Source organism: Mesocricetus auratus, unplaced genomic scaffold (genome assembly GCF_017639785.1).
Source record: "Mesocricetus auratus isolate SY011 unplaced genomic scaffold, BCM_Maur_2.0 Super-Scaffold_100062, whole genome shotgun sequence".
NCBI lineage: Eukaryota > Metazoa > Chordata > Mammalia > Rodentia > Cricetidae > Mesocricetus > Mesocricetus auratus.
Genome location: NW_024429234.1, coordinates 945,118 through 1,016,981, shown reverse-complemented (window position 1 = coordinate 1,016,981; position 71,864 = coordinate 945,118). Strand labels below are relative to the sequence as shown.

At 45.7% G+C, this 71,864-nt stretch overlaps 1 protein-coding gene and 1 long non-coding RNA gene across 4 annotated transcripts; one reads left to right on the top strand and one right to left on the bottom strand.

Moving 5' to 3' along the window:
- Positions 1-37,012: 37,012 nt before the first annotated feature.
- Positions 37,013-48,551, bottom strand: LOC121136294. The gene is made up of 3 exons (XR_005873438.1): positions 48,415-48,551; positions 39,647-39,688; positions 37,013-37,103 (listed from the first exon to the last, which is right to left on the bottom strand). It is a non-coding gene; the product is annotated as an uncharacterized LOC121136294 (long non-coding RNA).
- A 4,739-nt stretch (positions 48,552-53,290) lies between these two features.
- On the top strand, positions 53,291-63,821 carry Zfp90 (ZFP90 zinc finger protein). Of its 3 annotated transcripts, none has more exons than XM_040736625.1 (5): positions 53,291-53,446; positions 53,682-53,748; positions 58,141-58,267; positions 58,586-58,681; positions 62,006-63,821. In XM_040736625.1, the coding sequence occupies exons 2-5, from the start codon at positions 53,716-53,718 to the stop codon at positions 63,649-63,651; spliced, it is 1,902 nt and encodes a 633-aa protein (XP_040592559.1). In that variant the 5' UTR covers positions 53,291-53,446; positions 53,682-53,715; the 3' UTR covers positions 63,652-63,821. The 3 variants fall into 3 exon arrangements, with proteins under 3 accessions (XP_040592559.1, XP_005076380.2, XP_021086449.1); XM_005076323.4 differs by having other exon boundaries at positions 53,291-53,465; XM_021230790.2 differs by having other exon boundaries at positions 53,291-53,748.
- The last annotated feature ends 8,043 nt before the right edge of the window (positions 63,822-71,864 follow it).

Sequence of the window (71,864 nt, the reverse complement as noted above, 5' to 3'; positions counted from 1 at the left end):
CAACTTCAATGGGCAAGGGACTTCAAAGACTAAGTTTAAGGTCTTGACTATAAGTCTTCAAAGGGTGTATTTAAGGCTGTGAGTGCAAGTCAAAGGATTGGACTTGCCAGAGGGTGGCTTTCCCCTTTGCAGAAGGATCTGAGCTTGTTTTCTTATTCTGCCTTTTGTTGGGTGCAGAAAGGAAGTGCTCCTGTAGGGATGAGGGGTCAGTTCACAGCGCTGAGGCTGTGGTGGGAATGAGGAGAGAAGGAAGGGGAGAAAGAAGAAAGGATGGAGGGAAGATCAGGAGCAAAGGAGGGAAGAAAGGGAAGAGAGAAGGGAAGGGGAGAGGGAGGGAGGGGCTGCCTGACATAACTTTCCTGGACCTTGCATGCTACAGGCTTTCTAAAGCGTTTCATTGTCTCCAGCAAGGCCCAAGCTCCTCAGCATGGCCAAGTTACCAGCTAGTCCCAGGGCCTCTGTCCACCTAGCTGAGCTGGTGACTTAAGGGCAGTCACACCCTTTATCTGGTTCACACATCCTCTCCTACCTGGAGGCAAACCACTGACTTGGGTCCCAGTGTCTGTCACCTTGACAGGCGTGTTTCCTGCCCTGGCACTCTAGGGATGGCCTGTCTCTGGAACTCAGTCTTGTAGAACCTCTTTCCCTGTGGCCTAAAACTGATACTTTGAGCCTCATGAATGCCCCTCTGCATAGCTCTCCCATGTGTCTCCAGCCCGAATGGGTTTGGCCCTGCCTCAGACCATCTTCAGGATGGGCAGCATCCATTTAGCCAAATCCCAATGGGTTCCATCCATCAGATTTCCCCAAGGGTTGGATATTGGTAGGAAGTGAGGAGGTTTTCAAACTGCTGTTTATAGTTTTCCTTTGAGTTCTAGAAAGGAAAGAGGCAAGGGTGGTGCAGATAGGCAAGCTCCTGTCAGGGCTGGAGACTGGAATGAGTAACAGCTGGCATTCGGCAGTAAAGGCAAGAGAAGCAAACGCCAGACAAGAGAGGCCCAGGACTCAGAGCCGGTCCCTACCCCACCCTGGAGCACTCCTGCCCACAGAAACGACTCCATTGCTTCATACACGGGATGAGCTGAGGCTGGGGTGACTCCATAGCCCACACTCCCATACTCCACATGCCAGTCTGCAGGGGAATGTGCCTTGCCCTCCAAACTGTCCTGCTCGGGAAGTGACCTACTCTATGGAGCTTCTCCTCATCTTCTTGAACATAAGAATCAAAACAAGATTGCAGGATGGTTCAGTGGTTAAGAGCACTGGCTGCTCTTCAGAGGACCCAGGTTCAGCTCCCAGCACCCACATGGCAGCTCACAACCATCTGTATCTCAATTTCCAGAGGATCTGACGCCGCCCTCTTCTGGCCTCTAGAGGCACTGCATGCACATGGTACACACATCATACATGCAGGCAAAACACTCATACACATAATAAATAAGCAAATAAATAAATCTTTAAAAAAAACTTCCAAAAACACTGGTTCAGTAGCTGAGTAGCTACTGAGTAGCTCAGTAATAAATAAGATACATGCCCAGCATGTGAAAGGCCCAGTGCTGAAAATAAAAACAAAACAAAAACAGTTCTGTAAGCACGCATGCGGGGCTCTTCCAAGGGGCTAAGTACAAACTGGACCTGGCTCAGCTCTTAGTGAACATTAGAAATGGTGACACATAGCCTGGTGGTGGTAGCACTCACTTTTAATCCCAGCATTCAGGAGGCAGAGGCAGGTAGGGAGTTAGAGGACAGCCTGGTCCACAGAGTGAGTTCCAGGACAACCAGAGATACACAGAGAAACCCTGTCTCCAAAAACAAACAAACAAACAGAAAGGTGACACATGAGTCACATGCATGAACAATGCAAGTCTGGGAGTCTGGGGCAATTACTAAAGGAAGGAGACTATTCCTGGTGAGTAGACATTCTGGATTAAACTTCGTGAGTGCAGAAACTGGAGAAGGGGTGTGTAAACAGAGGCATGGGGGTTAGAGTTGGACAGTGTACCTTCAGGGGACAGTGAACAGTCAGCATTGCCTGTGTGTAAGCGTTTCCAGGAATATGAGCCTATAACAGGGGCTTGGAACCAATTCATAAACATCCTTGAAAGCCAACTTCATAACCATGTCTTCTGAGTTAGACAAGTAGACTTGACTTTGTTGCTTCACAGCTGGGAAACTTGGGCCAATTAATTTATTTCTCAGAGCCTCAGTTTCTTCATCATAACTCTGAGATGAGGCGGCTGGGAGGAGTAAATGAAGTTATCATTTGGAATGTGCACAGTAATGCTCCTGTATTCAGCAAGCATCCAATGAATGCATATTGTTAGTGTTATGTGTTCACTGTAAGCTTCCCAGAAGCGATGGGTAGGAGGCCTCCATGTCATCAAAGGATGATTAGTTGAATCAGGTGACTGCACAAACTGGAGGTGGGTTGGGGAGGTTCTGGGCCCAGGCATGAGATTGACACTTCTCATCTAGACACTGGCAGAACTGGGGAAAGGGGAAAGAACTGATGGGTATCAAGATAGGGTTGTCAGGAGAGACGCCCAAGAAGGCCACTGTGGATCTCAGCTCATTCCAAAGATAAACTGTCAGGAAGTCCACCATTGAGGGGAGCTCAGAGCTCAGATGGGAAGGCTGGCAGTGCTCAGATGGGAAGGCTGGCAGTGCTCAGATGGGAAGGCTGGCAGTGCTCAGATGGCCCAGTGGGGAGGAGAGGAGTTCTGGGGCTGTGTCAGCAGGCAACTGCAGATCTGGGAAATGGAGTATGCTATTCTAAAGTCACACGGGGCTGAAGGCATGGGTCAGCACTCTCCCTCCCCCTCTCCCTCTCCCTTTCTGTCTGTCTCTCCCTCTCCCTCTTCCTCCCCCCCCACCTTACACCCCTCCAAATAAGATATAACTTTAAAAAATCCAATTTAGAGCTCCTTGGAATTTTATTTTTCCTTTCCTTCCCTCTTCCCTTCCTTCTTTCCTTCTTCCCTCTCCCTTCACTCACCAACAAATAAACACCACAAACAGAAGCTGGTAGATTTCATGCTATGTGAGCTAGGATAAGCATCTTCCCCTTTAGATCTTAGCCTTGCCTTCCTCAGAGTTGAAAAACTTGATGAGAAAAAGAAGGTAAAAGGGCCTAATGCATCTCCTGGCATGCTTGTTCTCTTTCCTCTTAAGACGTGCTGGTACTCAATCCTTGGGGCATAGCAGCCTCCCAGCTTCCCATCCAAGGCCTTTCTTCTGAGGTTCTTCTTCTACTCTTCCTCCTTCTCAACCACTGAGGCGCCTTCTCAAAGTTCGATCCTAGAGGTGGGGTGGGAGTCCAGTAACGAAATCAAATAAAGTTGGGCGCCAGTGAGGGGGGTGCATTTGACCGCTGGCTCCAGTGCTAGGAGCAGGAAGAGCCCTGGATATATGGTCTCAGCAACAACATTCCAGGAAGGGCTGCTGTCGGGCTCCTGAGGGTAGGTTTGACTGCAGGTGGCTCAAGGTTCCTGGGCGAGTGATTTGAGCCTCTGGGGAAATCTCTCTGCTTTGGTTCTAGAGCCAGTGGCCGGTGGCCCTTCCAAGGGGAACTGACTTCTTAACCAACCAACCAAGGGTGACCCTCTGAACCATGGAGAGTTGGAATAAGAAGGGAGTTCCCTGGGGTCTACACCTTCCCCATCCTCCTCCATTCCAGTCCCTACTGTACAGTCTTCATCTGCTAAGGATAGTGCAGCTTGTCTGGACATCAGAGGGTTTCTAAGCTCACAGCCACTGCTTTCTGTAGATGCCATTTTTCTTTCCAGTGTCAGTTCCCAAAACTGAAGGTCAGATGGCATGGCTCTCTCATGACCCCTCATCATCATTTGGTGTAGATTAGAGAGAGCTTAGTCATTTCTGTACCCTTGGCCCTTATATTAGTTCCTTATACTAGATGAGATCTGTCAGACAGCCTGGGTGTGTCCACACTGTGTGTGTAAGGCAAGGTTCTAGCCAAAGAGGCCTTTCCAGATTTCAGAGTCATGTAGGGCAAGGAGCAGGTGCAAACCATAGAATTTAGCCATCAAGCATCACAGGAATGGGAGGAATAAATGATGCTACATCTTCATAGCATATATCCTTATAAGCAAAGCCACTTTCAAGTCAAGCACAGCACTTTCAAAATTTTACTTGTATCTGTATATAAAACAGACAACTATTTAAACAAAGTCATCCAGGCTAAAAAATATTTTTGACAGTGCCCTCCTTCCCGAATGGGAAATGAGATTCAGATGTGGATCATAGGTACCAATTAAGGAGCCCCAGTCCCTGAGCTGTGGCAGTGTTAGCCTTTGGAGAAAGCAACCACTCTCAAAGGATTCCGCTACATCCTAATTATCCAGTGGGGAATCGGTGTGTCTTCACAGGAAGCCATTACCAAAAGCTTTTAGCATGAGCTGTCTCAAAGAAATTCCCCATAGGAACAAAGGGAGGAAAATTAGGTGAGTGCCAATTTCAGCACACATTCTGACACCAAGAGGCAATCATTCCTGTGTCATATTCTAAAATCTGGAATTTCTTTGGAATTCTTTGAGTTCCAATTGTGGAGGCTTGGATTTTACTGGAATCATTTCTGATCTCATATCACAAGATGTTTTCTGAGATTTACCCTGTTGTCTCCTTGGCCTGAACTGCTCTTTCTTCCTCCATCAATCAAGCAGACCTGTTTATCACCCAAGAGTGGACTCATGGGACTCTCTTCACCAAAGCCTGCCCTGATCCTGGACTCTCTCAACAGAACAACCAGCCCGTCCAATTTTGCTGCATCCTCAACCCCCGTGCTTTCAACACTCACAGGTGCTGTTTGCCTTGCTCCCTTCTGAGCAGAACCAGCCAGAAGCTAGCTGCTCTTGGAGTCCAACGTGAGTGAAAAGGAAAGAATATCACTGCTCTTCTTGACTTCCTCTAGTATAGATGTTCTAAAACACAACTTCATCAGTGCATTAGGGCACTCAGAATTGTGACTCTATTGGGTTATGGGGTCCTGAAACCTCACTTTCCATGTTCCTGGAGCCCCTTTTGAGACATAGTCCCACAAAAAAAAAGGTTGCCAGTGAGTGTCTGGTAGGATTCTCACCTGTCTTTTGAGAGCAGCTAGGAAAAGACTCCACCATGCAACAAATTCCCTAACTATGTTTACTAAGGAAAGAAAATATCTGGAGTGCAGACCCTTGTGAGGAAAGTGAGGAAGTGTGACTTTGTCCATGGGCTTAAGAGTAAGTTTTTAGGGTTCTACTTTTGGGTTGTAGCTTCAGAATGTTAAAACAACGGGACATCAGAGAGACTATCTCCCTGAAAGGTACAATGGGATGCTTTCCAGACTTTGAAGGAGCCTGCTTGTGGGAAGTAAGTACTAAACTATCTAGGATGGGACCAGTGGTTGGTTCTGTTTAGTGACGAGCAGGGTGTGACGTCTCTATGGGTGTCATTCTGGCTCAGAAAAAAAGTATTGCATAAATGACCTTCAGCAGGTGGCACCAGGAAGTAATCCAACTATTGCTGTTTTGTTGCCAGGAAGTGGCCTCAGCTCTGGTTATCCTCCTTCAGGCACAGCCATGGTGAGGACACTTTGGACCCCAGTCACCCATTTGTGTGTCTAGTCACCAGCACAGAAGGTTATAGAACGAGGGCTCTGGGTATTGCATCTTTCTTCTCAGATCCAATCTCCAAAGACTGATTTCCCCAGGCTTCTCAACATTGACCTCTGCACTGGGCCTTCACTAGGATGACTGGGAGTCCTCCTGGCCTGCAGGACCCCACTGTCAACATCTCATCTGTGACTAGAGCTGAATGGGAAACCCACATAGCAGGCTGCATAGGAAGGAGGCTCCTGCAATGTCATGAGGTCAGACCTGCTCAGGACTCTAGGATCCCAGGTCGGGACTATCTGTGAGGTCACCAAAGTCATCAGGAGCTCACATGGCTTTTTGTGGACTTTCTGAATATACAGGAATCACTGAGAAGCTTGGCCTCCCATTCATCCCTTGAGGCTGCTGGCTTCAGTCCTTCTCATGCTGTTTCCAGCAGACCCAAAGAATACAGATTGGCAAATGGTTTGGAACATCCTGATTATCTGTGTGGCAGAGGCCTGGGTCTCCTGGATCTCTGGAGGAGAAGCAAAACCATCCCTTTCTATTCTGCCAAGGACAGAGTTCTCTGTGTATTTTCCTGTATGAGGAAGTAGACATACACTACCCAGCCCCTGTGCCCCAAAGTGATGACTGAGCCACATTAGTGACCCATGTGTCCTTTCTTCCTTCGCGCCTGGGATTTCTGCACTCCCTGGCCCTTCCCATTCCTCCTCCCTTTGAGTCCCTTGGATCCCCACCCCATGGGAACTCACACCATCTCCCAGCACTGTCAGACACACACATTTGGATCGTAGCCTCAAAGATCCCACAGTCTACTGGGTCAGGCAGACAGCTAACATCCAATTGTATGCAGGGGCCATGGACCACAGAGAAAGGAATCACGCACAGTATGATCTGCCTAAGTCAAGAAAGCTTCCCTGGAAAGGACACAACTGAATGGATCCTTGACAAAGGGATAGGAATCCTCTGAGGTGATGAAAACAGAAGGTAGACCAGTCATCTTGATTCATCCATGGAGACACAGCTAATGGATGGATTATCAGGAGAGCAAGAACCTTGAAGATTATGCTGAGAAGTGACATTGTATCTTGTACAAACACAACCTTTTCTTCTTCCCCTTCTTAAGTACAATGTATATATGCCACATACAAGTGTATGTAATACAGAAGAGGTACATTCTGATGGTTTCACCTATGAACACACATGGGAAACCAGCACCAAGACAAGATGACCACATCCATCACCCACAAAACTTTCATCTTGACCCTTGTAACTCCCCCTTCCATCCATACTGTTTCCTAGCAGTCACTTGTCTGCAGTGTTCTGTGCGGCATGGGCATGTAGTGGCGAGGGGTGCATACTACAGCATGCTTGTAGAAGTCAGAGGATAACTTCAGAAAGTCAGTTCTCTCCTTCTACCCTGTGGTCCTGGGAACTAAGCTCAGGTCATCAGGACTCCATAGCAGGTGGTATTAGCTGAGCCATCTTGGTAACTCAAGCTTATATTTTCTGATTTTTTTCAATAAATAAGACCATCTGGTATTATTGTTTTTATTTGTTCTTTCATTCCTCATGTTGTTGTGCATATTCACAGGTAACCCCAGCCTCTTGCTAAGTATTATTCTCGTCTATGGATTGTATCACAATTTACTTACCTTTTCATCTGTCGATGGAGATAGTTTCCAGCTTGAGAATGTTGCCAACTGAATGTTTGTGTACAAACATCTATGTAGGGGGAAAAAAAGCTTTTATTTCTCTTGGATAAATACCTGGGCTGGAATGCCCCACCAGATAATAGATTTATGCCATTTTTCTTTTTTTTTAATCTAGTTTTTTTTGTTGTTGTTTTGCTGTTTGTTTTTTGAGTCAGGGTCTCTCCATATAGTTCTGGCTGTCCTGGAACTCACTATGTAGAACATTGAACTCACAGAGATCCACCTGCTTCCCAAGCGCTGGGCCTAAAGATGTGTGCCACCATATCCGGCTCTTCTTTCACACTTAAGAAAAAAAATACATTTATTTATTTATGCGGGGTGAGGGGAGGCATGACAAGAAACACAGTTATTTAGTCAGAGGACAACTTGTGAGTGTCCTCTCTTTTATCATGTGGGTACTGGGGACACTGAATTCCCAGTTACCAGGCTTGGTGGCGAGCACCTGTATTTACCCATCTGATCCATTTTATTTACCTTTTAAATTTTATGTCATTTATTTATTTATCTATCTGTGTGTATATGTGTGAACATGTGCCATGTGTCACTGTGCCCACATGAAGACCAGAGGGCAACCTATGGGAATCAGTTATAAGCTTTCACCACGTGGGAACTGAACTCAGATGATCAGACACAGCTGCAAAGCACCTCTGCTTGCTGAGTCATCTCGGTGGCCTTGTGTTTTGTTTTTAAAAGATGTTCAGAATAACTTCTCCAGAGTGCGTGCTCCATTTTACATTCTGCCAGCACCTTCTATGTGGCTCCCACATGCCCTTTCTTCCCATAGCAGAGTGGTTAGGTATGGTTTTGGTTAGAAAGATCCCTTAAAGCCAACATGGAGGCTATGCATCAGGCACAGTCCACCTCAGAGACATCTCTAGGAAGAGGTGGGGAGAATCTGGGCAAGGCAGCGATGGACAATACAAAGCCAGTAGGGTGAGTGGCATGAGCCCAGAGCTGCCTCCATTCTCCTGGAGTCAAACTGTTGTCATCGGTCACTACCAAACCTGGGTTGTGTAAATACACAGATGTGGCATGGTAAGAAGAAAAGGAACATGGCTGTTTGGTCTCAGAAGAGGAGCCTGAAATGATCACTCAGAAGTGACAGTTGAGGCAAGGCACACATCTACTCACCCATGTATCCATCCGTCACCTGTTGCCTGAGCAGCCATCCTTGGTGGGAAACACAGGTGTTCTCTTGGGGCTAGCATAAAGCCACTGACTCACACGAGGCAACCATTAGTCTGAAATGGCTCCCAGCAGCTCAGTCACCTGTGACACAAAAGCACAGAAACCCCTTCTTGATCCCAATTCCTCAGGGAGTTGAAGATTCCCCAAGGGCCATAGCTTTGAGCTTCTAGGAAGGAAAGGACTCAGTTTACCTTGGATACCCCATCTTCAAGATGGCAGGTTATGGAAGGGAAATTAGATTCTGGCACGGAGAGTTCAGGGCTAGATGTCTCAGCTCAATACCTGTCAAAAGTTGAGTCTCAGCTGTGATCACCAAAGTTTTGTAACAATGGACCTTGTGCTGTTGTTGTTGTTGTTGTTTGGCTGCACAGGATGAGTAGAACACCGGTCAGGGGTGTTTCTGTCACCAGCTGAAGACTCCACCCCCAGGTGAACTCAGAGTAGCACCTGCCATACAGAACAGAGTGCAGGGCCAGAGGGCAGAGAACTGCAGGCAGGAGAGCCGGGATTGATGGCAGAGGAAAAACATTTGGAGGTGCATGGTGAAAGGAGGCAGCCTGTTGCCACCCCTGTGTGTCTGGATAGGGAGGCCACAAAAGACAATATTTCACCAGGTTGAGCTGATGCTGGACCCTGACCACAGGGAGGTGTCTGTGTTTGTGTCCCTCCTCTCTGACTGGGGTCATGGATGGTGGAGACAGGGGTTCAGGCCTTTCAGACCAGGCCGATACTGATTGAAGCTGTCCTTCCTGCTTCTCTTGCTCATATGGCCACTTGTCAACCAGTTGATGCCGTGTCCACTCGGAGCAGCTCCCCACCTGAGGAATAAGTCAGGCCAGAGGGAGAATTTGGTTTGGTTGTGAGGAAATGCTCATCTGATCATTGGCCTGCTACCTGGGACCTGTCCATGAATCTGGAAGCACCTGGGGTTTTAGAGTCAATGTCCAGAAATGCAATGGCACTTAGAGCTATCTGCTTTACCCATCATTTGATATGTGATGAAACAGAGGCCCAGAGAGGGAAGATAGGCCACCAAAGTCCTAGCCAAAATGGCCAATCTTGTTTGCCTAAGCTCCAGGGGCTCCTAGGACCTCTGTGCTTTGGCTTTCTGAGATGCACTTCTGGGGGTTTCCTGGGGGTCACTGGTTCAGTCACTGTTACTACCTTGGCATGTTCCCCGTCTTAAGGCACTACTATCAAAAGTCCCACCTGGCCTTGCTGATGGAGTGTCTAGAAGAGAGGCTGACTGGGTCAGGCCTGTTGGGTGAATGAGGCCTTCCTGTTGACCAGGCTCTCCCACGCAGAAGAGCTGTTGGGAGTCAAGGCTCGAGTCCAGCTAGACTCTAAGCCAGTGCAGAAGATAAGGCTTGTGAGGAACAGGGCCGTGCCTGGCACAGAGCACAGGGCTGTGCCTGTAGCTGTCATTCTCAGTCAGGTCATTCCCCTGGTGCTTTGATAGTAAGGGCCTGAGGTAGGTACTGGATGGTAGTGCCAGCCTGAGAACCCCCAGGGAAGTCTAGCAAGGAGGTATTTGACCTCAGGCCAGGTACTCAGGCTGGACATCTCTGGACCCAGTGCACAAATCCCTGCTGATGACCCAGGTGGAGGTCGAGGGATAATTTGATATCTCTTGCAGCCCAGTCATGTGGTGCTGCTGTGGGGGTGGGGTGGGGTGTCAGGGAGGCTCCTCTGGAAAGGGAGGCATGCAGAAGCAGGGGAGGGAGGCTGGGCTCTTGGTATATTTGTATAGCAAACATTCTCCCAGGCTTGATACCGGGACACCTCCTGGAGTGGCAGATGTGGGTACATGAATCAGGGTAGTATAGTCCTGTTACTAGGGAAACTAAAGTTTAAAACCCCCTTAGGGGGGTTTAATTTCATCAATAAAGTAATTTTTTAATTAATTCACAAGGAAGCTTGAGGACAGTTTTATTAGACTTTGTGAGAAAAACAACAGGGCAGGCAAGCTGTCTCAGCAACTACCAGGAGCAAAAGAGATGGAAAAAAGTCATGCCGTTTAGGTTAGAACTGGGTAGAAAAAGCTATCAATACAAGAAAAACACTCTCAAGACTGGAAATGGACAGGTATGCTGAGGGAAGAGCCAAAAGCTCGTTTAGCCACTGTGCTATGTGGTCCTTTATACTACATACAGCTCCTGTTGGTTTGGGGGGAACCCTTTTTTCTGAGCATGCTCTTTTCATTGGATGAAGCCCTGGTAAAGAAGGGCTTCCAGCCTTCCTCTGAAAACTAGCTTCCTAATCTTAATTTTAATTGCTTTCTCTAGTCCTTTCTCTTCTGTCCCAGTCCTGCCCACAAGACACAAGCCACACCTACAAAATTTCCCTGGGCTTCTTGGAGTCCATTCTGGACCAGCCTGAGACCTATATAGAGGAGAGATGTCCAGGCTGCTGGCCAACTGAGCAATAGAAGGAGCAAGTGATCAACAAATGTCCCCTTAGCCCTCCATACTTCAGCATGGAAAGGAGGGTGTCCTGAGGCTCCCAGATTTCTGGGTGGGACTAACAAACATTGGAGAAGCTGACATTCTCATTCTTAAAGGCCCCCAAGTACTTGGGATGCCCAGAGGTAGAGACAGGAAAGTATTATTTGTAGCTTCCCTTGAGGTTTTTGTTTCGTTTTGTTTTTTAAAGATTTATTTATTATGTATACAGTATTCTGTCTGCATGTATTCCCTGGAGGCCAGAAGAGGGCACCAGATCTCATTACAAATGGTTGTGAGCCACCAAGTGGTTGCTGGGAATTGAACTCAGGACCTCTGGAAGAGCAGTCAGTGCTCTTAACCTCTGAGCTATCTCCCCAGCCCTCCCTTGAGGTTTTTAAATAACACTATGTGTATATGGGGAGGCGGGAGGTGCCTGTGGGAGTCAGAGCACAACTTGTGGGATTAAGTTTTCTCCTTCTATTGTGTGGGTCTCAGAGTTTGAACTCAAGTTGTCAGGCTTGCCAGCAAGGACTTTACCCACTGAGCCATCTTACCAGCCCTCCCTTGAGACTCTTGACAACAAGATCCCAAGATCCGGGTGACAAAATCTGGAGTCACTGCAAAAAAAAAAAATTGGCCTAGCAAGTGGCCCCCACCTTTGATCCCAGCAGGAAGATGTCTGTGAATTCAAGGCCAGCCTGGTTTATGCAGCAAATTCCAGGCCAACCAGGGTCACATAATGAGACCACCCTGTCTCTGCCCCCCCCCAAATGTAAAAAGCCATTCTGTGCACAGAGAGTAGCCTCCTGCAGTTTGAGAGCCTCATCCATTCGATGGATGGCACTTCTTTTCTCACAGCTAGAGCTTGGGAGACTGAGGGACCTCTGACACTCCATCCTGTGGTTTGTTGATCCATGGCCCACGGCCCACCCATGCCTGGGAGGGTCAAGCAACAGCAGTCCCAGCCTCACTTTGTCATTGCCTGACTGACCAGCACATACCAGGTGGGAGGCTGACTGGAGAGGAATAGCAAGCATCACTCACTGCGAGCAAAGTGAAGCTCCTGGCATATCCCATCGCCTGCCACCTGCCCCCTTGAAGACTTTGGGTGCTCTAGGTGCTCCTAGCACTCCAAGAAGCCTGTTGATAAAAAAACTTAGGTTTAGCATTGCTAATCATTAGAGAAACATACATTAAAAGTGCTGGAGATACAAGCACGTTCTTATTAGTGTGGTTAGAAGGAAAAAAACTGCCACTGCCAATGCAGATGGAGATATGGAACAGATCAGTCTAGGCATTCAGGATGTTAAGTGAGGGTGTGCTGGTTCCTCCAGTATCAAACCCAGTTTCCTTGGGTTTCTGGTAGGAGTTGTGATCAATTGTACTGGCAGCACCAGAGCCAAAACTGCATATCATCTCTATGAAGGGAATGAAGGGACTGCTGAGTAGACCTCTTCCTGGGAACACGGATGATATGGAGACAGCCACGATCGAGGAAGGCAAAGCAGAGCTTAAGAAAGAAAGTCTACCCAGGCATGACAATTCAACAACAGAAGCCATGCTGAAGAGAAGACATACTGTTTCTTTATTTTCAAGACAAGCAGGGGTCACAGTAAATAATAACTGAGATGAAAGGTTCTGTCATCACAAGTCAAGTGCAGACTTGTGGCCCAGGATTATGTCCATGAGTAGCACAGCAGGATCCTACAGTGTGTTTGTGAAGTATAATGCCTGTTAAAAAATCACTGTAGAAAGGAAGGAAGAGAAAAGAAAAGCAAATAGCTGCTGCTTTGGCAAACATTTTAGTGTCTTTTAAAAAATGTTACCAATATCCCCATAGTCTCATTCCTAGATGTTTACCCTAGAGAGATGAAAACTGAGACACACACACACACACACACTTTATTTATGGTTATGTAAGTGAGTGTATGTGCACGAGTGTGTGTGTAACCATCACGTGTGTGTGTGTGTGTGTGTGTGTGTGTGTGTGCATGGAGGCCATAGAGAATACCAGCTGTCTCACTCCATCACTCATCTCTGCCTTATTTCCTGGAGACAGAATCTTTCACATGGAGCCAGGCTGGCAGCTTCCGACCAGCAAGCCCCAGTGGTCCTCTTGTCTCCATCCACTACAGTGCTGGGGTTATGGGCACTTGTGGCAAGCCTCGCTTTGTATGTGGGTGCTGAGATCTGAACTAAGGCCCTCATGCTTGGGCAGCAAGTATCCTTACTCACTGAGCTTTAGAAAAACACACTCACTAACCACAGTGCTAGGCACTGTACCAAGGGCTCAGTGAGTTTCCATCCCATCTATTTGCCCATTTGATAGCTCCTGCAGCTAACATTTTTGAAGTGCCTACACCAGGCACAATGTCCACCAATCCTCCCTGCTTCTTCAGGCTGGGCAGCTCCAAGTCAGGTGGGAGTCCAACTGGATGAGCACCCAAAGGCCAGTCCCCAGAACCTGCAGAGGAGCTGGAAAACTCTCTGTGGGTACATTGCAGTCAGGTGAGGGATTCCCGGATTTTCTAGCCTCTAGGGGGACTCTACGATCTAGGAAAGGTGGCTGAAGTGATATGCAGAGAGGGGTGACCTAGGAAGCATTTGTTTTTTTCTCTGCTAGGAGCCATTCCCTGTGAGATATGGACAGGACACCTGTCCAGGTGACCAGAGTGTGTTAACCCCGTCTCCAGCTGCAGAGCCAGGGCTGTGATCTGTGTTCTTGCTTGGTGGTTCTTCCTATGTTTTTCCAAAATTGGACACTGGAATGGACATAGCTTCTTTGGTGACATATTCAAAAGTGGAAAATCCCAGAGTGAGCTAGAGTGAGCGACATTCACACAGAACACAGAACCACAGGACAGTGAAACAAACCAGAGCTACATGCATCAATGGGGTACATCTCAAAAAAAATAACACTATAGAATGGAGAATAACTAACAGAAAGCACAGAAATAAAACAATTTAAAAGTGGGGGTTTGATTTCTTGATTGGTACGAGTTTTAGTGTGTGTGTGTGTGTGTGTGTGTGTGTGTGTGTGTGTGTGTGGTGTCACAGCATATGGGTGGAAGTCAGAGGACAACTCGTGAAGTTGGTTCTCTTCTTCTGTCTTTATTAGGGTTCTGGGGATTGAACTTGAGTCACCAGACTTGTGTGGTAAATGCCTTTACCCACCAAGTCATCTTGCTGCCCTATTTTGATTGAACAAGTTTTTATATAACTCAGGCTGATCTCAAATTCAGTATGTAGCCAAGGCTGGCCTTGAACTTCTGATCCTCTTGCCTCTACCTCTTAAGTGCTAGAATTACAGGTGTGTGCATCATACCCGATCTTAAACAATTTTAAGTGTTTATAAAACACAAAACAGGGGCTAGAGATATAGCTCAGCTAGCTTATTGATTGTCTTTCATACATGAAACATCAATTCTCAGCACCAGGCAAAGTTAGGTGTGGCTGGGCACGCCTCTTCTCCCAGCACTTGGTAGATGGAGGCAGGAGGATCAGGAATTCAAGGACACCCTGAGCTATATAGTGATTTTAAGGCAACCTGAGCTACATAAGATCCTGTCTCAAAAACAACAATAAAATCCAAAAACAATAAATAGGACAGTGACAACTAACAAAGTATTATCATTTATTGTTGATAAAAATTTAGATATCTATGATGGTATTATATAAATATATATATACTATATATACATATAACAACATATATGTATTGTACAGAATATATACTATACTTTGTTGTTGATATGAATTTTAAAAACTGAACAAGAAAAATACATGCTCTCTTCCTCCCTGTCTCTCTCCCTTCCTCCCTCCCTCCCTCCCTCCCTCCCTCCCTCCCTCCCTCCCTCTCTCCCTCCCTCCCTCTCTCCCTCCTTCTCTCCCTCCCTCTCTCCCTCCTTCCCTGTCATGCACAGCAAGCCATCAACACCTGCCAAACCTGAGATATATGAGCTAAACCAAGGGCTTGCACTTTGCTTTGTTTTCTGTACTTGGGGTTGAGAAGTTTCACAATTTGGAAGCAAAACAAAAAGAACCTGGAGAACGTGTTAAGTGAAATAAGCCAGATACAAAAAGGACGAGTACTATATAATTCTGTCTGTGAAATAAAAGGGTAGTCACATTCCCAGAGACAGAAAGATGGTGGTTACCAGGTACTGCCGGTGGGGGCACCAGCTAGTGCTCAAATGAAGACAGAGTTTCAGTCGGGGGTGATTAAAAAAAATCCCAGAGGCCAATGGGTATGTGTGATGGTTACACACAGTGACTTGCTTTCTAAATTTTTATTTACTACTGCTATTGCATGTGCCTATATGTGTACACACACATACATATTCACACACGTGTGTTGTATGTGTACCATAACACCTGTGTGGAAGTCAGAAGACAACTTTTGGGAGTCAGTTCCTCCTCCCACCATGAGTTCCAGAGACTGAACTCAGGTCGTCAAGCTGGCATGAGAAGTGCTTTTGCCACCAAGCTGTCTCCCTGGATGTGAATCACTTTACTGTTTGAGGCAGAGTCTTACTAGGTAGTTAGTTTAGCCTGGAACTTGCTATATAGCCCAGGCTGGCCTCAAACTCATAATCCTCTTTCACTCAGTACAGTATTATGGTACAAGTTGCTTCTCTTCCTCCTCCTCCTCTTCCTCCTCTTCCTCCAAAATCTGGTTTCTCTGTGTAGCCCTGGCTGTCCTAGAACTTTCTTCGTAGACCAGGCTGGCCTCAAATAAAAACCCTACCTGACTCAACCACCCAAGTGCTGAGATTAAAGGCATACATCACCATGCTACACATTGCTTCAAGAAAAATAAATAAAAATAACACAGGATAGGCAAATATATAGAGAAAGGGAGCAACTAAGTGACTGTCTAGGGCCTGGGAGGATTCCAGAAAGCTACCAGTTATAGCATTTCTTTATAGGGTAATGAAAAGGCTCTAGAATTGATCGTGGTAATGGATGCATAACTGTGACTCCACTAAAAGCCAATGAATAAACTTTCAATGAGTGAAATGTATGGTGTATGACAGACCTGTTTCAGAAAAAAAAAGGGGGGGAGAAAAGGAAACTTTTTCTGTCACTCTAAGAAGCCCGTGGTCTGTCAGCTCAAACCAGCTCCACCATGAGTGTCACAAGGTAACCAGGAACTCCTAAGGCCTTCCCACCCCATGTCGTGGAGAAGAGAACCCCGTGAGCTGGATTCCAGTCCTTGGCTGGAGCCACCTGTGCATACACGGAACCGTGTCAGGGAAGCTGAGTCTGAGTCTGAAGAAAGAGATTAATGAGAACCGGCTCCAGGTTCCTCGGATTTCAAGCCTTAATTAATACCACTCAAGGCCCTTGATGCCTGCGAAAGCGAGGCTGTATGAATGTGCTCTGTGCTGGCCTTGTTAGCTCAGCTCTCTGCATGGAGACAAAGCCTGCCTTACCGCCAGCTCAGCTCCCCACAGGGGCAAGTCCAGGCCTCCAGGGAAGCTGTCACTCGGTCCCACATCTTGTTTTCCAGGGCATTCTTAAGGTATAATGGTCTAGCCCAGAGTGGCCATCTTAAGGGCCTGGCTTTGGCAACCCTTCATCAGATTTCCACTTTAGGCTGTGGAAGAGGCAGTCGGGGTAGACCTCCTGCAGCAGTTTTGGTGGCTGTCCTTCAGCTCTAAAGATGGTGAAGGTGTCTGGTTCTTTCTATATTAGATTGCTACCATGAGCCAATCCAGCCACGTCCGGTGGGACCAGCCCCAGCCAAGGTAGCCTAGGGTGTGGTGCCAGCCCATTATGCCCTTGTGTGGACTCTTCCTAAGCAACTGACTCCTTCCTGCTCAAATCAAGTGCCAAATGACCTTAGGTTCTCCCAAAAATGTGTGACATAACCTCGTTTGTCCTTTGTTCTGGATTGTCCTCTCAGAGAAGGGGGCTTCTGCCATACTATCCCTCAGGCCACCAACCCAAGAGCATCGTACAACGGCCTCATGTGCCTCTCTTTGTTTGTTTTTAACCTTAGAAATGTGTTTATTTGGGCTTGTTTTTGTTTATTTTGTCCTTTTACATAGTTCAGACTGTCCTGGAACTCACTATGTAGCCCAGGCTGGCCTCAGACTTGCAGTCAGTCCTCCTGCCTCAGCCTCCCAAGTGCTGTCCCCTAACTGTCGGGACACATTCTAAGGCATGAGTGATGGATGTTCAGGGAGATTCTGAAGCAGCATGTTGAGCACCACTGATACCTTCCTTGCAGGGGGACGGAGTGGTGCTCCTGTTTATTTTGAATTATTTAGATTCCATGAGGAATCCTCCCTGATTCTTTGGCCATAAAGCCATTGTAACCACTGGAATTATTTTCTGGCCAGAAAGGCCGGAGATAGAAGCACAGGGTGGATTTAGGATCTGCAGTCATGGGCATCCTCAGCTCTGGCCTTCAGCTTAAGGACTACTCTGAAGGCCCATGTGCTTAAGAAATGCCACATCAAGCCGGGCGGTGGTGGCGCACGCCTTTAATCCCAGCACTCGGGAGGCAGAGGCAGGCGGATCTCTGTGAGTTCGAGGCCGGGCTGGACCGATAGCCTCCTAAACAATACAGAGAAACCCTGTCTCGTAAAAACCAAAAAAAAAAAGAAAAAAGAAAAAAAAAAAGAAATGCCACATCAGGCCAGGAGGTGGTGGTACACACCTTTAATCCCAGCCCTGGGAGGCAGAGGCAGGTGGATCTCTGAGTTCGAGGCCAGCCTGGTCTACAAGAGCGAGTTCCAGGACAGCCTCCAAAGCCACAGAGTAACCCTGTCTCGAAAAAACAAAAAACAAAAAAACAAAAAAAAAAAAGAAAGAAAGAAATGCCACATCAACCACAGCTCCCAATGCCTGTTGTTCCAAGCCACCACTACAGGCTAGGCTCATGTTGAGGCTGAGATCCTCGGTGTAACTAATTACCTAACTAATTGCCTAAGAGGTAATTAGGTCATGGGGCACCACCCTTAGGAATGGATTAATGTCTTTCTCAAGAGAATAGATTAATTGCGACAGGAGTGAGTTAGCTCTTGTGAGACTAGGTAGTAATGGAAGGAACCTGGAACCTCCCTCCCCTCTCTGCACCTCTGCTTTTCTCCCACCATGAAACCTTTACCAGATGCTCGGCAGATGCAGGCATCACATTCTTGGACTTCAGAACTATGAACTAAAATAAACCTACTGCATTTATAAATTACCCAGCCTCAGGCAATTTGTTACACCAACAGAACACAAATCACCATCAGTTTCTGGTATGTGCACTTCTCTAACACCAGCTGCACATGTTGCTGTAAGACAGAGTAGCCTTCCTCTCCTGGTGCCTGTCTCTGGACACTATTCTCACTCAGTTCTCCATACTTCCTTTATGTTGCAAGCTGACGGACAATTTGTCACTCGTTCTGGATAGCTCTGAGAATCACCACCATCATCCTCCAGTCACCTGTCCCTCCCTTTTCCTCTCCCTCCTAGTATCCTGTCATCCTCAAGCACAGTCAGCCAGCATTTATCTCTTTCCTTATCCAGTTCCTGTCTGAGAATATGGGGCTGAGGCCAGAGCCTGATGGACTCCTACCAGACTTCTCCCTTACGGCTGAAACAGGTGTTTTCCCTGCCTGTCCTGGGGAAGCAGTGCTGAAGACTGTTTCCTGGGCTCAACCTCTGCCTCTACTTGGGTGACTCTAGGCAACCTGCGTAACCTCTTTGTGTATCACTTGTAATTTAAGGACAAGCATAATACTACACAAAGCATTTGTGAGGATGAAACGGGATCGGGGCGTATGCTCAACCTGGGCTTGGCATACAGTAGGTATCAGTGGTGCTTCCGTATCTCCCTGAACATCCATCACTCAAGGCTTAGAAAGTGTCCCAAGGGCTGCAGGGCAGACGTCTTGCAGATGCCCAACTGACCACAGTCCATAGTCTGCCTCCAACTCCTGCTTCAGCAAATGGGATCTGTCTGCCATAGATGGTCGCCAAAACTCCAGTGTGATACACTTCCTAAGTGTCTCCTGGACCTACATCACCCAGCTGCCTCCTAGGGCCTGGGACAGGATCACCAGATGCCTAAGGAGGATGTGCCAACTCTGCTTACATGGGCCATCCAGGGGTGGCTTGAAGAAGGCCAGCTTTCTATTTATAGTTAAACTTCTCTGCTGTTATGGCTTGTCTGTAATTTGGGAGGTCTTTTATTATGTTTTCCTCATGTAGATCAGTGGAAAAATAAATTAAAGGGAAAATTATGTGTGTTGTGGCTAAAGAAAATTACCAGGGAAAGGCACACTTTATGTTCCCCTTTCAGTGGTGTGACTAGGGTGTCCCAGGACACCAGAACAAGAAATGGGCACTGCTACAGGGCCCCCATGAGACACGGGACCACCTCAGTAGGAAGAGACAGGACCTGGAACCTTGGCTTTGCTATTGGCTTTCTAATGCCTTGAGCAGCCTCACCTGCCTCATGTTTAAAACTGGAACCACCGGCTGGCTCAACATCCTGGTGGACTGAGATGTAATTTCCTTAGCGAGGGGACAAAACACAGTTTAAGAGCAAGAGTTCTCAGAGATGCTAGCCAGGCATGTCAGTGCACATCTATAATCCCACCATTTGGGAGGCTGAGACAGGAAGGTTGCCTGGGCAACACCATAAAAACAAATTGAACAGAAAGCAGTTCTGCCAAAGATCCCCACCTCATGTCTCTTGGTGCCCAAAGAACTGCAGCTCCGTCTTCTCTTCTGTTCGCAGTGGCCATGGGCTTCAGAGGAGCCTGGGATGCCCGGGCCAAGAGGAGATCAACTGTGTCTGCAGCTGATCCATTCACAGCCAGGGCTAAGTGTGATCACCGAGTTGCATCCAAACATCTTCTGGCACACAGGTCAATTTCAGGACAGTGGCCTGGCATTTCTCATTGTGAAACATGGCTGAACTTCTTTTAAACTGGGCGAAACAAAGAGATTCACGTATCTGAGGTCTGTGCGTGTGACAAGGCTGTGGCCGGTGGGATATTGGCAGGACAAATTCAAATCCCTGAGCCATTTTTCTGTAGGACAGCAGGTCTGAAAGGTATTTATTGTTCTCTACCCCAAAGATCTGGACTGGCTCCCCTCAGGGCATGTGGGCACAAGCAGGGCAATTCCAGGTCCAGTAGCCAAGTTGTTCAGAAACTACGGCTGGGTTAAGGTCACTCAGCCCTGGTCAGCACAGTGTCCTCAGGCAGAGAGAGCAGAAACTAAGTAGGGCTACAGACTGAGGACAGATGACAAGCAGAAGGGAAGAATTGGAGTACAGGTGCACAGTGGCCATACTAAGGTCAGACTGCCTGGGCTCAAGCCCCAGCCTGGCCAGCTAGCAGGTATTATAAAACCTTGAACAATTTACCAAACCCCTCTGCGCCTGTTAATCCTATAAAGTGAGGACAGTAGCAATAATGTGTAGCCACGCTCATTGAGAGGACTCAACAAGCAGAACCTGCCTCCCCGCTTGCAGCCCAGCACTGCCCTGGCCCTGCTCTGTTCCTCTGAGGGTAGAAGATGTGACCCCCATCTTGAGGGGCAAGAAAGGCAGATTACCAGCCTAGGAGACTAGCAGTGTCACAAGGGCAGGCTAAAGAGCTGAGGTCCCGTTGGGTAAGGGTGGCAGCACTTGCAGGATCAGAGCTCCTGTGGCTTTTCTTCCACCTTCCTCTGCTCAGAAAGAGGTCTTAGCCAAGTGCTCTGCTCACCTATGGTGCTCAGTCTCTGTGCCCTGCTCGCCTATGACACTCCATCATCTCTGACCAAATACCTGACCCAGAAAATTAAGGAAATAAGCATTTGTTTGGAATCAAGGTTTAAGGGGGATATCCCTCTATCATGAGAAGGCATGGCAGCTGGTGACTCCCACATGCAGATTGGAATCCTCAGCTCACAGCTCAATGAATAGGAAAACAGCTGGGCCAGAAGTATGACCGGCTTATTAACCCCAAGCCCTGCCCACCAGTGACTTACTAGGCCCCACCTCCTAAAGGTTCCAGTCTCCCAAAACAGTGCTCCCAGATAGACACCAGATGTTCAAACATGAGCCTGGGGAGACTTGCTGTTGTTTTGTTTTGTTTTTGAGACAGGGTTATTCTGTGTAGCCCTGACTGTCCTGGAACTAGCTTTGTAGACCATTCTAGCCCCAAACTCACAGAGATCCACCCGCCTCTGCCTTCTGAATGCTGGAATTAGGGAAGACATTTTACACTGAAGCCATAACAGGCTTCCATTGCCATATCCCACGTTTGGTGCCTTTCCGTATTGCCAAGATGCTTGGTGGTGCTCTGGCTTTGACTTTTCCTCTCACTGCCCCTGATAAGTCTGTACCTGGTTCCCTATGATTCTCCTTCCCTAGGACAGATGTGCCCATCTGCAGACTGAAGATTGTGTGACCTGATGCCCCTACCCAGGACATACTGGGGCCTCAGACCTGGTAGCATTGCTACACATCTTAGTGGATTAAGACAAGTAACTGACATCCTCTAAACCAACCTCCTTATGACTATGTGGAGGTGACAATCTCCATCTCAAAGGTCATTTGTGAGTCAGTGGGAAAACAATCGGTCAGATCCAGCCTGAGGCTTGGCATGCAGGAGGCGCTCAGATCCTCCCATGACTCACTGGGACAATAAGAGGCCTTGGGACCAATATAGCATACCCATTGGTTTCATTTCCCTAACTTCATACCAGTCCACCCCCTCATTACCAGCTCTACCCGCTCTGCCCTTGTTTGGACCTCTGCAGACCTCTGTCCACTCCAGTGCATTTCCCACACTTATAGAACTAGAGTGAAATTAAAAGTCATAAAATCCCTTGCCTACAACAATCTATGCTGCTCATTGTCCCCAGGTCTTAGTCCACAAAGCCAATTTGATCTGTCCCTGCCAGTTACTTACCTATACTACAGCTTCTTCCATGCAAGAGATGCAGAGTGACTTATTCTCCACGTCATTTATGTGTGTGTGTGCGTGTGAGCTCATGGCCCAAAGAAAAATCCGACTACAAGGAAGCTTGCTCTTTCAGCCTGCTTGTTCTTGCTCTTGTTGGCAAGTCCACCCCTTCATTGGCAGTAGAGACTACCTGGTGTGTCTGGTGTGTACTGAAGACCAGCTGAGATATCCAGCCTTGTGGACTGAACAAATACTGCATTCTTGGACCTTCTGCTTCTAGGCAGCCATTGTTGGATTAGCTGAGTCATAGCCTATAATCCATTATAAAAAATCCCCTAGAAGGTAAGTAGGTAGGTAGGTAGGTAGGTGGGTAGATAGGTGGGTGGGTAGATAGATAGATAGATAGATAGATAGATCAGACAGACAGATAGATAGATAGATAGATAGATAGATTCATTCTATAAGTTCTGATCCTCTAGAGAAGCCTGACTTACACAGTCACTGCGGACAGCTTGTCCTTTGGCCCCTTCCTCTCTTCCTTCCTCTGCTTCCTTGCTTGTCAGGATGTGAACTGCTGTGCCCTGCTGTACCCTCCCAGCCATAGTGACCTGACACCTTTGAAACTGTAAGTCAAAACAAATAATTCCTCTCCTCAGTTGCTCACATCAGGATCTTGGTCACACAAAAGTAACTAACGCAACCTCCAGCCCTTGGGAAAACCCTCTGGCAGGCTGCAAAGCTTTGCCAGGCATCAACAACATGCTATTAAAGAAAGATTCTCCTAGTTATATTGTTGTTCAGCCTCACCACAGGAGAAGCCTCCAGTGGACATAGGAAGTGGTGATGGTCCCTCCCTTTCTTGCTTGAGATCACCCACTGTTTGCTAGCACGTGTTCATGGACTCCCCAGAGGCAGGTGAGGGCAGAGGAAATGGAGAGTGAGAAAGAAGGGTTATGGTGGCCAGTTTTAATGTCAACTTTCTATAAATTAGGATCACTTTGGTAGGGAGCCTCAATCGAGGAATTGTTCTGATTGTCCCCAGATGTGCTGGCATCTTCTGGTAGCATCCCAGATAAAGAGGGACAGGACAGAAAGACTACTCATCTGTAGCTCGATGGAGAGTGGATTTTATCTTGTGGCTGTCGCTGCTCCTGATCCCTTCACTGATACCAGAACAAGCTTTTCCAGCCTTCTATTGCTGGCTGAGGACCAGCAGCTCTCTAGGAAACTTCCAGATTTTGAGTGCCCGATTGGCTGAGGCATCCAGCTTCATAGACTGAGAAGCTGCCAGGTTCTCTGCCTCTGCAGTGTGAGGCAGCCACTGAGGGACTACTCCCACTGTTGAGACACCTAGCCTCAAGGACAAAGCAAGTGCCAACGCAAACGAGGACATGGGCACTGACACCCTGGCCTTCTCCACAGTGGTTGTACACTCCTGGGTCTTTCTGAACGGGGCACTCTCGTGAGCTCCTCGGAGACACCTTCACCCCATCTCCCCAGTGGGAACCTTCCAAGTGGTTCTGCCAAAATAGCTACTTGCAGCCCTCCCCAGGCTCTTTGTGTCACTGTCATCTCTCCTAGGAGGAAGTGCTCTTGGGCAAGACATCTTTATGATGGCTCCAGGCATCTCCCTTCTATGGAGGATTTAGGAACAAGTGTGGAGTCCAAATTCTATAGGCATCTGTAACCTGAGAAATTTAGGCATTGCTATAACCTGGATCTGGAACACCACCCCCAAAGGCGCCTATGTTGAAGGCATGTGTGCTTTTAGGAGATGGTAATGCCTTTAACAAGTAGGACTTTGTGGAAGAAAACTGGTTCACTGGGACAATTCCTTGAAGGAGATATTGAGATCCCAGACCCTTTCTTACCCTCTCTCTTGCTCCCTGACAATACGAGATGAACAATTTCCTCTATTGCATGCCATAGGCTGCCACAGGTCCAAAAGCAATGGAACCAACCACGTGACCATGAACTGAACAGCTGAAATGAGTCTAAATAAAATTTCCCTCCCTATCATTTGCTTACATCAGTGATTATTGTCATAATGACAGAAAGCTGACTAACACATATATTGTTCTAAGAACACGGGAAGCCCTTGGAGTGTTATGCAGGGGATAACATGACAGGTGGTATCTATAACAGTCCATGCAAACATGGATGGCTGTTTTTTTTTTTTCTTGCATGAGAACTTCAAAGAGCAAAGCAACTGGCCAGATGGACAGACCTGCTGCTAGCTAAGACATGAAAGCCAATGCAAAGAAGACTTGCATTTGAGCCTGAGTATCCAGATGACGACAGACACCAGTCATTGAGGAAAGGAATTGTGGGGTGGCCTGGTTGAGATGGGCAGACAGCAGGCATTGAGGCTTGGTCATGCAAATATTCAGATCCTTGCCAGATGCCAAGTGGACTCTTAGAGAGAGATAAACTTGAGACTTTTCGGCAACCCAGACAGCGACTTTGTGTACTGCTCCAATAACTTTCTTGGCCATACACTTTTGTGCAGTGAACAAACTATACAACTAGGCACGGTAACCCTGGGTGTGCTAATCTGGAGCTCAGAATACTCAAGACTAAGATGAACCAAAGGGTACTTATTCAGATGCTGTGTGATACTGATTCTACTCAGCAAAGTGAATGGGAAACACTGGGGACTTGCCTAGGATGGGCCGGGAGCCCTTCTTTCCCAGGTGTTCCAGAATAATCCAGTCTTAATACATGACTGCCTCTAAGGTGCCATGAGACCAAAGAAAGAAAGGCAAGCAGATCTAGAATTACACTGTAAATTAGCGGGGGGATGGATGTCAGCCTGATGTATAGTGTATTTATGCAAGCAGATGTGAGTGTGGGCATACTCTAAAATCTAGAAAAGAAATCTGGAGAGGGTGACATTAGGTGAGAGGGAACATGGGTGAAAGGACGTGAGTCATGAAAGGCATGTAAAGCTGGTTTTCTTTTCTAGTTTCAACTCTGTCCTGTTTTATTTCTTTTAATTTTTGTGTGTGATAAATATGTGAATTCGACTTTTTAAGTATGGAAACAGCAAAAACTATTTTCTTATTTTTATATTTCATGACCGTCTAATGTGGGCTCTTCCTTTGATGCAGAGATTGTGAAAGTTGAGCTTTAAAAACAAAGGATCATAAATGTGGTGGGAACTAGACACTAGTACCCAGATACATTCATCACAATGAGAAATTTGTTTGTGGGGGAGGAGGGTTTTTTTATCTTGTAAAGTCAAGCATTTAATTGGAGCTGGCTTACAGGTTTAGAGGTTTTGTCTGTGGTCATCATGGCAGGACACATGGCAGCATGCAGACAGCCATGGTGCTGGAAAGGTGGCTGAGAGTTCTACATCCAGATCCATAGGCAGCAGGAAGAGAGAGACTGGGCTGGGCTTAAGCTTCTGAAAAGTTCAAAGTCCTCACTCAGTGACACACTTACTCCAACAGGGCCACACCTATTCCAACAAGGCCACACCTCTTAATAGTGACACTCCCTAATGACTAAGCATTCAAATATATGAGTCCATGGGGACCATTCCTATTCAAACCACATTTCAAACCTTTTTCTTGACTTATAGCATTATAGACATTGAGAATGTATAGAAACACTTATGTGTATTAATAACGCTTTTTTCTTAAATGGGCCAGCAGATATATACAAAATGTTTTAAAACCTTAGTGGGAAATGAAATTGAAAAAAACTTGAAGAGTGCTTTTATCAAATGGCAGGTGAAACCTGGAAAATTAACTACTGGCCACAAACTTGAGGTTAGAAAAAACTCTGGTTTTATATTTTTGTTTTTGTTGTTTTTTTAATTGAATAAACAAATTTGTTTGTAAATTTAGTTAAGATACATGATTAACCTAAAATTTTCAATAGGATAATTTTCAAAACCACTGGAAGGTCATCCATGTGCCTCAATCTTGCTCACCTCCCAACCCTCCCATGTTAAACCCCTCCCCCTTGCTTCCCTTTCCTTCCCTTTCCCCCAAAAAAGTCCATTATGTGTTGTCCATATATTCACTGGAGTTAGGTCAAACTTCTAGGTTTTGGGATGGACATTTATCCCCTGGCATGGATGACAGAAACAGTCACCTGAGGAGAGTTCCGTGGTGGCTGGAGCCAGCTCTAATGAGCCCACCACAGCACCACCTGCACCACAGTCCTGTAGGCCCCAGAGAGTCAGGGTCAGTTCTCGGGAGCCTGTGACATTGTCAGTACCACTATGCAGCTGCCACCACGGAACAGGACCAGCTCTCCTTTGAGAGATGGAGCCAGCTCTCCCTTCCCCTCCGAACTGCTTGTTCCACTGTGCTGTGTGTTGGTGAGGGGAAGGACAAGTTCTCCAACACCCGCACTCTGGGTACAGCTGTCCCTGAAGAGGTGGGGTGTTTGTAAACCGAATCTCCCCTTTTTTTTTTCTTCTGTTAAACCTATATCAAGCTGGGAGGTGTTGGCACATGCTTTTAATCCCAGCACTTGGGAGGCAGAGACAGATGGATCTCTGTGCGTTCCAGGTGAGCCTGGTCTACAGAGCTAGTTCCAGGGCAGCCAAGATTACACAGAGAATCCCTGTATCAACAAAACAATAACAAAAAACCCCTATATCAAGGAGGCCAAGCATGGTGGTGCACGCCTTTAATTCCAGCACTGGCGAGGCAGAGGCAGGAGGATCTCTGTGAGTTTGAGGCCAGCCTAGTCTTCATAGCATGCCAGGGTTACTGAGACCCTGTCTCAAAAGCAAACAAGCAAACAAACAAACAAAAAGTCAACTATATCAAGGTACTGGAGAATTGGCTCCACAGTTAAGAGTCCTTATTGCTCTTGCAGAGGCCATAGTTAGATTCCCAGCACATAATCATCTGTAACTCCAGCCCCAGGATCTGATGGCCTCTTCTGATTCCTGCAGGCACCAGGAACATGTGTAATCCAGAGACATACATGCAGGCAAAACACCTGAGCACATAGGATATTAGCATAAATAAATATTTTTAATTCCAAAACTATAACAAATCACTCCATTGTGGTGTTATTTAATATGTGAGTTCTATAACCATACACAAAATAAATTAATGGGGAAATTTGCAGAAGTCTTGTGGTCCTAAGCACCAGCAAGACCAGTTGGATCCCTGTAACTTGAGTCAGAAAGTCTTTGTGTTAGCTGCAATGTGTCTGGTTTATCTTAAACTAAGCGCTGTTCTAGAGCCAGGGTCAAGGTATAAGACTCCAATTACAATAGTTTTATTCGTTTATAGCTTGTTTAGAAACAACTAAGGCTACTCTGGTCAATAATGGTGGTTATGACTCAAGATGGCTACAGTCATGTCAAGGCCAAGATGTCATTCTCTTAGATGAAATTCCCTGCTTCCAGGAGGGACTGAGTAGTTGCGTTCCCAGTATCCTTGTCTCTAAGGGGTGGTACACAAAGGTGGGGCTTGAGGGGGCCCTCATTCTCCTTCTCCCTTCTCCCTTTCCATTTTTAAAATAACCTTTTTATTTTTGAGATTATGACATAATTACATCATCACATTCCATTCTTAATGCAGGCATGATGATCTCTGCCACCATGCTGATGACTGTAATGTCCCCAGAGGAGAGTCACAGACAGGGTAAGTACCAGATGGGAGGAGGGATACTTAGAGGTTCCCTTGGGACTCAAAAAGGGGAGCAGGAGTACTCAACCAGGCCACAGAGTTTGAAGTGGCTGAAAAGGCAAGCCAGCAAGGGTTTGACAAAGGAGTGGCTATCATCTGACAGTCTACTTTGCAGTCCCAAGGCCAGTTCTTATATATTGCTAAGAGAATCTGGCCAGTTGCTGAGCAAGCCTCTCTTTACCTGGTCAGATGGGATGCCGACAGTATTTACCTCTAGGGCAATCATAAAAAGGAAATGTGTTTTGTTCTTCCACATGAAGCTTTGGCCTTCAGATTGTCAGCACTCAGGGAACCTGAGCTTATATGGTGGATTTTAGGAATCCCAGTGGGATTCCCAAAGCCCTCTGCTAATTGCTGAGCAAAACCAACAGAAGAGGAAGTAGCCTTGTTTAGTTGGCAAACTCAGAGCTGCTTCTTGCCTACTGAAATGGAGGTTCCCAAGGGGTTACATCCCAAATGCTGTCGTTCAGGTCAAATTTGAATCGTGACAGCTAAATGGGGATCCTCCCCTTCACAAACTCTTTCAGGGGGGAGATTTTACAACCCTCAGGACCCTCTCCAGCTCCCTGGCTCCATCCTGCATCCTTCGCTTGGGGTGTGTCCAGTTCTGACCTCACAGCTTAGCATGTCCCATCTTCAAAGTAAAAAGGAAGTGAGTTCAGCATGACAGCCTTCACTATGCCACCCCAAAATCTTATCAGCCTGGTCGAGGCCCTGGTTCCTTTCAAAAACTTCATGAATACTCTAAACCCTCTCCCCAGTGGGCAAGCAACTTTCTCAAATACATATAACCCTTTCAAGACAAATTTCTCAAGATCTCGTCTTTGAAGAATGGTCCTTGTTATAGCTTGGTAGTTGAGCTGGCAGGCTCTAGGGGCCAAGTTCCTGGGTCCCAATTCTGCTTCTGTTGTTTATGGGCTGTCAGATTTTAGCAAGTCGTGGAAGGTTTTAAACCTTGGGTTTCCTATCTTTAAAATGGAAGTGGAAATTTTGTCTCTGTTATAAGGTTTCAAGAATGTCCAATGTAGAAAAAAAACAACTAGGCCTTGCTTATCAGATTCTTCCAGTTTTGCACCAAAAATCTTATGTCCAAGGAAGGGTCTCAGGCTTGGGCAAACTAGGATAGCTGGCCAAAAGGACCTGAAAACACTTAGCCTACTGTATGTGGCTCATGCAATTTCTATCAGTGTCAGTTGATCAGAATGATATCCAGATGGTCACACTTCTCCATCTTTCTTTCTTTGAGCATGTCCATGTGCGTGCATGTGTGTGTGCCTCCTGCCTCTACCTTCCAAATCCAAGTTCTGGGGTTGTAGAAGTGTATCACCACACCCAGCCTAGCCTTTGAGGTTTCCCCTGTCTGACTATTTAGCTATTTACTGTGTGTATGTGCGTACCCGTGCAGAGGTCAGAGGACAACTTTGGGCAGTCAGATCTCTTCACCTGTGGGCCCTGGGAGTGTGGCTTAGATCATCAGACTTGGTGGTGAGTACCTTTACCCCAGTGCGTCATCTTGCCAGCCCAGGCCTTGGTTGTTGTAAGACAAGGTTTTGTTACACAGCTCAGGCTCATTTTTCATTTGAGATCCTCCTGCCTCAGTAACCCAAGCCCAAGAATTATAGACTTGTGACACCATATCCAGGCCTCATGTGCTCTAATAGCCTCTTGGGCAACTCTTTGAACAGAGAATTCTTTGCAGTGTGGCCTGATTTTTCAGGGCCTCTTTCAGTGTCTTGAAGGTAGATGGCACCAAATGTATATTCTTCTGCCACACACAGTGCATAATGAAGCCCATGTGTGTTCTAACAATACAGCGTGTCCAGGGAGAACTGGAAACTGCATCTTGCTGGTGATGCTTTGTCTGTAGTCGGGACTTATTTGGCTCAGGAAATCTTAACATCAGAGTGTAGAGTGGGAGCTAAGATGGTTGCTGTCCTTTTGTCTGCATGTGATCATGGCAACCATAGTCATGAATATGGGTATGTCATGGAGAAATGAGGAGGGTCATTGCCAAAAAAAAAAAGCCTTTTCCTGGAAGGGTTGTGGGTGGTATCTAGGTTTTTAATCCTTCTTTACAGGACCCCAGCCCCAACATTCATATTTTCAGTATACCCAGGTATCAGTAGAAAATAAGGTTTGGGGTCTAAAGGCCCTTGAGTTCATGGGTCCCATCACCCACGTGCCCTCACCTGAGGCAGAAATGACGCCGCTCTGTCCTGTAACTCCCAGCACTTCACTGGCTTTGCTCACACTCCATCTAAGTGCCAGTAACCAGAGTCATTGACAGATGGGACAGTCATTGACAGGGATGCCCACAGTAGAGCACCCCAGACTTATGGATGTGGACCCCTCCCAGATTACTTAAGAGCCCAGACGTTGTCTCAGATACTTATGACTGTAGGGCGGATAGAAGTGATTAGCCAAAGCGCCAGAATGAGGCTAGCCTGGGAGAAGAAGGGATGTCTTTCCTCCCTGGGAAAGTCTGACAGGTCTCCTTATCCTGAGATGTAGTGGAAGAGTGATCACCTCTTCCTGATTTAACTTTCAGTGTCAGACCCAGAATAGTCTTACACTGTGTTAAGACATTGGCTGGGCCAAGCATGATATGTTCCATATCAGTCATGATCAAGAGAGAAGGTCAATGGGAGTTCCTACAACGTGGCCCCACCCACCCCATTCAGACTGGCCTTTAACTTACAATCCTCCTGCCTCAGCCTCTTTTCTGCTGAAATAACAGACATACACTGTCATGCCTAGCCTCGGGTGATGGCTTTCAGAAACTCTGATATCTGTCTAATCTCTAAGGTGAGGAAATACCTCTGGAAGGGGCCTCAAGGGTATCCAGAGTGCCCACTGGTAGAGTGCTCAGGTCAGTAGTCACCTTGGGTTACCGAGACAGAGGCAAATCATTTGCAAAAGAAAGTCAACGAAGATGGCAGATGTGTGTACCACACAGGTGAGTACCCAACATGGTCTTCGGCATTGCTAGGAGTTAGCTAGGGCAGTATGCTAAACCCGACCAGATGTGGCAGAAGTCTGCCCCAGAGCTAAACTTGCTGCTTAAAGCAGGATGGTATCTCAGCTTTCAAAAATTTTGAACAGCAGACCTTTTTTCTAGTAAAGAGGGAAAAATGTATTCATCTTACTAAAAGGAGTCCTCAAGGAAAAAGAACATTGTGTCCAAGCTGCCAACTTCTTCACAAGGAAAACGTAGGAGGGACTCTTTCCTCTAAGTCTTCACTTCTAAGGGGGAAACATGCAAGTTTGGCTTGATTTGTCACAAGTCACTTGTAAAAGAAAACTGTCTGGCATACCTCACAGTTCTAGAAAGTACCTAGGGGCTCATGCTGGCTGCAGAGATGTTGGCTGGGATGCTGAGGGGGGCACCAAGAGGCTTCTCACTTTATTATATTATTATTCTTAATTTTAATTTTGCTTGCATGTATTTGTTTGTGTTCAAATACATGTGGGGACAACTTGTAAGAGTCTGTCTCTCCTTTTATCATGTGGGTCCTGGGGTTCAAACTCACATCACCAGGCTTGGCAGCAAGAATCTATCCACTGAGCCATCGCTGCTCTCACTTCTGATGATGGGGTTCCATTATTTTTATTCTGACTTGGTTGTGATGTAAATCTACCTAGTATGCCACTTGCGGACTAGCTGTACTTGGTCTGATTGTGGGCTTTGCGGTACCCATTCTATCCCACTAATACTTCCAGAATTTCAACTAAATTGTCTTTGAAGTCACCGACAGGACTTTGATGACTTCAGAAGGGAGGTCTGTAGAAAGAATGTATGTCCTTCCAGTCCCTAGTCCCCTTTGTGCAGTTGGCTCCACTGATGCCAGCGCTATCTGTGTCGATTCACCAGAGTCCCTGTACTTGGCACTCCCGCATCCCTCTCTGTTTCTCTGTTTTTGCTCATACTGGGGGGACACATAGGTGGCCAGCCACACCAGAGATGCCGAGGGCAAGTGCACAGGCAGCCCAGAGAAAGAGGGGCAGCTTAGCTTCTTGGAACATGAAGGAGAAGGGAGCCAAGTTCTTACAGGAATGAACAGTCATTGTTGTGGGTCTTTGGGCATCAATTTCTGCTTCTCTTGCTATGGTCTTCTGTGTGAGCGTTCACCCTTCCTTCATGTAAGTACAAAGACTTGCCACTCTTCCCAGCTTCAGGGAGAGGGCTTGACTGACTGATGTCCAGCAGCAGGACCCTTCCACCTGATCACAATGATCAGGTAAAGGGTGGATCAGTCCCAATAAGACCAAAAGGGACTTTTGAATGGGTCCCTTGGGGGAAAGTTCCCTGAATCATCCCCTAAACAGCACCTAGAGCAAGGCCTGCTGAGTTTTCTGATGACCAGAGTGTAGAGCTGGGTCCGGAACACTTTAAGCCTTTGCTGTCTTGAACATGGCCAGACTGAACAGGAAGTTGACAGCCAGAGGCAGGCAGCCAGCAAGAATTCCAGAGCAGTGAAGATTGTTGTGCCTGAACCCTGGCTGGGTCCCCCTGGACTCTTTGATTACATGCGTCAACCCATTCTATTGTTTGTGCTCCTTTTGGCTGCTTTCCTGTGAGTTCTAGTGGAGAAAATGCTGAATGATCTCACTAAAAAGGAACTTTATTTTGGCTTCTATGCTTACTGGTGAAACCTAAGTCCCCTGGAAGGAAGAGCAGGCAGATGGCTACACCCTATCTAGAGAAACGGCCTTGTACTTCCAGCTCAGCAGCGACTGGAAGACGGCCTCAAGTGAATAACCTCTAAGTGAGCAGAGGGGAAGCAGGTCTGGGGGGAGGAGGGGTAACCAGAGTTCTCATGGCTAGAGGCTCCCTTAATTAATTAACCTGCCTGCTAAGTGCCTAGTGGAGTCCACTTAAATAAATCAGAGAAGCTGCCACTTTGAAAGATGTGTGTAGGTGGGGAGGGGGGAGGAGGCGGGTAATTATGCAGGGAAAACCATTTTCTTGATATTCCTCTGGAAATATGCATGCCGCAGAGAGAGCAGCAGGAGAGACCGGAGGTGGGGGAGGGAAAGAGATTAACAGGAGGTGTGCATTGTGTCGCTCAAAGGCCTGCAGAGGCAGAGGCTACAGCACCTTACCTGCCCATCTGACCACTGAATCCTTTGGGACAACAGCTGAGACTTCATAGGACACCCCTGGTGGGACTCGTGTGTGTGTGTGTGTGTGTGTGTGTGTGTGTGTGTGTGTGTGTGTTCTCCACTTTCTTTTTAACATAACTTCTTTATTGATTCACCTCCCAGCACCCCTCATGCCTTCCCCTCACCCCTGCAGCACCCCTTAAAAGAAAATTTTTAAAAATCAAACCAAACCAAAAAATAGCAGGCAAACAAACACGAGAATACAATGTAAAAAGACGCCCCAAAGCATCTTCGCTTCTCCATCTTTCCTGCCTCCCCAGTACCTCTTCATTCCTCCTGGTAGCATTGGGAGCTATATGTCGCATAGTACACCCTTTTATCCAATCAGCTCTACCAGCAATTGTTTGTTGCAGTGAGTCACTGGTCTGGTTCAAGGCCTCTGGTTTCTGGAACACCATTGTCACTGGGTCCTCACCAAAATGCCTCTGGATTATCTCACAGCCACCCGGAATCATGAAGATCCTGAGGGAATGTTTCCACAGGACCAGTTCCCTCACTAGCTCTAGCAGGTCCTAGATGGAGTAGATGTTAGGGTGGGCCAATCCAAGGCCTGGCTGTGGGCCTGAGTGGTACCTGAGCTTGTCAGTCTAGGTCCTTGGGCTGCCTGTCTCAGGAGAGAAGGCAGAACCAGCTCCGCTATGGCCATGTCTTCAGGGTCAGTTTTCCCTTGCCTGTGGTGAGGCCGTATCTCCCGAGTGCAGGGGTCAGCTCTCCTGTAAGGGTCAGAGCTAGTTCTCTTGCTGCAGTGTCCTGGGAGACAGGACCGGCTTTCCCAGTGCCAGCAAGGGGCAGGGCGGGCTCAGCACGGCCCTTAGATTCCATCTCTGATGGTTCCCATGGCCCCATGAGGTGGCACAGGCCACAGACATCAGCACAGACCCCAGCTGCAGCTGGGCTGCAGACCCAGACATGGCCCTCAGCAGCAGCTGGGGCCTGGATGACATCCAGCTCCGGGTGGAAGCACGGGCCACGCAGCAGCTGTGGGCCCAACCTCTGGCCTCCATGTGACCTCTAGTGACAACACCAAACCCAGCTGAAGTAGGACCATGGACCCAGACATGGTCCTCGGCAGCAGCAGGGTCTGGATGTCACCGTGGCCCCAGATGGCAGTGCAGGCCTCTCAGATCAGTGCAGCCCAAGCTACAGTGTGACCCTCGGACAGTAACATGCCCCAGACCTCGGACATTGGCATGGCCTCAGACATCAGCATAGACTGTGACTGCAGTAGGACCACGTACCCAGACGTGGTCCTCAGCTGCCGCTTTGGCCCGGACATCACCATGGCATTGGGTAGCAACACAGGCCACCCAGATCTGCATGGCTCGGGCTGCTGCATGGCCACTGGATACCAACATGGATTTATGTGGCTGACCTGTCCCCGGGCATCCACACAGCCCTCAGTGGCAGCAGGAGCCGCAGATGTCAACTTAACCTTGGCTGCAGTAGGACCACAGACTCAGACATGGTCCTTGGCAGGAGTCCAGGTCTGGATGTCACCATGACTCCAGGTGGCAGTAAAAGTCACCCAGATCAGCATGGCCCCAGTGACAGCACAGTCCTTGGCACTAACACAGCCCCAGGTGGCAACCCAGACCCAGGGGATCATTGTGGCCCTCGATGGCAACAGGAGCCAAGGGTAACAACACAGACCCTGACTGTAGTAGGGCCACAGACCCAGACACTGTCCCCAGCTGCAGCCCTGGCCCTCAGATGGCCATTTGCTTGGTTTCTTACTGGCTATCTCTGACTTAAGTATTTAACCCATAATTATTAATATAAGTATTTCTCCTACTGGAGAAAAGGGTCCAAACCTCTTACTCCTCTGACACCTACATGGTGTCTCTCTGTGTCTCTCTCCCAGAATCCTCCTCGACTCCTAGTCCCACCTATCTTGCTTCCCTATTGGTAAACAGTGCTTTATTCAACAACCAATAAGAGACAAATTTACAGAATGACATCTCCTATCATTTGGGGGCAACATGGACCATAGATATCCACACAGGCCCTGGCTGTGTTAGGCCCATGGACCCAGACACGTCCTTTGGCAGTGGCCCGGGGCCCAGACGTCAAAATGGCCACGGGTGGCCAGCGGTCCTCCCCATCAGCCTGCTTCTCACCACATTCGCTTCTTCCGTTCTGCCTTTTCCCACAGCAGGCAAACCGTTCCATTTTTCTTTCTCTCCCATTTCTCCGCCACACCTTTGCTCATCATAACGGGAGCCGCCCACCCCCGCTGTGGATGTCTTCCCGGCAGCCCAGGCCTTCAGGACCCAGGTGGGCGTGTGGATGGGGAGCACACACCTGAGGGGGGGAGCACACACCTGAGTGGGGGGAGCGCACACCTGAGTGGGGGTAGAGCACACACCTGAGTGGGGGGTAGAGCACACACCTGAGTGGGGGGGACACTCCACCTTTTTCGAAGGGGGAAAAGCTTCTCAAGACAAGATTTCTCTGTGCAGCCCTAGCTGTCCTAAAACTTGATTTGCGGACCAGGCTGGCATCAAACTTAAAGAGATCCTCTGGCCTCTGCCTCCCGAGTGCTGTGATTAAAGGCGTGCGCCACCACACTGCTGCTGTACCTTATTTTTGAGACAGGTCTCTCACTGAATCTAGAACCCATCCAACAGGCCCCAGGGGTCCCCAGTGACAGCATGGTTTTTGTGCAGTTCTAGGGGACTGAACTCAGGTCCTCACCAGGCATTTTATTAATGAAGCCACCTCCCCAGCCCTGGAGGGACTCTTGAATGTTAGACTTCATCCATGGGCTAACTAAAGGGTTTGTTAAGAATGTTCGAATGGCCCCCGTGTGTGTTTATAACCCATACTGGCTCTTCCTGCCCCATGACCAGTGGGGCTGGTCTCTACTGGTGTTTCATGTCGGAACTTTTCACACCCTGGGAAAACAGAAGAGAACCTACATTCAGCAGGGGAAGGGACTGTAATATGCTAGCAAGAGTTCTCTCTACCCTATCTTTTTTTCCTGTTAGGATTTACCCTCAGATCCAAGTACCCATGCCCTAAGTGACAGAGGGGCACTTGAACTCTGAAAATCAGTTTAGAGGTTGTGAACACTGGATGCAGATAATTATCCAGCTGTGAGTAATCTGAACAGTTCTTAGGGCTATTTCTGCATAATTATAAATATTTGAGGATATTAAGCTCCCAGGTTACACATTGAAGCTATTATTTGAGCAACGGTTGGCTGCTGAGCTGAAAATGCAAACATCTTTCCATTCCTCCCTCCTGGTGCACTTACAATACTTTATGGGATTTGAAAAAAAAACAAACCCACACCACAACAACCTGGAAACCAAGTCAGCTGCTAATATTTCTAAATAGCTTTAAATAAAAAAAGGAATGTGACCACTTTAGTTAATTGTGGTGGGTTTGCAATGCATTTTTTCTTTGAGGGTTAGGAAAGCAATTACCATCAAACAACCTACTTGTGCCTCCATTGTGATAAAATGTTCCCTCTAATGGGATCCACACGCCAAGCAGTAGGTCTGTATAGCACTCAGTGCTTCCAGAAGTGTGCTCACATGGGGGCTCCTCGGCATGCAGGCAGAGTTGTGACTAGCTCAAAGCACCCATCGTGGTGCAGGGGATTCCTAGCAGGAGATGGGTCCTTCCTGACAGAGGCTGGTGGTAATTAGGGTGCCAGGGAGAGCCATGTTGCCCTACGTCTGCCTCGAGGTCCATGTGGAGCTAAGAGAGACAGTCCCGCCTCCTAAGGGACATCTCATATCGCCCCACTGCCCCGACGATGGAAAACCGAGGCCTTCTGTCATAGACACACCCTCAGCGCCCTTGCCATCTGATTCACTGAAGCTGCTTGACCACAGCTTCCAGTCTCCTGGGGTGTCTCTGTCCTCCTCCCGTGCTGTCTCTGGAGGCTGTCATCATGAAAAGAGCTTTTGGGGTTCTTCCACACTTAGCATTCCTTAATCCTTTGCTTGTCTCCGCTGCCATCGAAAACCTGCCTTCATCCTGAGTCACTGCCTCTCCCTCCCATCCCACATCCACACTTGACCTAGAGTGACATCCTTGTCACACCAAAAACCTAGTCTCTGTCTGTAGCTCAGCATTTTGAGGTTCCCTCATTTTTATCTGGGACTCCGTGACCACCCATGTGCCTCCCTGTCAGCATCTGGACCCCTCTTCCATTCCTCACTTACAGTGTCACCATCTAAGGCCTCTTGCCACTGCCTCCCAACTGGCTGGCCTGGTGGGAGTCCTGGCAACAGCTTTCTCCATCTCCAAACATTAGACCCCGATTCTTAGGGCCACAGTGAGTCGCAGGACATTGGCTAATACAAAAAAATTCAGGACTTTATTTACCACATCGTTCCTGATGTCCCCAGAGAGGACTGCCGGAAGTAGGTGTCTCTTGGGACGCAATCTTGCTTCCAGCTGGCAAGGTCTGTTGTATAAGGTGAGAGGGGAAAGCTTGGCATTACGAATGATCCAGCATCGTTTTGAAAGCACCAAGTCTCAAACAAAGGTGGGGCAATGCAGGGCTCCATCTAGAAGGTTGTGCTCTTCATACAAGTGTCCAGCCGCCCTGCCTGGTTTCCTTTTCACCCATTGTGCTTAGGTAATGCACAAAAGGATGTAGGACCCAGTCAGTCCAGGTGAACCAGGGGGAACCAGAACTCTCTGCCCAGCGCCCACAGGCTGCTACGACGTAGACAGCGCGGGCCCTGCGCGCCCCCTGGAGGCTGTGAGGACCAGAGCAGGAGAGCAACCTTGACCTGTGAGGGCCCTGGCGTTTATTCCTGCAGGGCAACTAGAAAAATGACCTCCATAAAAATGGGCAAGGACAAAGAAGAAACGTTTGGCATGAAAACAAATGCCCTATGAAACTTCAAGCAGATGTTTTCATAGGCAGGATCTGTCACAAGCCCTCACAAGCACCAACAGTCGTAGGGTGGGGTCAGTCCCTCTGAGCCTATAGATAATAAAGGGAAACACCCACAAGATAAACGACCTGTTCGTGGCCACACAATAAGCGTCAGAGTCAGTATATGATCCAGCAGTGAGAACTAAAATTTATAGCCTTATTTGAAACAACTCTCAATATATGAAAAAAAAACGTGTAAATTAAAACCATTCATTCAATAAGTTGAGTGAATCCAGTAAGATAAATTCATCCTTCATATAGCCTTGGGCCAGGCAAGATTCTGGATGCCATTACACTTATTCCTTTCCTGGGTCCATCCAGGGGCTTGCTGTCTTGATAGCTCTTGAAGGAGCCTGGAATTTGAAGAGGGCTCAAAGTGTTGGCCCTGAGTAAGACAGTCTGGCCTCAACCTTCCTAATGCTGCAACCCTTGGTGACCCCCAGCCATAAAATAATTTTTGTTGCTCTTTTCATAACTGTAATTTTGCTACAGGTATGAATCATAATGTAAATATCTGCATTTTCTGATGGTCTTAGGTGACACAAAGGGGTTGCTACCTACAGGTTGAGGGCGGCTGATCTAAGGTCTGTGTGTCTTTCTTTCACTCCAGGGACAAAAGCAAGAGGAGAGAAAGGTCAGAGGAACGTGGTTCAGGTGAGGTGAGCCCGATTCTTCCCCAGTGTGGGCCACCCCCCAAAGGCCACTCCCTTCCCCCACTCTTTTGGCCTCATCTGTCGCCTTTGAGACTAGATAAATCACTCTCTGAAAACAGCTGATAGCGGGACTCTGCTGTGTTTAGTGCTGACAGTGTCTGTTGATTCTGTCTTCTGCTGGGCTCCTCCATTTCCTGTTTAGGCCTCCTTATGCAGGACTGTGCTTGTTTGTTAGATGAGCCTAAGCTAGAGAGAACCTGCAACAGGAGGCAGGCCAGGGTGAGGGCTATTTGGGGCCAGTGGGTCATGCCCTTAATCCTAGATCCCCAAGGTGTATCCGTGCGTGTGTGCCTATTCCCTCCCCTCTACTCAAAGTCTCCCTTTCCTGTCTCGAAGTTTCTGCTTCTTGCCACTCAGGACACCGCAATCTGAACGTCTTGTGACCTCTGTCCTTCCTGCAGTAGGTGCTTAGTCTCCTGGTCTCTGGAGGTCATCACCTTCCGAGCCAGCTCTCCTTGTTTGCCAGAACATGTCCTCGGTCTCTGGATTGGCTCCCTAGGGCCCTGGTCCCCAAGAAGGGAGGGCTCTGCAATTGCTGGGGATGATGTGGACATCTCTCAGACCACCCGACACAGCCCCAGATTATTTTCCCCTTCATTGACTCATTCTTGCATTTCATTTGCTGACCTTTGTTACTGTTGCCTAGATACCTTTTTTGGGTGCCTGCACTTCTCTTAGATACCCAGCTTGTGCCCCGAGGAGACTTGTGCCCAAAAGCTTGATGGAAGAGTTACACACAGTTAAACAAATAATAATCACTTCCTCTTCCCTCCTTAGTCTCATATTTCATTGAGATACAAAGGGGGGAGCTGTATTTAATAAATGCCATCCACAGATCAGATAATCTCTCTCCGAACATTGTATTTCTTCCAGAAACAGTGTCTCTCCTGCCCTCACCGAAGAACATGTGGTCAAGAGGAAATTGAATAAAGTCCTTTAATCAGCCACAGTAGTATTCGAATCATTTAATTTAGGATCTGACAACCACAAATTACTCTATTTTTCAGGCCAATTTTAGCCAACCAGGAGAACTGGCCCCAGTCAACTCAAGCTTAATAAATGCCTGATGGTGGCAGTTTCAGGGGAAGGTTTTCCTGGGACTTTTTGAGTATAAACAAAGCTGAACTCCCACAGCGTACACACCCGCCATGAGTTCTTGGATATGCTCCCTCCCAGGCTCCTGGTGGCCAAGAGTGAACCCTGGGGGTATTGAGAGCCAGCATACCAGGCTGCACAATGAGCTATCACCTTTGCCCCTGGTGCTTTTTATTCCTGGCCTTGAGTTCTTGTGGCCAGGGAAACAAGTCACATCAAATTAGACACAGACAGGCATGGCCCATGGCAACTCACCCGCTGCAGCCTCAGACTTCAGCACCTTCTTGAAACCCTTCACTGGAAATAGAAAAGAGATGCTTCTGAGTCAGAACCGTGTCCACCGGACTCCCCAAAGATGGCTGTTCCACAAAGCCAGTAAGAGGCAAAGGCAAGAAACTCACTTTCAGGACAAGTTCAACATACGGCATGAGTCCCCAGCAGTTAGGCAGATAAGGGTGAGCGAGGAAAAACCCATGTGGCCTCATTCTCCCCTTACTGTAAATGAGTCTGTACCAGACAGTTTCCTTTAAGCTGCTCGCCATAACAGACTGAGAGCGAGCAGCTTCTACAGTATAAAGGTGCCGTGCTGAGCTTCTGGAGCTTGAAGGTTCTTCTTGACATGGAAGAGCTACCTCTCTCAAGGGTCCTCGTATTGCCAGAGACTATTTGTAGATTTCTAAAGTGGTACAGGGTATTACATAGCAAAAAGATGCACACTAGAGTCAGAGCCAAATTTATTTAGCAGATGTGCTCTCAGAATAACCTATTACCCATTAGTACAACAAACAATCCCTCATGACTTGACCTCAGTTTGATCTCTAGAACTCACATGACAGGAGGGGAGAACTAACTCTCAAAGTTCCACATGCACACCATGGTTTGTAACACACACACACACACTCACACACACACACACACACACACACACACCATGGCTTGTAACACACAGACACACACACACAAACACACAACATGGTTTGTAACACTGTACTGGGTGGTTTTATGTGTCAACTTGACATAAGCTAGAGTCATCAGAGGAAGGAGCCTCAGCTGAGGAAATGCTTCCTTGAGCTCCAGCTGTAAGGCATTTTCTCATTTAGTGATCAATAGGGTGGGCCCAGCCATGGTGGGTGGTGCCATCCATGGGCTGCTGGTCCTGGGTTCTCTAAGAATGTGGGCCGGCCAGAGGGTCTAGGTCCTGCCCTGGATGAAATGACAGACTATGGACACCTCCATGGAAGGCGTCACCCTCCCTGGGGAAATGAGGGGATATTGGAGGGGTTGAGGGGAGGGCGTGGGAGGAGGGGAGGGAAAGGGAGAGGAACCTGGAATTGACTTGTGAAGCAACCTTGTTTCTAATTTAAATTTAAATTTAAAAAGAAGGAAAAAAAAAAAAGAATGTGGGCTGGCCAGGAAGAGAAAATAGTTAAGATCTCCTGGGTAACTGGGGTAGGGGTAGAAGGGATGGGATGGGGGATGGGAACATGAGGACTCCATAAGACTAAGTTGGGGGAGGGATTGAGGGGGAGAGCTATGAGAGAGATATCTTGATAGAGAGAGCCATTGTGGGGTTAGAGAGAAACCAGGTGCTAGAGAAAAATCTCAGGAGTCCACAGGATGACTCCAGTTAAGACTCCTAGCAGTAGTGGAGAGGGTGTCTGAACGGGCCTTTAATCAGATTAGTGACTACCCTAATTGTCATCACAGAACCTACATCCAGTAACTGATGGAAGCAGATGCAGTGACCCACAGCCAAGCACTGGGCTGAGCTCCTGGAGTTCAGTTGAAGAGAGAGAGGAGGGATCATATGAACAAGGAGGTCAAGATCATGATGGGGAAAACCACAGAGACAGCTGACCCGAGCTAGTGGGAGCTCACGGACTATGGAATGACAGCTGGGGAACCTGCATGGGATCAAACTAGGCCCTCTGAATGTGGGTGAAGTTATGTGCCTTGAACTGTTGAGGGGGCCCCTGTCAGCGGCACCAGGACATATCCAGGGTACATGAACGGGCTTTTTGGAGTCCATTTCCTAAGGTGGGATACCTTGCTCAGCCTTCATACAGAGGGGAGGGGCTTATTTCTGCCTCAATTTGGTATGCCAGACTTTGTTGCTTCCTCAAGGAAGGCCTTACCCCCTCCAAGGAGTGGATGGGGGTGTGTGAAGGAGGAAGACAGGGGCAGGAGAAGGGGAGGGAGGGGAACAGGGATTGGTATGTAAAATGAAAATAATTTTTAATAATAAATAAAGAAAAGAAGATGGGTCGAGCAAGCCAGTAAACAGCTCCCCCCTGTTTTGTGTTCCTGTCCTGACTTCCTTCAGTGATGAGCAGTAATGCTGAAGTGTGAGCCTAATAAACTCTTTCCTCCCCAACTTGTTCATCACAGCAACAGAAACCCAGACACACAGACACACAGACACATATACACAAACGCCAAGGCTTATAACACACAGACATACACACACACCATGGTTTGTAACACAGACACATACATATACAGGCACACACACACACAAATACTCATACACAAACACACACATATAGGCACGTACACACACATACAGGCATGTACACACACACCATGGCTTATTACACACACAAATACAACACAGAAACACAAGCACACAGACATAGACACACACACACACCATGGCTTGTAACACATACACATAGACACACTCAATTACAGGCACACATACACACACACACACCATGGCTTCATGGCTTTTTTTCTTTTCTTTTCTTTTTTCTTTTTCTTTTTTTTTTTCTTTTTTTTTTTTTTTGGATTTTAGAGACAGGGTTTCTCTGTGGCTTTGGAGGCTGTCCTGGAACTAGCTCTTGTAGACCAGGCTAGTCTCGAACTCACAGAGATCCACCTGCCTCTGCCTCCCAAGTGCTGGGATTAAAGGCGTGCACCACCACCACCTGGCCCTACCATGGCTTATAACATACACACACATACAGGTACACAAAGACACATACACACCATGACTTGTACCACACACATAATCACACACAGACACACACCTACACATATACCCACAAACACCATGGCTTATAACATACACACACATACAGGTACACAAAGACACATACACACCATGACTTGTACCACACACATAATCACACACAGACACACACCTACACATATACCCACAAACACCATGGCTTATAACATACACACACATACAGGTACACAAAGACACATACACACCATGACTTGTACCACACACATAATCACACACAGACACACACCTACACATATACCCACAAACACCATGACTTATGACACATACACACATACAGGCACACACAGACCCACATGCCATAGCTTGTAACACACAGACACACCATAATACACACAGAGAGAGACACACACACAAACACACAGACACACATACATTGGCTTGTAACACATACACAGAGACACACAATGTGTGCTTTTAAATAAAATAAATAATAATATTTGTTATTTATAAATGAATAAAATATTTTTAAAGGGAGAATCTAGTACATCTAGGGAACTATAAAATTTTCATGATATCCAATGCTTTAGACTTTCTTGATCAGGAATGAGTTACTGCACAAACAGAACTCTCAACAGTGGCGTTTATAGAGGGTGGGGTGTCTCAACAAGCATCCTAGAGAATCTCCAGGAGAAACCCAGCTGTGAAAGCCCTGCTGGGTTCCTGGGAACTGTCCAGCCACAGGCAGTGGCTCCCCAACACTGGACCTGGCACCATTCACTTGCCTCGGGCTTTGCAGATGGAGGCTTACTTCTTGTTCCTCTCTAGAAACTGAGATCCTGCCAAGGGGCTCTGGCTCAGTGTCTGCTCGAGATGTTTAACCAAATCAGTTCAAGAGCCACCGTCGACTAAGGAGACACCCTACTCTTGGCTCCTTCATGAGTGACTCAGGGGGATAGAAGAATCAGACAGCCTAGTCAAAGTCTGACCAGGCATATAGACACTAGTCAGGAGGTTCTTCCCAGACTCCCCAGCTGGTGGCACCGTTTTAGAAAGTTGTCTCCTTGGTAGTGGCTCTTGATTGCGTTCAGCATCCTGAGTAGACTCCATTAACCAAAGCCTTTTGTCAGGAGCTCTATTTCCAGAGGGGAACAAGAAGGAAGTCTCTACCTGCAGAGCCCGAGACTAGTGCATGCTTAATCCCAGCACTCGGGAGACAAAGGCAGGCAGATCTCTGTGAGTTCAAGATCAGCCTGGTCTATATAAAGAGTTCTAAGCCAGCCAGGACTACATAGAGAGAGAGAAAAAAAGAGACAAAAATGTAAATATGATCATATATGTTAAGGTCTCTAAAGACGACTCATAGTCAGGCAGTGGTGGCCTATGACTTTAATCCCAGCACTTGGGAGGCACAGGCAGGAGGATCTCTGAGTTTGAGGCCAAACTGAATGAGTTCCAGGACAGTCAGGGCTACACAGAAAACCTTGTCTCACAAAACAAAACAAATATGACTCATAAAACATAACTACAAAATACTTTATCAGTTCCCTTTGTCCTTTTTAAAATATTATTTGTTTGCTTGGTAATTTATTTATATAAGTAAGTGTTTGCCTACATGTATGTCTATATACTAGGTGTGTGCCTAGTGCCTCTAAGGCCATTAGAGAGACATCAGATCTCACAGGATCACTGAGTCTGGAGGAACAGATGGTTGTGAACCTCCATGTGGATGAAGGGAATTAAGCCTGGGTCTTCTGTAAGAACAGCCAGTGCACTTAGCCACTGAGTTAGCTTTCCTGCCACACTCTTTGTCCTAGAAATCCACTCCATGGTGGCTAGAGATGTACCTCACAGAGTACTTGTCTAGCATGCACAGAGCCCTAGGTTCTGTTCCCAGTACCGCGTTCACTAGATGTGGAGGTGAATGCCTGTCCCCAGCACTCAGGACATAGAAACTGCAAGATTAGAAGTTCTAAGCCATCTTCAACTATGCAGTGAGTCTGAGACCAGCCTGGGCTACATAAGACGGTATCAACAAAATGGAAATGAATGTGCCTAGGGCCACTGTTTCTTTCTTTTTTTTTTTTTTTTTTTTTGTTTCGTTTTATTTTTCGAGACAGGGTTTCTCTGTGTAACTTTGGAGCATATCCTGGCACTGGCACTGTAGACCAGGCTGGCCTAGAACTCACAGAGATCCGCCGCCTCTGCCTCCTGAGTGCTAGGATTAAAGGCGTGCTCCACCAATGCCTAGCTAGGGCCACTTTTTCCTTGCTCCTTGATTCTATGTAAGGCAAATCCCCTTATGACTCTTCTTTGCCCCAGCACAGCAATGCCCTCTGCTTCTTCCTGCTGCTGTTTTTTTCTCCTGCCAATGTGTGTGTGTGTGTGTGTGTTGCACTTGTTATGCTTGTTTGTTTGTTTCTTATATCTCATACTGCTCTCAAACTTACTATCTTCCCACTCCCATCTTACAGGTGTAAATCACCATAGCAGCCCAGGAAGCTTTTTGCTCAGATTCTAATTTGACCTCAAGGTGGTTCTGTCATGTCAGAGGTCACTCTTGATCTTGGCATGCAGCCACATCCCAGTGTGGCTGTCTTCTTCACTCGACCATGGAAGCCAGCCTGTCTTCTGATGTCGAAATTCTCTGGCATGAATAGTCCCGGATTCACTGCATCCTTAAAGCTCCCCAAAACATGACTTGATTCTATCAAGTAGTTCCACACCACCCTTTCCCTGAGTTTGAGGCAAAGGGCAAATTCTTCACCAAGGTTGGGAATTTACAGCACCCACTTTCCAGACATACACAGAGCCCAGAACTCTGCAAATGCAGCACCCAGGGTCCATCCTACCTCCAGGGCCCAGGTAGGATTGATGCTGTTCCTGAGCCCCAAGGCTCTGAAGAGTCTTGAGCCCTGAGTTCCCAGGTACAGTCCCGAAGCCCCCAAGGGACACAATGAGAGATCAAATGAGGACTCCTCTCTTTCTAACACATGAATTTCTTGCCTTTTCCAGATGTCTCTGGGTATAATAAAGTCTCTTGAGTGAGAAAGAAGAAGGTGCCCCTGCCTGCTAAGGAACATGACTGGTGTGACAGTGTCTCAAGCAGCCACCCAGCAACACCCCCTTCTGCTGCCCAGCTGGCTATTTTCTCCCATTGGAGGCTGATTAAACCTATTCAGAGAAGAATTGTGATTCTTTGTCTGTGTGACTAAAGGATACCAGAACTTCTTGATCTGGAGACAAAATAAAACAATGTTCTAGGCAGGCCAGATGGCTCAGTGGCTACAGGTTCTTGCTGCCAAACCTGATGACCTCTATCCAGTCCCCAGGACCTACATAGCAGAAGGAGAGACTCAGCTCTCACAAGTTATCCTCTGACCTCCATGGCATATTCATGCCCTCACCCACCCACAAACTAACTAAATAAAAGTAATGAAATTAAAATAAAGCAACCATGTTCCAGGAAGCAGAAGAGGGGTCTGGAGAAAGGGAAGGTCAGTGAGTGTTGTGGAGAAAGGAGGATCCTGAATTCAAAGTTGGCCTTGCAAGAAGCTCAGGGCTCACATGTATCCTAGAATCTCTGTCCCCAAAGGGAAGGGGTCTGTTCTGTTCTCAGTGTGGCCCAGGAGGAGACAGATGGTCTCAGGAGGGAAAGCAATGCCCAGGGACCATCCACACCAGCAAACCTATCTCAGATGATTAAATGGCAGTGGATAAATTTAACTAAATATGAGTAATGGGGACACAGAGGGGAAGTGAAGAGAAATAGAATATTTTAGCAACATAAGGAAATGAGAAGAAAATGACTTTGCAACAAAATGTCAAACTTCTGTGCCTGGAGGAGATGTAATCTGGTCATTGCAAGCTCAGGGGAGCGGGGGAGTCTGTGGTTATTTCAAGTAAATTTTAATTCACTTTAATAACATATGGCTAAATCCCTGCAGGACCATGTCCTGGAACAGAACTGGGAGGGATTTCTTTTCTTTTCTTTCTTCTCCTTTTTCTTTTCTTTTTTTCTTTTGGTTTTTTGAGACAGGGTTTCTCTGTGTAACAGCCCTGGGTGTCCTGGAACTCGCTCAGTAGACCAGGCTGGCCTTGAACTCACACACATCCACCTGCCTCTACCTCCTGAGAGCTGTAATTAAAGGTGTGTGCCACCACTGCCCAGCTGGAGTATTTTTTAAGTTGTGCTTCTATCCATACATACATACAAACATGCATACATGCATGCATGCATGCATGCATGCATGCATACATCTGACCAACCACCATGTATTTGGCTGAGAAAAGCCAGCCCATCCTCTGCCAGACTACAAGAGATCCTAAACAGTTGAAAAGACAGAGATATCAGAATAGAAAGTAGCAATGTAGAACTACATCCAGGCCTAACACTTGTTGGCTCATGGCACTGATGTGATTGAAGGAAAGGATGTGGGATAGTATCAGAAAGGCTTGTCCATCAAGCTGGATCTTAAAGGATGAATAAGTTCACCAGATAGGCAACTAAGCCAGGAGCAATCTGCACAGAAGGGACTACATGTGACAAGGGGACAGTACCATATGCAACATTGGGGTACTTGTTACAATCATAGGGCTAGGAGAGACTGGCCAGAAAAAGGAGAGATGAAGAAAGGTAGGGAAGGAGATTCATGACCAGTGAGCCCCTAATGAGGGACAAAGTCTCAGGAAGGAAGAGTCTAAAGACAAGATCTCCTTCAGTCCACCCAGTGCCTAACGTAAGCCTCAACCTTGAAGATGCAATTCAGATAATCACTCTCCTCAAGAAATCTTTCTGCCTGGCTCAAGTGGATTACACTCCTCCTATGTAGTGTTCCCCAACCACACCATCGTCAGCCTTGTCACGCCCCACCCCCAGTCTTAGTGGTATGCCTCCCTACCTCCTAACCAAGCCCAGAACACCCAGCTCTAACGATGCTGTGAGACCAAAACAGGAACAACGTACCTTGCAGGTTAAGGGTTCTGATTGCAGTTAAGACAGCTAAGAATAAGTTCCTGTTTATCCTGTGCTAAGTCCTTGCAAGTTAAGTTTTCTACTTGTAATTAAGAATAAGTTCCTGTTTCTTAGATCTGATGCAAACTGCAAAATACGTTTTTCAGCCTACACTAAACTTGTGACCCCATTCATATCCCTACCCTTGTTCCTTCCCTTTCATTGTGCTTTTCATTTATTCTTTTATTTCTTTTATTTTTCTAACAGTATGTACAGCCAACTCTCTTGCCCCTGTGAACACCTAATCTCTCCTATAAAAGGGGCCTCAAGAGACTATGGCCTGCAGGGCTGCTCTCTCAAATCCCAATTTAGGGTGAGACAGCCGGATGACCAGTCCCGGATTCACCCCCAGAGAACAGTTTGTTTTAATTAGACAATCTTGGATTTGGTCTTTTCTCCTCTTGATTCTCAAGTTTAGCAGATGCCCCCCCATACACACAGCACATGTGGCTTCCTGGATCCTCTCCTGTCTATGGGATCTTCTCCCAAAGATGAATAAGGTATTCTGGAAAAGTACTTTTGGAGTCTAAGACCTGAATTTAGATTTTCTAGAGGCACCTGTCAGAGGAAAGGATGTTTTCCAGAGAGATTCTGTAAGCCTCCTGAGTGACAATCCTTCCTAAATTCCCAGAACTCTGAATGGAAAGGGGAACTTTTGCTTTCTTAGCAAAGCAAGAAGCCTGACCCCAAGTGGAGAAACCAAGCAGCTAGAGGATTGGAACAGGAGGAGCCTGGAACCAGGGCTCAAAGCAGTGACAAGAGGTATGGGGGCCCAGTTACCAGATCCACCTCTTTAAACAGAGAAATGAGAACAGCACATCCTGCAAAGTCCAAAGATGTCTACTAGGGGGCCAAAAAGCTTACACCAGCCCCTGGGTCACCATGGTAATGCTGCCGTTCCCCACGACACTGGTCCAGAAGTAAGGAGAATGCCAGAGGCATGGCAAGCAACTGGGACATTTGGAGGATGGCTATCACTTCCAGGCAATCTGTGAGTCCAGAGCAAGAATCAGGCAGAAACAAAACAAACAGCTGGCTTACCTTCATGACCTCACAGTATGCCACATCTTCTTGGCAAGCGTGAGAGAAAAATAAAATGTGGTTTTCCATCAGTCAGACCAGCTCCTTCATTATACAGATGAAATAGGAACTCAGAAAGAGAGAAGCACTTGGTGATGATCACACAGCTGAAGAGGAAGGAAGGAAAACAAGTCAGGATAGTGGCCCACGCCTGTCATCCCAACTCAGAAGGTGGAGGCAGGAGCACTCGGAGCTCAAAGTGAGTCACTGCTACACATCCAGTTGGAGGTCAGCCTGAGCTACAGGAGACTCTGTCTCAAACACAAACATCCAGGCATGGCGGTGCATACCTCTAATTCCAGCAGAAGCAGAGGCAGGTAGATCTCTGTGAATTCAAGGCAAGCCTGGTCTACATAGATACAGGACAGCCAGGCCTATGTAGAGAAACTTTGAATAAAAACAAACAAAAACAGGAAGTCCTAGTTTAATAACATGTTCTTTAAGAATCTTTTTGCTGGGTGGTGGTGGCATACACACCTTTAATTCTAGTACTTGGGAGGCAGAGGCAGGTGAATCTCTGTGAGTATGAGGCCAGCCTGGCCTACAAGAGCTAGATCCAAGACACCTAGAGCTGTTACACAGAGAAACCCTGTCTCAAAAAAAAAAACTTTTCTTTTGTGGTGTTCAGTAGGCAAATATTCAACTATTGAATTATAGCCCTGTTAATTTTCCTTTTTTTCTGGAGACTGGGTCTCAAAAATGTATGTTAACTAATAAAAGTTTGATCCTTGAATCTACTGGGATAAGGAACATGTTTACAGCTCAGCATCATTGTGACACCCCGCACTGTGTCAGTAAGCAGACTGATCTCAGCACCAGCCCAGCTCTTCTCGGAAATTGGTGGGTGGTGTGCAGAGGACACGAGAATCTTCCTTAAGAAAAATGCGCTAAGCCTAGGCAGGTAGGAGGCCAGGAACTCACTTGTCACATGGGCGAGTATACAGCACTGGGAGATAAGTCATTTGGATTCCATATGTGACATGTGGTAGTTTGGTAAGTTTCTTATATTCGGCTTATAGTCTCTGAAGCTTTTTTTTATACATACAGTGCAGATAGAACATCTATCTTAACCCCTCCCCCCACACCAGGGATTGAACCTAGGGCATAATGCACTGAGCTATAACCCCAATCTATTTTCATGGGTTCTTAAATTCAAATTAAGATAATGTATGTAAAATGCCAGGTTTTGTTCTGGCAGGAACAAACTTGTCAAGGTAACAAGAAACCTTAAAACAGAAAAAAAAAGTAGTGTGTGTGTCATAGTGACCAGCAGATGGCGATGGAGGCCAGTGATCTGGAGAAGGCTATAAAGCCTTAGGGTCAGGGCAAAGGAGGTGTGGCTCTCTCCTGTAATCCCACCGCTCTCAAGGCTGAAGCAGGAGTATAGCCAGGAGTTTGAGGACAGCCTGAGTTATATAATGAGTTCAAGCTAGTTGCAACTATATGGAGGGGATGAAGGAGCTGGAAAATTACTTCCCCCAAAACAACCCAGAGTGGCCCCTCAATGAGATGGCTTCAATTATACCTCAGATGAGGAATGCTGAAGTTGTGCAGTCCCCAAGCAGCACCCCAGTGGTATCCTCATGACTTGGTGTCTTGCTGTGTGCAGGTAAACAGGCAGGGATTGGGATTCTCTCTTCACAGGTTTTCATAACAAGGCTGAGGTGAGGTCCCATTGCCTCTTGCTAGTTTTCTTGAATTCTCTTGTATTCTACAAGGGATCTCAGGCAGAAGGCTGAACCCACTGGGGACCCAGTGTGCAACTGAGGACCTAGTTAGTGGTCCTGGTTGTTATCTTCCAGCCGGAGCAGAAGAAGGCATCCGGTACTATTAGCTAGTTTCTTTAGCTTCCCCTGGCTGCAACAGGGTCACACTGAGTCCAGCATCCTCCTCTCAAGCAGAAAGGGGTGGCTTCTTGCCCACTAGGGCACTGGATGGGGGTGAAGGAGAGCACTTCTGGAATACCTGGTGTCCTTCTTCTGTGTCCCTAGTGTATCCTGTCTTTTCTACCTCAAAACCCAGAAATCTGAAGCAGATGGAGACACCATTGTCAAAGAGACAGCCCCTGGGAGGTTCTAACTGGCCAGAAGTCTGATAATGTAGTGAATGCACCATTCTGAACTTGCTGGGAACACATGCTCTCTTTGGTCGGCTCCTTAAATCATGAGTTTGCGACCAGACAATAACTGCTGGCTTGATTCCTATCTCCAGGGACCAGGGTGGAACCACACTTGCCCTTGGATGAGCCTGTGGCTAGGAGCATCCTAGGATCCTGGCTCTGTAGACTCATGCCTGGACCATGAGCAAAGAGCATGGAATGCGCCTGAAAGCCCAGAACCCTGAGTCCCTGCTCACAAGCTTACCCTAGATCGCAGGACCTGATTGGGACCTTCACTGGAGCAGCCAGCAGTGGACCGAGACAAGTTACATTTCGACACCATGTTCCGGTCCTTGAGCAGGACAGCTCAGGGAGGGAGAACCAATAAATTCCTCCCAGCATGAGTTTCTACTGTCTCCCAGCCATGAATGTGGCTTTTGCACCACTGAAGGGTCTAGTTGGTGCCTCTCCTATTGCAACTTCAGGCATTATAAACGATAGTCTTTGTTTTGTTTTGTTGTTTTGTTTGTTTCTGAGACAGGGTCTCTCTTTGTGTCCTGCCTGTCCTGGAACTCACTTTGTAGACCTGGCTGACTTCAAATTCACAGAGACCCACCTGCCTCTGCCTGCCAAATACTGGGATTAAAGGTGCAGCACCACTACACCCAGCCAACAGTAGCCTTTAAAATGCACAAATTGAAGCGGTTTTCCACTCTTGAAAACAATGAGTAGAAGTAACTTCACAGAGCCAGAAAGACAGCTCAATCAGTAAAAGCACTTGCAGTGAAAGCTGAAGACCTGAATTCAAATTCAAATGATAGAAAGTGGAACCAACTCCCAAGGGTTGTCCAACTTCCAGCTCACACACACACACACACACACACACACACACACACACACACTCCAGTACTGGGATAAAAGGCATGAACTACCATGAGCTTTTAAAAATAGATCTTTTACATGGTTTTAACTGTTTTGGTGAGGATTAGATTGTTTTCTTTTGGTGAGTGTTTTGGTTGGTTCTTTGGTTGGTTTTGAGACAGGGTCTCCAGTAACTAACTCTAGCTGGTCTCACCTCACTGTGCAGCTTCTGATCCTCCTGCCTCCACTTCCTGAGTGCAGGGATTACTGGCGTGGTGTGCTTCCTCACCACCTTGTTCCATTCTTGTTTTGCTCTTGGGCGCCAGAGACCTGGGCACATTCTTACTCTTAGGTCTCTCCATGTCACTTGGGAATCCTCGCCTTGTGTTGGGGTCCCCAGGGAGGTGCTCTGGCCTTGAGATGTGCCCTTACCTGTGGGCCTTGTTGCTGCCAGTGCTGGGGACAAGCTGCATCTTCTTGGTCCTGTGTTTGTACTTCTACTGAAAGTTCTATTTTAGGAATCATTTAGGATTTACTGAGCTTCTGTTTTGTGGCTATATATCTGCTACTGTTGTTTAGTGTGGAAAATATTTGCATAGTTTCAAAGGGGTTTGTTGTTGTTTCTACTTCCTCCACCCTTCACACACACCTACACAATCCACATAATGCTGTAATAAAAAACGACAGATAGCAACAGATGTGGGTAAGTAAAATGATACAGCCACTTTAGAAAACAAATTCGGTTTCTTGCAATGTTAAACATAGTGCTACCAAATATCCTGTATCTACCCAAGAACAATGAAACAGCACCCCATAAAAGTATGTACATACCCACAGTAATGTTGCTTTGAAGATAAAAACATAAAACCTTACAATGTGAACAACTCAAATGCCAACTGATGAATGAAATTTGGTATGCTCAGACAGTCAAAGTGCCCATTCAGCATAAGAAAAGAATGAAATATTGACAGTTCTGTAATGTGAATGGACTCAAAACTATTATGATAATTTAAAGAAGCCAATCATAAGAGGATCCCATACATATCCAGAAGAGGCAGATTTGTTACAGAGACAACACAGGTCAGTGGTTGCCCAGGATTGAGGGTTGGACTAAGAAATGGTGGGTTATTAATGTGTCCATTCATTCGTGCATTATTTATCACTTTAATTTGGCCTTATAAGACTGAATCTCTTGTAGCCCAGGCTGGCCTTGAACCACAGTTGAGGATGACCTTGAACTCTGGAGCTTCCAGTCACTTGAGTGCCATAGGATTGATTATAGGTGTGTGTCTTACAAGAAGAGTTCAGCTCTATGATATTATGGTCTATAAATTGTATCTCAACCAAGATCTTTGAAAAAAGAAGTGGGGGCTAAGAGTGGGAGCACAAGCCTTTAATACCAGCACTCCGGAGGCAGAAGCAGCAGGTTCTGTGAGTTCTTGGCCAGCCCCGTCTACAGAGTGAATTCCAAGGCAGCCGGGGATACACAGGGAAACCCTGTCCTCCAAAACAAAACAAAACAAACAAAAACAAAAGGAAGGAAGGAAGGAAGGAAGGAAGGAAGGAAGGAAGGAAGGAAGGAAGGAAGGAAGGAAGGAAGGAAGGAAGGAAGGAAGAAGTGATGATCTGGGAGAAAGATGGAATGAGGCAAAATTATAGCAGCTCCAGAAAGGAGTCAACACACAGACACACACACCCACAACTACCCAAGACAAAAACTGAAGCCACCACTGCCCGCTTACTCGTGCTCTTACTACAGCGCCCACTAGGGAGCGGAGCACCTCTGCAAGGAGGGCGCGCAAGGATGAGATAGGAATTGTAGTTCCTGGGTCTCGAGTGGGCGGGCGCGGGGCTCCATCTGCGCAGGCGCACTGTGGTTCTGCGCCCGCCGCTGTGGCCATTGTCCGGCCCTGTGGTGGCGGAGGCCGGTTTGCGAAGCTGGACCTCACGCGGAACGGCACCGCCGAGAACCGAGACTGCAGCGGGCGCTAGAGGGGCGGACCCGCGGTCGCGGATCCCGAAGCCCCGGAAGCGGTGATTCCGAGTGCCGTGGGTAGGAGGCTGTCCTCCCGGCCTCGCCCACCATCCTGCGGGCGGACTGGGCGTGGCCGGAGGGACTGTCCCGAGGCGGCGGGGCCTTTCATTTGGCCTTGGGGGAGCAGCTGGCGGAGGCGGGCTCCTCCCTGCCATTTAGGCTAAAGCGGCTGTAGGACTGGAAGGGTGGGGCCCCGGGGTAGCAGGGTGAGTGGATCTTGTCCTCTCTCCGCAGCCCTGGACGGTAGCCAGCACACACTGAGGCAGGAATGGCCCCAAGACCTCCGACGGCCACGCCCCAGGTGAGCGGAGCCTTCCCTGCCGCCCGCCCGTAGCATCCCACCCTGCGAGACCCCGGGGGCGTGTACGGGACAGTTATTGTTCTAGAGATTCTTAGTTTTGATCACTTTGAGTCTCCTAGTCTAGCAAAAATTCTTCTCAGTGCCCAGACCTGGTTGGAGTGGGATTCCTGAAAGGGTGGAGCTGTTTGGTACCAGAGGGGACCAGGGAACTGCGATCTTGGGAGGAATTAAATGTTTTGGGATTGTGGGCACTGAGCCTTTATTGCTGTGCAGGTTGTTTGAACTCTTTAGTAAGGAATGGAGAGAGTAGGGTGACAAGATAGAAAAGTCCCTGCTTCCCATCCTTGGGCCATAAAGAGGCAGTAGGGGGCAGACAACACCTAAGAGCAGAGGCCAGAGAACCATCACAGCCAATCCTGGACTATCTCTTTTTATTTTTTTCCCCCTCCTGCTCATCTTTCTTTTTTCTTTAACAGATGTATAATGGTGCTCACCCACAGTAGTCCCAGCTTCAGATTAATTAATAAGAAGCTGATTTGTGCCCGGCATGGTGGCCTACGCCCTTAATACCAGCACTTGGGAGGCAGAAGCAGGCAGATCTCTGAGTTCACGGCCAGCCAAATCTACAGAATGAGTTCCAAAACAGACAGCCTGTTACACAGAGAAACCCTGTGTAACCTCACCCCCCAAAAAATTGATTTGTTAACCCATTTTATTTTTGTGGCAAAGGGGGCATTTTCTGGACATATGCTCTGAGGTTATCCACTGATTTACATCAATGAAAACATAATCCACACTCTCTTTAGAATAAAGAACTAGGTATATAGCTCAGTGGTAAATCACCTGCCTAGCATATGTGAGGTCCTAGGTTCAATTCCCAGAACTTCCAGGAAAATAAGGATGGGCTGGAGAGATGGCTCACCAGTTAAGAACACATACAGTAAAAGCACACATTGTTATTACAGAGAACAGCTTATAGTTACCAACACCCGTGCCAGACAGCTCACACACGCCTTGTAATCTGGTTCCAAGGGGGTCGGATGTCTCTGGCTTACTTGAGCACCTGCATTCATGTGACCATACCCTTAGAAACAGAGGGAGGAAGGAAGGAGGGAGAGAGAGAGAGGAGAGAGAGAGAGACAGAGAGAGACAGAGAGAGACAGAGAGCAGAAAAACCTCATCTTAAGGAACCGAGGAACAAAGGATCACATGAAGTGTGTCCATGTATTTTCTAAAACTGGTGCACTTGAACCCAAACTGAGCTAACAAGCACCATTTGCCAAGATGGCTTCTGTCTTATCCCTCATATAGGTGCTGACTGTAACTCATCACATAGGTTGGAGCTTGATTTTGTAATCTGGCAAGATTGGCTAATTGTTACAAAGGGGGAGGTTCCAGGGTCTATAACATGGGTCCTTATTGGACCAGCTACTTTTGTTAGGGAAACAGTTTTCACAATACCCACACACAGATGCATAATAGAATAAGTTTTTGTTTTGGTTTTGGTTTTGTTTTTCTAGACAGGATTTCTTTGTGTAGCTTTGGCTGTCCTAGAACTCACTCTGTAGACCAGGCTGGCCTCAAACTGGCAGAGCTCCACCTGCCTCTGCCTCCTGAGTACTGGGATTAAAGGTGTTCACCAACACCTACCAGCCAAATAAAATAATTTTAAAATTAACAATGAGCTTCAAATTGTGGTTACTTGGTTACTATATATATCATATAATAAAGTCAAATATAGATAAAAACACTAATATTATATTTAAATTAGTGTATAAGGGCCAAAAAATATAGCTCAGTTGGTAGAGTGTTTGTCTAGCATACCTGAAACCCTGAGTTACTATCACTTCATAAACTGGACATGGTCTAGGGAGACGTGGGGATAAAGAACTAGAAAAGTCACACTTGGGAAGGAACATTGAGCAAGCTCTAGAATGATGGCTAGGAGTATTTTGTGTAGAGCTAAGGGCAGGCATTACATTATGGTAAGGATATACAAAGTAAAGATACGGAAAAGAATCAAGCTAAAAGGCAAGGAGTTCATGTGCCAGAAACATGAGACGTTTGGTAGGATGCTAAGTTTGAAAGAAGGCGATTCAGTAACCTAGAGAGAATACTAGGACATAGAGATCTAAAATAATCCTCATCTGTTTCTGTGGGTCTTTGTAAACATGGCCCCTGGCCAGCAGAGGAAAAGACGGCAGTTTGGTTCGGCACAGCTCAATGGTTGGTGTTGGTTCAAACTTCAAGAGTCTGACCCCGAGTAGTTTATTTTAAGCATATTTAAGCATATCACAAATTGGTGAAAAAAATTCTTGGTGATAATTAACTTAATCCTGTGTGCACAACAAAGCTGAAGATGTCACTACATCAAAACTCTTTGTAAAGTACATGTGACATCTTCATTTAAGATGGGTTCTATAGATTAACTGAGGAAACGGGTTCAAGATGTGTTCTGAGGGAACATGGAGCTATAGATTGACGAAGACAAACTCCAGATAAAGGTCTGGGGGAGGATCCACTCACCAAACTGTTGACCACATCTGGTCGTAGCCTTTTGGGAAGAAACAGGTTATACATTTCTCCTTTGGAAGACACAACTGTGTGGGTTTTGGGGCTTTTTGGGGGGGTGTTTGTTTGGGGGGATGGCATTGTAGACAGGGTTTCTCTGTGTAGCCCTGGCCGTCCTGCAAGTGCTGGGACTAAAGGTGTGCGCCACCACTGCCCAGCAACAGCCCTGCATGTTTAACATTCCTGGTTCCCTCAGTGCTTATCTATGAACACAAGGATGTACAAATCTCTTAGAATCATCCAAAAGAAATGTGTTGTCATTTAACCATGATGTAAAAACTAAGATGAGATTCAACCTTAGTAATGCATATGATTTAACCCAGTATATCCAGAATGTTATAACTTATATTTATACTAATGAGATACTCAACCTTGTTATCAGCAAGATTAGGTGTAGCTATAGCCTTCTAAGTACTGTTTGGGGGAGGGGACTTGAATTTGTAGTACAGTGGGATGCTGTTGGTTTCAGCCAATGGGTACCATAACCTACAACTTGCAGTGGGGGTTCTGAAATAGTTCAGAACAATAAGGTACAGTAATGTGTGAGATGACCTCCAAGAAAGTCTAATGTAAAAATCTTAACTGTAGAGCTGGAGATGGACTCCATTGGTAGCATGCACCAAAGCCCTGGCTTCCATTCCAGCACCACAGAAACCAAATGTAGTAGTGCATGCCTGTAGTCCTACTTTCAGGAAGTAGAAACAAAAAGAAGAATCAGAGGTTCAACCTCAACTACATAGTGAAGTTGAGATCAGCCTGGGAGTCTGGCGTTGGTGGCATACGCCTTTAATCCCAGCACTCGGGAGGCAGAGGCAGGCAGATCTCTGTGAGTTCGAGGCCAGCCTGGTCTACAGAGCGAGTTCCAGGACAGCCTCCAAAATACAATACAGAGAAACCCTGTCTTGGAAAAAGAAAGTTGAGATCAGCCTGGGATACATGAGAATCTGTCTCAAAAATTAGTAAATGAGTAGGGGCTGGAGAGGTGGTTCATCAGTTAAGAGCATTTACTGCTCTTGCAGAAGAAGGTTCAGTTTCCAAAACCCACAGGGCTGCTCACAACTGCCTGTAACATAGTTTCAGGGGGCTCTGATGCCCTCTCCTGACCTCCATGGGCTCCTGCATGAATATAGTGCACATGCATACCCTCAATTACACATAAGTAAATATTTTTGAATTAGTAAATACATGAAAAGAATTTGTAAAGCAATATGTGTGATATTTCATAAAGTGTCCCTGCAGTATGTGTGTAAAACATGGGTGGGGACTTCTAAGTATATGCACCCCCTGTTGAGAATGACTGTATGGGGGATAAAGAGAACTAGGAGTGTGAGGGCTGCCATTTTTATTCATTCCTATGTCCCCACCTTTGAATTTGTAACAAAGGAAGGAAAGAAAGCAGTGAGGAATGAGCCACTGTATAAAAGGTTGGTTTGGAAGGAAAGCAGCAAGATAGATGAATGAGAATGTAAGTTGTAAGCTGGCTGTGGTAGTGTAGGCCTGCGGTCCTAGCCCATGGGAGGCAAAGGAAAAAGCATCAGGAATTCAGGGTCACCCTCAGCCATCTATTGATTTGAGGCAGCCAAGGCCACACAAGACCCTGGAGAAAGAGGTGGAAAAGGAAAAGAGAAAATTGTATATGCAGGGTTGTGGGATCAATTTCCCCTTTGACTCAGGAAAAGCCACACTAGAATCTTTTTAGTCAGCATATAAAACCAAACACTTCCCCCTTGAGCAGCAAACACATGATCCCAAGGTCAGTTCCCAGGCTCTGAGAAGATTTGTGGAGTTGGTCCCTACTTGAGCAGGGTTGTGATCCCACAGGAGTCAGTGACATTCAAAGATGTGGCAGTGGACTTCACCCAGGAAGAATGGCACCACGTGGACCCTGCCCAGAGGAGCTTATACAGAGATGTGATGCTGGAGAACTACAGCCACCTGGTATCTCTGGGTAAGGAGGGACTGTGTACCCTGCTGTCTCACATGTTGCCCAATTTTCCTTCCTCGGTTGCTAAGGTTTGGTGGATGCAGCCTAGGTAACTGAGAGGAAGCCCAGGACTGGTGCCTATGTTTTGGGGAGCCAGCTTTCCAGGGTTTTGAGCCTGAAAGATCATTTTACAGACCTAGAAAAGGGGAATTTGCTAGCATAACTCTGTAAGTTATACTTCTCTTCAGAGTTCCTGAGGATCAAGGACTAGTACTGACTTATAGGAAGGGTCTTTGTCTTCTTGCCCAAATACCCAAATCTTGTGCATTTACCCTTGAGCAGGGTATCAGGTGTCCAAGCCAGAGGTGATCTTCAAATTGGAGCAAGGAGAAGAGCCATGGATCTCAGAGAGAGAAATCCAAAGACCTTTCTGTCCAGGTAAATGAGTAAGAATTCTGCTCATGGAAATCAGAGTAGACAGTGGCACAGCTTATGGAGAGGCATGGGAGCTATCCGACCTGCAGAGGAAGCTGAAGCCATTTCTGGGTGACATAATGCATGCCATCTCTTCTCTAGTCAGGTAATACGTCTTTGGGGAAAAGATACCCAAGTGCTGGGGTTACCGGCATGTACCACAACACCCAGCTTTATACCATCTTGAGAAGTTAGCCCTACCACATCCCTTTAATGCCAGCATCCAGAAGGCAGACATAGGTGGATCTCTGTGAATTCCTGGCCTGTCATGTCCACATGGTGAGACCCTATCCCAAAACAAAGCAAAACCAAAAACCAGAGATCAGTGTAAGATGAATCTTGGTCCTAGCCTCACAGCACTGTGTTCTAAGCACACATTCCAAAGGACTCAACACTGCCTTCAGTATTTAAAAAGAAACATGTTAGCCAGGCGGTGGTGGTACACGCCTTTAGTTCCAGCACTTGGGAAACAGAGGCAGGCAGATCTCTGTGTTCCAGGATACCTAGGGCTACTCAAAGAAACCCTTGTCTCAGAGAAAAAAAAATTACCTATTTAATGCATTTTTAAGGAAGTTGGAAACATAAGTATACATATCATTAACTAGAGTTCAGTTTTTTATTCTTTTTGCCTTTGAAATATTAAGGATAAAATCCAGTAGAATGTAAAAAAATTAATAAAAAAGTTTAAAAAAGAAATATATGCATATACATATATACACATATATATGCTTCCAAAAAGAATAAAATCCAAAGCTTTGCACAAGTTCTTAAAAAAAAGTGTTGTATTACTGAATTATATTCCTGAGCTCAGAGTTCAATTTTTAAATAATTAACCTATTAATTCTTTAAATGTCAGATCATGTCTCTAGAAACAAAAGAAAACAAAAATCTCAGGGCATGTTTATTATGTTCACCCTTCCAACCCATACTCTCTAGTATTTTTGTTTTTGTTGTTTGAGACAAGATTTCTTTGTGTACTTCTGGCTGTCCTAAAACTCGATTTGTAGATCAAGCTGGCCTTGAACTCACAGAGCTTCACCTGCCTCTGCTTCCCAAGTGCTGGGATCAAAGGTGTGCACCACCACTACATGGCCTTGTTTTTGTTTTTGATTTTGGGGTTTTTTTCCTCTTTTTTAAAAATTTTCTTTTTACATTCCAATCCCAGTTCCCCTCCCTCCTTTCTTGTTTTTGTTTTTGAGAGAGGATCTCCCTACATGTATCCATTCTAGCCTCAAACTCATGATCTATGCAGCCTCAGTTTCCCAAGTACTGGAATTATAGATGTAAGTGACCATGCCTGGCATTTCCCTTAGTTTTTAAAGGTAACCATTTTTTAAGATTTGCTATTTTATGTGCATGAGTTTTTTGCCTGCATGTATGTATATGCATACCTGATGCCTATCGAGCTCAGAAAAGAGGGCATTGGATCCTCTGGGACTGGAGTTACAGATAGTTATGAGTTTCCATGTGAGTATTGGAAATCTAACCTGGTATTGTCTAAGAACAACAAGTGCTCTTAAACCCTGAGCCTACTCCCCAGCTCTAAAGCTTACCATTCTTAGAACCTAAAAATTAATGTGTTATGTAGTATTACAATTCTGTGGTTAAAACATACTTAGGAATACAATACATCTGTTGATTGAAGTAAATCCTTGGTCAAGAGAGGTGATTGGAGATCTGGGGATATGGCTCAGCAATTAGAGCAGTTGCTGTTGCAAGGGACCCAGGTTCAGTTCCCAGCACCTACATGGTGGCTCATAACTCTATAACTCTAGCTATAGGGAATCTGATGCCCTCTTCTGACCTCAGTGGGCACCAGGCACACACAGTGTACATACATGCAGATAAAACTCCCATACACAGAGCCGGGCGTTGGTGGCGCACGCCTTTAATCCCAGCACTAGGGAGGCAGAGGCAGGTGGATATCTGTGAGTTGGAGACCAGCCTGGTCTACAGAGTGAGTTCCAGGACAGACTCCAAAACAATACAGAGAAAACCTGTCTCGGAAAAAAATCCTCCCATACACATAAAATAAAATGAATAAATCTTTTAAATGGTTTTTAAAAATTAAAGAGAGAGGTGATTGGGGACTGGGGAGATGGCTCAGTTAGTAAAGTGACTGCTTTCAAGCATGAGAACCTCATTTTAGATCTGTAACCCCAGCACTGGTGTAGGTGGGAAGGGAGAAATAGATGGATCCCTGGAGCTTATAGGCCAGCCAGTCTGGCTGATCAGTGAGCTCCAGGTCCACTGAGGGCCCTGTGTCAAAAACTAAATAGGCCAATGAGATGGCTCAGCAGGTGAAACTCTTCCTGCCCAGTCTGATCAGGCGAATTTGATTCCTGAGACCCACACTAGTGGAAGGAGAGAATTTACTCCTTCATCTTTTCCTCTGACCACTATACATATGCAAACATGCACACACACACACACAGAGAGAGAGAGAGAGAGAGAGAGAGAGAGAGAGAATGAATGCTATTTTATTTTATTTTTTATTTTATTTTATTGGAACTTGTTATGTAGACCAAGCTAGCCTCAAACTCACAAAGATCCTCCTGCCGTTGCCTCCCAAGTGCTGGGGATTAAAGGTTTGCCTAGCAATAAATGTGATTTCAAAAATACATACATACATTATGCACATTAAAAACATACAAAAAAGAGAGATGATTGCTATAGAATCATAGCTCAGATAGACTAAAATTATTCCTAGTTGTAAGAGCAAAAATAACTTGCTTTCTGAAAGATTATTTTTTCTCCAGTTTTAGTATAGTGCGTGGCCCAAGTATGTTAAAGAATCTTTTCAGTAGATCCTTGCCCAGAGATTTTTCTCTGCACTGTTTATAAACCTTCTGTCTAATAGGTGATTGTAAAGAAATTACAAAATCAACTTTAAATAAATTATAAAATTAATGCATTAAAAGGGTAGATTTTTTTGTTTAGACCCACAAAATGGACAGGAAACATGGAAATCTGCAAGACAGAATGTGATTCTATTTTGCTTGTGTCTGTACCTTGCACACTTAGGCTCCTTTACTCTTTTGTTTCCTGTCAAACTCACCCCACTTACATGGGCTTTCCTCATTCTCTGGACATGACAGGCACTCTGGATTTGTAATATTCACTGGCACCTCACTCTTTCTTTACTGCAGTGTAAGACTTCTCCACAGACCAAAGGATTTATTTCAAAATAGTTGTGAATAATTTATATTTCATTTTCTCATCTGTGCTGTAGCATTTTGTATGAACTGGAAGGAACTTGGGAACTTTTGCACTTTGTATTTCTTTCAGACTGGAAGACCAGGCCTGACACCATATCATCGAGTCTTCAGCATGGCAAATCTGAAGTATCCCATAGTACAAATGTTCTGTCATATTTCACATTAGGAGATATCTGGGACGTCAGTATTCAGAGGCACCAGGAAAGTTGGAAGAGACATCTGGGGCCAGAGGCATCTTCCCAGAAAAAAATAACCACTCTTGAGAAAAATTTTGAGCAAAACAAATTTGATGAAGACTCTAGATTGAGCACAGACTTGGTTCCACAACTAGACATTCCTTCAAGTCTAAGGCCCAGTGAATGTGAAACACTTGGAAATAATTTGGACTATAACTCAGAATTAGTTACTCGGAGTAGTATCCCTGCAAAAAAGAAGCCTTATAAATGTGATAAATGTAGGAAATCATTTATTCACAGATCATCACTTAATAAACATGAGAAGATTCATAAAGATGATGATTATCCCAATGGTACAGACCAAGGAATTTATTCTGGAAGGAAACATCATGAATGTACTGACTGTGGGAAAACCTTCCTCTGGAAAACACAGCTTACTGAACACCAGAGAATTCACACTGGGGAAAAACCCTTTGAGTGTAATGTATGTGGAAAAGCCTTCAGGCACAGCTCATCCTTAGGTCAGCATGAAAATGCACATACAGGAGAGAAACCCTACCAGTGTAGTCTCTGTGGGAAAGCTTTTCAGCGCAGTTCCTCTCTTGTTCAACACCAAAGAATTCACACTGGAGAAAAACCCTACCGATGTAATCTCTGTGGGAGGTCATTCAGGCATGGTACATCCCTCACTCAACATGAGGTCACTCATAGTGGAGAGAAACCCTTCCAATGTAAGGAATGTGGGAAAGCCTTCAGTAGATGTTCTTCTCTTGTCCAACATGAGAGGACTCATACCGGAGAGAAACCTTTTGAATGTAGCATATGTGGGAGGGCTTTTGGTCAGAGCCCATCCCTTTATAAGCATATGAGGATTCATAAAAGAGGCAAACCTTACCAAAGCAGTAACTTCAGCATGGCTTTTGAGCCTAACACATCTCTTATTCAAGGTGAAAATACACTTACTGAAGTAAAATCATACTGTTGTAATGACTGTGGAGAAGGCTTCAGTCACATTACAGATTTCACTGACCATCAGAGGATCCATGCTGGAGAAAATTCCTTTGACTCTGAGCAGGCCTTTAGTCAGCAGCCGGTGTCCCATCCTAGAGAGAAACCCTATCAATGTAATGTATGTGGAAAAGCTTTTAAAAGGAGTACAAGTTTTATAGAACATCATAGAATTCATACTGGAGAAAAACCTTATGAATGTAATGAATGTGGAGAAGCCTTCAGTCGACGATCATCACTTACCCAACACGAGAGAACTCACACTGGAGAGAAACCATATGAATGTATTGACTGTGGGAAAGCCTTCAGTCAAAGTTCATCCCTTATTCAGCATGAAAGAACTCATACTGGAGAGAAACCCTATGAATGTAATGAATGTGGGCGTGCCTTTAGGAAGAAAACCAACCTGCATGATCATCAGAGAATTCATACTGGAGAAAAACCCTATGCTTGCAAGGAATGTGGGAAAAACTTCAGTAGGAGCTCAGCTCTTACTAAACACCAGAGAATTCATACACGAAATAAACTGTAGAAAACCTAAAATTGTGGGATGGATAGGAGGCTTTGTTTAAAATGCTGCTCCAATCCAGTATCAGGATTCTCAAAGTTTGAGAATGTAATTATGTTTTTGTACGATGCTTATGGATAAAACTGTGCTATTAGATTTTTTAAAAAAATAAAAGCCACTGTTTTTGTATTTGATTACAGGCTTTTTGTAAAACTATATATAACATATGTAGCCATTTAGAAATTATATGATCTTGCTAAGGTTTTTTTGGAATGTATGTGTCTGAAATCACTAAGTTTTGCTTCCTACTGTTTGCAACCTTAATATGGCCCAAACCCATTTTAAACATTACCACTTGACTGGAACTCTTACATGAAGTTTGAAGCCATGGGAATCAGTTTGTTTCCAAGAAGTCACCACTCAAACAATTAGAATAACTAGCCCAACCACTTCAGATGCAGAGGAATAAAAGCTGAAGTTGGTTGACAGTAGTATATAATTTGTAGTAGCAAAGCTGAATGGAAAATGCTGGCTTCCTGGTTCTTTGGCCTTATACCATTGCTATAGAAAGGGTATTGTAGAATTCAGAGGGCTTTAAAGTAAAAATTTTAAAGTAGATACACAAACATTTCTGTGAGCTCCCACAGGTTGGACATTTGGGAATGCCTAAAGACATAATAGGCAACTAAGAATATGCAAATTTATTACAAATAAGGTCACTTATTGGAAGCTTACAAAGCAAAAGATGAGCAGAAACTGAAAATAGTTGGACTGATCACACACACATACACACACACACATACACACACCCTTCTCAGCTGTAATTACACCTTCAACTAACGTGTCATTTCATTGTGCTTTTCATGGCACTGCATGAGAAGGCATTACTCCAAGATTTCCTCTCAACTGCCTCCCCACCTCACCCCTCTCTCTGTCACTGTTTATTCTCCTCAAAGACCACCCCACCCACAGTGGTGCATCTCCGCCAATGAGGCCACACCTCCTAATCCTTCCTGAACATTTCACCAACTGAGAACCAGATGTCCAACTGTATGAACCTCTGAGACCATTCTCATTCAAATCACTACACCCACCTCTTCTCTCCCACAATAATCCCTGCTGTGCCAACCACAGGGTCATAAGGCAGAGTGTCATCATAGTTCACTGATATTTTTAGTGGCTCACATGTTACCTAGTTCCTCAAGTCAGAGTTCTAACAGCTTTTGTTTGATTGGTTTGGGGGGTAGGGATTTTTTATTTGTTCGTTTGCCTTCTTGCTTGTTTTTAGTATAGCTGGGAGAGAAACTCTATTTTTGACTGCTCAGCTGAAAAGACCTGATTTCTTACCAGAGTATTAGAAGAGAGGATAAAGGTGGTATTTAGATGTTCTTATTCTTTTCCCTGAGCTTGGGCCTGGCTTAATTCCTGAAGTTCTCTAGGGTTCAATGAGCTCCTACTATCAATCCAACAAGCCCACCTTTTTGCTTAAGCTTATCTTGGACATGTTTCTTTTGCTTATATTAAATAAACCTACTGTAGGTGGATTTCCAGATATCCTGCATATCAGATATTTAACCTTGGTTCATAACAGTAGCAAAATTACAGTTATGAAATAGCAACAAAAATAATTTTATGAGGGCTGGAGAGATGGCTCAGTGGTTAAGAACAATAGCTGCTCTTCCAGAGGTCCTGAGTTTAATTCCCAGCAACCACGTGATAGCTCATAGCCATCTGTAATAAGGTCTGGCGCCTACAGGGATATATGTAGACAGAACACTGTATGCATAATAAATGAAACTTTAAAAAAAAGAAAATTTATGGTTGGTAGTCATCACACCACAAGGAACTGTAGTAAAGGGTCACAGCATTAGGGGAGCTGAGAACCACCACTCTAAAGAGATATTTGTGCCCCTCCCTTTGGCTATTAGACTAATGTAAAAAGGGGCTCCAAAGAATTAAATGTCCCCAGGAATCCCACGCTGGGGGGGGGAGGAAAGACTGAGGCCTGATTCCATCCAGATGATGAACTTGTCTCCCAGGAGAAGCTTCTGATAACTTATCAGACCACCTTGGAGACACACTGGAGCCCAGATAACGATGGGTCACTGACGAAAGGGACCAGGCCCTGGTTAGCACTGTTTAATTATGCATGCATATACCTCTTTCCTTTCATTTAAAACTCTCAGTACTAGACAGATGGAAGGGGGTAGGCACTGAACATATTTATTTGTTCCCTTCCCAATGTAGTCATGTGAAATAAATCTCTTTTCCCACTGCCAGTTCTCAATTAACTGACATGGAGATTCAATATTAATTATAAATGCTCAGCCAAGGGGCAGGAGAGATGGCTCAGCAGTTAAGAGCACTGGCTGAAGTTCCAGGGGACCTGGGTTAAATTCCCAGCAACCACATGGCAGCTCACAACTGTCTGTAATCCCAGTCCAGGGGATCTGATACCTTCATACCCATACACATAAAGTTAAATAAATTATTAAAAGAAACACTCAGCTGATAGGTCAGGCTTATTACTAGCCAGCTCTTACAACTTAAATTAACCCATTTCTATTAATCTACATTCTGCCACGTAGTGCTGTCTCTCTTTCATCTTTTTGTTTTGTTTTGTTTTGTTTTTATGAGACAGGGTTTCTCTGTATTGTTTTTGGAGGCTGTCGGTCCAGCCTGTCCTCGAACTCACAGAAATCCGCCTGCCTCTGCCTCCCGAGTGCTGGGATTAAAGGCGTGCGCCACCACCACCCGGCTCTCTTTGATCTTAACACCTCTTCATGTCTCAATGGGAACTCCTCTGACTTCTCCTTCATGTGTTTAGGCTGGTTTTCCTGCATAACCTAATCCTGTCCAGCTATTGACCAGTCAGCTTTCCTATTAAACCAATCACAGAATAATTTATAGTATACAGAAAGATTATTCCACAGAATTCCCCTTTTTGTCTAAATAAAAAATAAAAGTTTTAACTTTTAACATAGTAAAATTATATACAACAAAACAATTATCAAGTAAGAATTACTGTTACAATATCCGGTCCATTTGTATTCTATTCTATTATCTGTCTTTGTGAGTCCAAAGTTTCATATCTAATTTACCTTTTTATCATAACTAAGGAAAACTTTGAGTCTAATTATTATTATAAGTCTATTATTATAGCTTTTAATTCCATCAAAGATCCCAGGAGTATGAAATGTTACCTAGTGACAGGAACATCTGGCCCTAGGTTCTTCTATAACATTGGTGTATCCAACTTCAGCCTACAGGCCTGGTATATCTGACAGACATTTCTGAGAACCAGAGAATTTTGAAGGATTTTCCCACCTTGTCTTGACAAAGTTTGGCAGTCACTTCTTTTTTCATCCTGCTGGCTCAGTTTGGACAGTATACTATCAGCAATTGAGGCAAGAGCAGTTTCTTTGTCCAAATGATTAGCTTTTACCATAAAGAAAGTAAACTCCATCCAGAGGTTCTTCGATGCCCATCATCATCTTTTAAAGTAAATGGGTGCTGTCATATGCACAGGCATCTCACTGTCAAGAAAAGTCCTATGGCATTAAAACATTTTAAATGCCATATTATGTAGGTCTTTGAAGTGTTTGAAGACCATCTATCTAAATACATTTGTTTAACATACCTAATATGACTATACGTTTGTAGGAGGAAAACAATGCTGTCATTAACCATGTGACTTACTAGAGGCGCATACAGATGAGGTAATAAAAGGGCAGCTTACCACACCGCTAAACACACCCACTTTAGGCATGACTAAAGATGTATACGGACGTAGGCAGTGAACTACGTCACTAGCCAGGCCCACTTTTGGTCATGGCTAGGGGCATTACGGAGGAAGGTATAAAAGACTGAACAATGGAAGTCTCAGTCTCTTTTTCCAGCTTTCGGCTTCCAGTTCGGTGGCAGAAAACTATTCGGCTCATCTGGGTTACTTGTTTGGTCTCTTGTGAGTAATTTCTACAATAAATACTTAGTTTTACTTTCAGTGTACCGTTTATCATTGCAGCATCACACATTTGATTATTATAAATGACTAACTACTAACCTATATTTTCAAATTATTCTTTAGAGCATTGAATAAGCACAACACCCCAAACAAGAGTAGAAACATACATATAGTATAGTAAAAATAACTTTAAATTTGTATCAATAAACCAAAATCCATCCCACATTGAGGGTCCATCTGTCTGATCCATGCTTGAAAGGAGAAGTGTGAATTAAAGAAACAAGTTAGAGACAGAGTTGGGATGGCATCCAGTAAATACCAGAATTAACCCCAAGTTTATTACTCAAAACTCTTATATCCAAATCAAAAGAGGGAAGGCAAAAGACTTCCTTGCTAAGACACAAAGAACAAGCAAGCATAATTACCTTTTCAATACCAAAAACATCAAGTAACCACACCCTAGACCAAATATCCTGTTGTCAAGGTGAGACATTCATTAGCTACACTTTAGGCCAAATATCCTGCTATCAAGGCGCACAATAGCCATACTTTAGGCCAAACAAACTGTGGATTTAACCTTGAAGAAATACTAATAGGCTTGAACTCTCTGACCTTATGTCAAGATGGAACAGAGCCATCTCTATGGGCCTCCACACATAACCAATGTAAAATATTAAACACTAGTAGTTGCTGTTTGGTATAAAAGTATACTCAATATTTTGCCCTTTTATTCTATCATTTCTATACCCCTGTTTTTTCTTTTCAGAACGAGACCCCTGAATCTAATCTCTTCTGTTAATGGGTTTTTTCCTCAACCATTACCAATAACAACTTGTAACCAACCCCCCTTAAATGATAATAAACACTCATAACCAATATTTGGGTATGTGGGCATCGACCTCTAGACTACCTCCTATTGTCTGTGGGCACTGGTATCTTTAGGACAACCTTGAGAAAATCGGGATAATTGTTAGGTCTTGGCTAGAATGTTTTATGAGGCTGGACCATCTCAGTCAGCAGCCTTGAAGCTGTTTTGGATGCAGAATTCTGAGGAGACTGTAACAGAGGCATTCTGAGAGACTGGATCACCTGGGCCATCTGTTTTCATTGGTGTTTGGTCCCCTTGCTCAAAAAATACATAAACTTTTAAAGGTAACAACACTTTACCTTTACAAGTATGGAATATATGGTGTGAACAAGACAAGGATGATTTTTAGTTTCATTTTTGAGCAGGTAAAATACACATTACTTGTTTTGTAGATTTTTTGTTTTGTTTAGTTTTTTTAGATTTTTTTCTTATATCTATAGTCAGGTTTTTTCAGGATTCTTCCTGGATCAAATCTGATCCATATCAAACTGAAATGAATCCATAGCTTTTCATTTCCTATGAAAATGAAAACCTAACCTTTCCCCCCAAAATGACACACCTTTTGACTTAAATTTTGAAGTCAAGATATTTTTAAAGTATATATGTTGGTTTAATCTAGCAGTTTTTATAATCCAATTCTCTTAGCAGCAAAAAAAAAATTCAAAGACAACACAATAACGTACAAGATCCAGACTCTGTATATTTTCCATCTCTACATGGCTTTTTTCTTTTATATTACTTTACTCCCCCTTTTAATGACTTTATTATTTTAAAACTGTATATATATATACATATATACATATGTATATAAAGTGACTGTCTATACCCATTTTCTCTCCCAAGCCTTTGTGCATTTTTTTTTTTTTGGTTTTTACGAGACAGGGTTTCTCTGTATTGTTTTGGAGAGAAACAGAGAAACCCTGTCTCATAAATACAAAAAAAATTAAGATATAGAGAATAAATGATAGACTAGAGTGAGGGGAGCCATGGTGGCCCCAAGATCCCCCTTCTTTACTTAGGCTAAATAGGCTTATAGAGTGCGATGAGCACGTTTTACAATAGCCTGTCCTGGGGGTGGTAAGGAATTCCAGTTTTGGGGAGATATCAAAATCTAGACAAAAGTGATTGAAACCTCTGCTAACATTATCAGTCTTAGAGATGGGAGCGACATAGGCAGCAGTCTCTAAGGGTTGGATAATATGAGCAACGTATTGACTATTAGTATAAATGTTTAATGCTTCCGTGAGGAAGAGTTGTAGAGCCAAGGCCAGGGCTGAGAGTTCAGCCATTTGGGCAGAAGTTGTAGGAATTTTGGCTGTCTTAATGATCAGATAAAACATGACTACAGCTGTACCTTTAGAGGAACCATTTGTGAAAACCACTCGCCCCTTAGAAATAGGCCAAGGGACGACAATTTTTGGGAAGATTAAAGAATGCATTTTAAAAAAAGAAACCAAATTGTTGGATGGGTAATGATTATCAAAACAACTCTGAGTAACAGAGAGGAAAATGGCCCAGTCACAATTTTTATTTGGTACCCATTCTATTTGTTGACAGGACAAAGGTGTAACAACCTGATCTGGCTCTTTACCAAAGGTTTGTAAGGCAATTTTTTGTGCTTTAAACAGCAGTGTAACTATAGCTTGGGGGTAGGACACCACAGATTTAGAAGAGTGAACCCAAAGAATGGGAATGTCTTGCCAAAAAACTCCCATAGGAGCATGAGCAGAACAAAACACTAACAATTTTAGAGGCTGGGCATAGTCTATATAATCCAAATGAGCCCCTTCTAAGGCTTTTTTAATCAAATGAATACACTACCATCCTGCTGTAGTGAGGAATCTGGGAGAGTAATATTACAAGTAATCCCCTTGTAATATATCAAAAAGAGGTTTAAGTTGCCCGGTGATAATTTTTAAGCTAGGTCTGATCCAAATGATATCTCCCAGAAGCTTTTGAAAGTCATTTAATGTCTTAAGGGTGTCCAGGCAAAGACTGACCCTTTGAGGGCACACCCCGTTATGAAGCAAGCGGTGTCCTGATAATGATATGGAAACTCCTTCTGTACCTTCTCTGGTGCTAATTGTAAGCCAGCTAACCCTAAGGTGGTCTGAAGATCCCCAACGGCAGACAGTAAAAGCTTTTCTTTTGGCGCAGCCAACAGTAAATCATCCATATAATGAATTATATATAATTGCAGATATTTTTGTCTGACTGGTTCTATAGCCTGAGAAACATAAATTTGGCACATAGTAGGGCTGTTAGCCATGCCTTGGGGCAAAACTACCCACTGATATCTCTTATAAGGCTCTCTTAAGTTCAAAGACGGAACACTGAAAGCAAAATGCTGACAAATCAGCGGGGTGTAAAGGAATATTTAAAAAACAATCTTTTAAGTCTATCACAGGCAGGTGCCAGTCTTTAGGGATGACCACAGGGATTGGCAGCCCTGACTGGGTGGCACCCATAATCATCATGGTCTTATTAACCCGTCTCAGATCTTGTAACAGCCTCCACTTACCTGATTTTTTTCTTAATAACAAATATGGGGGTATTCCAGGGAGAGGTCGAGGAGACAATATGACCGGCATTGAGTTGTTCCTGAACCAAAGCAAGAGCAGCCTCCAACTTTACTTTGGATAGGGGTCATTGTTCCACTCATACGGGTTCATCATTTCTCCAAGTGATAGAAATTAGAGGTATTTGAGGCTGTGGAACAAAGGCCCCCACTAAAAATGTCCCAGTCCTCTCTGGTCTCCAGGAGATCTCTGCACTGGGGGTTTATCAGACACAGGCAGGGGATCGCCTTGTAGACTCTTTCCAACACCTTTGTCTGGGCAATAATAGCCTTGCTCCTTAAGCATATGTTGTACAGGGGGTGTGGTCAGTATGGCCCCCATGGCCTTTAAGATATCTCTGCCCCAGAGATTGGTCAGAATATGAGGCAAGATAAAGGGCTGAAATATACCAGAGTGTCCCTCACCATCTTTCCAAGTTAATAGACAGGAACTTTTAGTAGGTGACTTTGCTAGGCCTATGCCCTGTAAACTGCTATCTGACTCTTGCAAGGGCCAAGCCTGTGGCCAGTGGTTAAGAGAAATGACGGATATGTCTGGTCCCGAATCTAAAAGTACATGAAAGGCCCGCCCCTCAATAGTAAGGGTCATCATTGGTCTGGACTCCATAGTGGACACCCAACAAGCCATAGGTCCTGTAGATCCAAACCCCCCTTCTCCTCTTACAGGCTTAAGGAAGGGATTGTTAGTTGTAAACTTAGGAGACAAAATTAATTGAGCAATTTTAGCTCCTTGAGGTATTACAGTGACTCCCTTGTCAGCTTCTACCATAATTTTGATCTCTTCTTCTGTATCTTTATTAATAATTCCCGGAATGACTTTAACTCTC

Coding starts and splice junctions, on each gene's coding strand:
- Zfp90 (XM_040736625.1), top strand. CDS start 53,716: ATGGCCCCAAGACCTCCGACGGCCACGCCCCAG. Junction 58,268..58,585: donor CAGCCACCTGGTATCTCTGG/GTAAGGAGGGAC, acceptor ACCCTTGAGCAG/GGTATCAGGTGTCCAAGCCA. Junction 58,682..62,005: donor CCAAAGACCTTTCTGTCCAG/GTAAATGAGTAA, acceptor TATTTCTTTCAG/ACTGGAAGACCAGGCCTGAC.